The 72,089-nt window shown below is 37.4% G+C and overlaps 5 protein-coding genes across 6 annotated transcripts; 3 read left to right on the top strand and 2 right to left on the bottom strand.

Annotated features, from left to right (window-relative positions):
- The first annotated feature begins 10,342 nt into the window (after positions 1 to 10,342).
- Positions 10,343 to 14,491, top strand: LOC103939066 (vacuolar protein sorting-associated protein 9A). 2 transcript variants are annotated; one of them, XM_009349119.3, is made up of 6 exons: positions 10,343 to 10,650; positions 10,743 to 10,890; positions 11,202 to 11,372; positions 12,392 to 12,571; positions 12,930 to 13,233; positions 14,155 to 14,491. In XM_009349119.3, the coding sequence occupies exons 1-6, from the start codon at positions 10,547 to 10,549 to the stop codon at positions 14,394 to 14,396; spliced, it is 1,149 nt and encodes a 382-aa protein (XP_009347394.2). In that variant the 5' UTR covers positions 10,343 to 10,546; the 3' UTR covers positions 14,397 to 14,491. The 2 variants fall into 2 exon arrangements, with proteins under 2 accessions (XP_009347394.2, XP_009347395.2); XM_009349120.3 differs by having other exon boundaries at positions 10,346 to 10,650; positions 14,161 to 14,491.
- Positions 14,492 to 16,248: 1,757 nt separating this feature from the next.
- On the bottom strand, positions 16,249 to 20,020 carry LOC103956586 (PHD finger protein At1g33420). The gene is given in 5 exon segments (XM_009368608.3): positions 16,249 to 18,299; positions 18,389 to 18,897; positions 18,899 to 19,004; positions 19,121 to 19,451; positions 19,629 to 20,020. Coding segments are annotated over 5 exon segments (1,680 nt in total). The 5' UTR covers positions 19,732 to 20,020; the 3' UTR covers positions 16,249 to 17,668.
- Positions 20,021 to 42,287: 22,267 nt separating this feature from the next.
- LOC125475814 (uncharacterized mitochondrial protein AtMg00810-like) lies at positions 42,288 to 43,019 on the top strand. Its single transcript, XM_048581179.1, has 2 exons — positions 42,288 to 42,707; positions 42,828 to 43,019. The coding sequence occupies exons 1-2, from the start codon at positions 42,288 to 42,290 to the stop codon at positions 43,017 to 43,019; spliced, it is 612 nt and encodes a 203-aa protein (XP_048437136.1).
- A 5,004-nt stretch (positions 43,020 to 48,023) lies between these two features.
- LOC125475812 (probable beta-1,3-galactosyltransferase 8) lies at positions 48,024 to 50,480 on the bottom strand. Its single transcript, XM_048581177.1, has 7 exons — positions 50,020 to 50,480; positions 49,635 to 49,702; positions 49,320 to 49,534; positions 48,879 to 49,224; positions 48,647 to 48,772; positions 48,448 to 48,557; positions 48,024 to 48,325 (listed from the first exon to the last, which is right to left on the bottom strand). Exons 1-7 carry the CDS (start codon positions 50,383 to 50,385, stop codon positions 48,177 to 48,179), a joined length of 1,380 nt encoding a protein of 459 aa, XP_048437134.1. The 5' UTR covers positions 50,386 to 50,480; the 3' UTR covers positions 48,024 to 48,176.
- Positions 50,481 to 66,907: 16,427 nt separating this feature from the next.
- On the top strand, positions 66,908 to 68,743 carry LOC125475677 (GDSL esterase/lipase At1g71250). Its single transcript, XM_048580673.1, has 5 exons — positions 66,908 to 67,178; positions 67,460 to 67,587; positions 67,722 to 67,964; positions 68,067 to 68,319; positions 68,436 to 68,743. Exons 1-5 carry the CDS (start codon positions 66,908 to 66,910, stop codon positions 68,654 to 68,656), a joined length of 1,116 nt encoding a protein of 371 aa, XP_048436630.1. The 3' UTR covers positions 68,657 to 68,743.
- Positions 68,744 to 72,089: the final 3,346 nt, after the last annotated feature.

The raw sequence follows: 72,089 nt of genomic DNA, 5'->3' as shown, positions 1-72,089 counted from the left end.
TAACTCCACAAAGAAAATGCTAAATTCTAGCTTTGATGTGAAAGATATGGGATTAGCTTATGTGATTCTTGGAGTTCGAATTCTAAGGAATTCAGATGAATACGTCCTAACTCAATCACATTATGTTGAAAAGGTTCTGAAAAGGTTTAGACATTATGATTGTAAACCTGCAGCAACTCCTTTTGATCTCATTCATAAACTTACTAAAAATGAAGATGATAACATATCTCAAATGGAGTATACCCACGTTATAGGTTGCTTAATGTACATTATGAATTGTACAAGACCTGATCTTGCTTATTCAATAAGCCGACTAAGTAGGTATTCAAGTAATCCTGGAAAAGATCATGGGAATGCTTTAATAAGGGTATTAAGATACTTAAAGCATACAATGAACTATGGTTTGCATTACACTCAATATCCCCCTGTATTAGAAGGATATAGTGATGAAAATTGGATTTCAGGGAGCATAGACAGTAAATCCACAAATGGATATGTATTTACACTTGGTGGAGCAGCTGTGTCATGGAAATCGTCCAAGCAAATGTGTATAGCACGTTCGACAATGGAATCAAAGTTTATAGCCTTAGACACAGCTGCTGATGAAGTTGAATGGCTTAAACATTTTCTGGAAGATATTCCATTATGGCCCAAGCCTGTGATTGCAATATGTATACATTGTGACAGCATGGCTACATAAGGTCGAGCCAAAAATGCTGAATATAATGGGAAGTCGAGGCATATAAGGCGACGACATAAGACCATTAGACAGCTACTCAAGAATGGAACTATTTCCATTGATTATATTAAATCTAAGGAGAATATTGCCGATCCTTTGACAAAAGGCCTATCTAAGGATCAAGTGGCATTTACATCGAGGGGAATGGGTTTAAAGCCAACTCAATGAGTTATAACTTGACGGAAACCTAACCTAGCTGATTGGAGATCCCATGGTCTAGGTTCAATAGGCAAACTAGTTGAGGAAAACTCAAAGTAAGAAACACACAGTCTTTACTCATTCTTATGATGGAAAACAGTGTGTTGCCTGTAAGACAAAGAGGGTGAATAACTATTCTTAATAATGCCAATATCTTATGGTTAAGATGAATAGAACATGAGATTCTTTATTAGCATTACCCATATGAGATTGATGTGGGGTCGCATCTTTGAGAATTGGTCTGGCTACAATTCTCTAAAGATCTCATGAAATCAGGATATGTTCAGGACCAAAATGAACACAACCGTACGAATTGACGTGTGTCAAGATGTGATATGTGTGATGCTTATTGTTTCGATTTAGTACCAAGAATGATCAGTTCAAGATATTAAATTCACTGCTTCATTAGGTAAATCCGATAAGTACTCACTAGAGACGGTTCAAGTCCAAAAGACACCTATCCCGATGCGTATCATATCTAAGTTCTCTGGAAAGCCATTACTAATTTAGTAAGTATCTTATTTTCTATTCAAATGTGGGGTATTGCTAGAGTTTGAATAGAAAATGTGGGGTATTGTTGGAACTTATGTGTTTATGAGGGACCTCCCAGTCCCACATCGCCCATTCCTCTTCCAAAGATCCACTTTATAAGTGTTTTCCCACACTTATGGTTTGAAAAGAATTGGGCCGAAGCCATGGACTTTGGGCCATAGACTTGGAGGGTTTGAGTGTATATATTAAAAAACTAATAAGCATGAACGGTTACATTTGTTCAAGTTACACCATTATATATATGGCAATAAAATCAGAAACTCAATCCATCAATTTCGTTTCCTTTCTCCATATTTCACAGAGAAACGCACAACCAATTCGCCAAGAATCCAAGTTCGTGTGCAAGAACTTGGATTTGATAGTTGTATCCTGCAAGATAGATGTCCATTGAACTACTGCACTGGTGTAGGGGCGAATTTCTGTCTTAGAAGATTGCTACTGCAAGCCTCTATCTTCCTAACCAAGTCAGTGTTTTGTGATTTATTATTCAGTTTTATTAATTGTTTATATTGTGAGATATATTGTATCCTTGTGAAATTTCTATTCGAAATAAACTGTGCAATTGTTGTATATTATATACTTGATATTTGATTGTTTTCCAACAATTTGAAATCGAGAACGAATTGGATTTGATTAATTTTCAGGTTCAAATTGGAGTGAAGGAAAGGTGCAAACCACTAGAAGATGATGCATTTAGGCCAATACTCTACCACTATGATGGCCCCAAGTTCCGTTTACAGCTCTCTGTGCCTGAGGTCATTTTGGGCCTCTCAATTGACGTACACTTTGTAAGACTTCGGCACAATAATCCTCTCAATTGATATAATATTTTGACTAGCGCTATACTTACCATCTCTTTGGATCATTTGTACTATATTTCTAATAGAAGTAAGGCCACCAACAAATGTAGATTCAATTTCTATTGGAGAGCTGATACAAATAGAACTAAAAACATTTTTGTAATATTTTATCTTTTTATTTCAATACTTCAAAGAAAATTCAACTTCATCAAGTTCAAAATTTTTTGAAGTCTTAATTTGTTGACAAGTACCATTCAGTACTACGGTCTAGTAATGTTCCTCTACACTTGTAAGTGAGAGGTCTTAGGTTTGAATATCGTGGATGGCAAATTCGACACCAAATTTGGTTGCTCATTGTATGGCTCAACCGAACTCCCCCTCCCCTTAGTGTAAAAATATATCGTTGTACGAAGAAAAAAATTTGTTGATAGGTTATGGTACAAAGAACAATATATTATTGTCTTTTATATTAAACAGTACCAAAAAAAAGGTAAAACGTTAAGTTGCAAGTCAATGTTTTCGTAAAAAAACAAAAGATGCGTAAGTTTTTATTCACAATTATAAGTTTAAGGAAGCAAACATATGGAGATTCGTTGTGGCCTATATTTAACTTGACAGGGGAAGGGGGTGGCGATACAAAGAGGGAATAGAGAGAGATATATGTTTGTAGAGTTGTGTAGAGGAATGTAAGTTATTCCCCCTACGCAGTGCATTTATTTATAGTAATAAGAAGGAGAAGAAATCTTCTCCTCTAAGGAATACAAGTCCATATGGGAAGAATAACTAGAATCAAATCTAATATAGGATTTACACAATCACACTTAAACTAGAAGTTTACAACACTCCCCCTTGAGTGTGTAAATACTCAAGTAGATTCGGCATCATGTAAAGGATGAGGAAGTCGACTCGTCGACACTGATTCTGGGAACACGCTATTCTCAAATAAGGTAGGAACTTGAATAAGGAAGTAAGTCTCACAAAAAACCCTATGGCTATGGTAAAAACTCGAGTAGGGACAAAATCCATAGTCTAAGAAAAAATGCGTGAGTAATGCAAAGTCAAATGAAACGTCTACGGGACGTCATCAGGGATATGATCAACCTAAGGTGGGTGCCTCATCAAAACCTCGTTAGGAAGCAAAAACCCAGTGGGAAAAATGCTCCTAATCGTAGGGATAAAGAGTACATTAAGATCAAGCAAGTATACTTCAGGATACTCCCCCTGAGTCACAATTCCAAAGAGAACTAGCAATGTTATAACTCAGAAAGTTTACGCATACTAACTCCTTGAACAAGCTTCTAAAACGTCGCCTTTGATAGTGATTTAGTGAAGAGGTCAGCCAGACTGTCTTGTCAACAAATTTGCTTGACTTCAATCTTCTGATGCTCTTGTTGTTGATGTGAGAAGAAGAACTTCGGCGCAATGTGTTTGGTGTTGTCTCATTTGATGTAACCCTTCTTGAGCTGTTCGATGCATGTTACGTTATCTTCATAGATCATCGTTGGGACATCAACGACGGGGTAAAGATTGCAAGAGCTTCAAATATGGCCCACAACTGCTCTCAACTAAAATCATTTCTGAGTTGCTTCGTGTAAGGCGAGAATTTCAGCATGGTTAGACGAAGTGGCAACTAAGGTTTGTTTAATTGACCTCCAAGAGATTGTGGTGCCTCCAACGGTAAAGACATAACTTGTTTGAGAACACGCCTTGTGCGGATCAGATAACTCTCCAGCATCGGCATAACCAACAAGGCGAGAATCGACTCAAGATAAGGGGGTGTGGCATCACTCGAGGATCCGTAGGGATAGAACAAGCCCAAATCTGTAGTACCCTTAAGGTAGCGAAAAATGTCTTTAACACCAGTTCAGTGTCTGTGTGTTAGTGCATTACTGTATCTTGCCAAAAGATTAACAGCAAAGGAGATGTCAGGTCTAGTGCATTAAGCTAAGTACAATAAAGCTCATATCTCACTTAGATAAAGAACTTCGGGCCCCAAAATCTCTTCATCATCCTCATTCGGAAGGAAGGGATCTCGTTTTGCATCTAGCGATCGAACGACCATAGGAGTACTCAAAGGCTTCGCTTTATCTTCATTAAAGCGGCGTAATACCTTCTAGGTATAGTTCGATTGATGTACTAAGATTACATCTGAACGGTGCTCTGTTTTGAGACCAAGACAATATCGAGTCTTTCCTAGATCTTTCATCTCAAATTTTGACTTCAGGTGCGCAGCAATTGTCGTGAGCTCTTCAGGAGTTCTAATAAGATTCATGTCAACGACATATACTGCAGCAATCTCAAAACCAGAATGTGACTTCTTAATGAACACACAAGGGTATAGTTCGTTGTTCACATATCCCTGACTAGTCAAATACTCACTCAAACGGTTATACCACATTCCTCCATATTGCTTTAAACCGTAAAGTGAATGCCTTAGCAGAATTGAGAGCATGTTCCGGGGTTTGGAAATATTTGATCTAGTCAATGTAAGTCATTCGAGAACTTTCATATAAATTTACGTATCAAGATCCCCATAGAGATGCGTAGTTACTACTTCCATCAGCTACATACTTAGTTTTTCGGAAGCTACCAAACTAATAAGGTAGCGAAAAGTAATCATATCTATAATGGGTGAATAAGTTTCGTCATAGTCAATCACAGGGAGTTGTGAGAAGCCTTGCGTAACAAGATGAGCTTTGTAATGCACAATTTCGTTCTTCTCATTACGCTTCCGAACAAAAACTGACTTATAACCAACGAGCTTCACATATGGAGGAGTAGGAGCTGCAGGTCCAAACACCTTACGTTTGCAAGTGAATTAAGTTTGACTTAGATTGCTTGTTTCCAATTTAATCAATCGGTTTTACGTCGACATTCATTAACGGAACGAGGATCATTGTCATTGCTTAACATGATCTCAATAGCTACTGCATATGCTAATGCATCGTCAACAATCATCTTATCTATACACCAAACATCATCCAAGCTAGCATAATAGACTGAAATCTCATGATTCTCGAGAGGTGGATTTGTCTCTCAAGGACGCTTCCGTAATTTATAATTTCCTCATGAGTTGGATAGAATGAGTAAGCAACAGTCGGATTCACGGTAGGCTCTTCAGAGGCCTGTGCCGTGGGTTTCCTCTTCCAAGGGTGTGAATCCTTTGAACTAAGTAGTCTACCACGCTTATGTGTAGGGGCAGATGACATAGATTGCCAAAGTTGACGTCTCGGGCCTCCAGGAAGGAAGTCAGTCGAACATTCATAGCTGGAATATGTGATCTTGTCATTCACACTAAATCAGTGAAAGCATCTCACATGCTCTGAGTTATGCTTTGAAGATATAATATGCCCTGCATTTTAGTTTCAAACTGAGCGGTGCGGGGATCTAAATGAGACAAAGTGGGAGTCGTCCACGATAATTCGCATCGTTCTTATCTCCCTTTAACGACATGAAGACTGTCTCATAAAAGTGATAATCTATGAAACAAGCAGTAAATATATCATCTGTCAAAGGTTCTAAGTAATGAATGATCAAAGGAGAATCATATCCGACATAGATTCCCATCATTTGCTGATGCATTTTTGCACGTAAGGGTGGCGAAATAGGCACATAAACCACACAACCAAAAACGCACAGTTGCAATATGTCGGGTTTGTATCCATTAACCAACTGAAGCGCGCTATATGGTTGAGTCGCAATAGGCCTTAGTTGAACCAACATGGCTGGGTGTATTATTGCATAGCCCTAAGCAACGATCGAGAGCTTGGTACGTATGACCAACGATTGAGCAATCATTTGTAAGCGCTTAATGAATGGCTCTGCTGGGCTGTTTTGGGTGTGAACATAGGGTACTAGATGTTCAACTTCAAACCCAACCGACATGCAATAGTCATCAAAAGTTTTAGATGTGAATTCTCCAACATTAGCCAATTAAATGGATTTGATTGGATAATCAGGGTGGTGAACCCTGAGCTTGTTAATTTAAGCCACCAGAGTGGAGAAGACAGTGTTCTTTGTGCACAACAAGCACACTTGTGACCAACGTGTGGGAGCGTCAACCAATACCATAAATTATCTAAATGGTCTGCAGGGAGGTTGAATCGGTCCACAAATGTTCCCCTGAATCCTTTGTAGAAAAATAGGAGGATTCGGACGAATCTTATCATAAGAAGGCTTAATAATAAGCTTTCCTATAAAGCGGGTTTGATATGCGATTTCTTGAATCGAACCTAAACTTCGGGTTAGTGGATGCTCATGTAATGATTTGAGGACACTGCGCATCACTGTTCGTCCAGGTGTCCCAAACAATCATGCCAAAATGTAATTTCGTGTGCGGTCCCAGAGGTAGGGCCAGCCACATAGTGGCTTTCTATAGGGCTTATGGTCATAGTATACATACCACTTAGGATATACTCCATTTTCTCTAGAATACGCTTCTGGCCATATTCGTAGGAAGTTATGGATAGAAATTCAACTCCATTTTCTACATAGGTTTCAGCATGGTAATTATTATCTCTAATGTCCTTGAAACTCAACAACGTTCTTCCAGAACGTGGAAAATAAAGTGCCTCATTAATGGTCAAAATTGTACCATTGGACAACATCTTACTGTATCCTTCGATCAGGTTGAATGGGCCTGAGAGGGTTGTCAGATGTGTATTCTTAGGTATGAAGTTAGTGAAATAGATGTGTTCACGCAAAACGATGTGTGTGGTTACACTATCTGCCAGACAACTAACTTCCCCACTAGTCATACCTAGGATGAAAATTAATTTGAATTGGTCACATGCATAAAAGTTCTAAAAACAAATATCCATTCAAAGTAAATTAAGTATTTAAGCATGGTAATTAATTAAAAACTTAATATCCAAAAAACAAATCACTAACAAATAATCCAAATATAAAGGAAATTGTTCAAAATTAAACCAAAAAACAAGGGAGGGTTCAACCACTAGGTGGAATTCGGCCCTATTGTTTAAATTTCAACTAGAAAAATAGTCTAAGATTCTAATCTTCTATAGGGGTAACAACCTCTTGAAGGTCGGAAACCTCTATCTTGGTACTCTCCGGTTCATCCACTTGCATTAAGTTTGAATCAAACTTCTTACAACTAGAATGATATTCAGCTACAACCTTCTGGGAAGCTCGGCAAACACGAGACCAATGGTCCTTTGAACCACAACGCTAACACATATCCACATCCATGGTTTCAGGTGCTTTGCCTTTATGCTTGACGTTTGGGGCCTTGGGAGCAAGGTTGTGGTGCTTTTGAGCTCGGTTTCCTCCCTTAGATGGGCCTTGGCTTCATTGACCTTGACGGGTTGCCTTCTGGCCATTCCTACCACGCCTATTTTGATATTTTGGGCTTTTGTTTGTGCTATAATGTGTTTTAGGCACAACAGTCGCCCCCAGTAGGTAGAGCTTGACGATTTTTCATCAACATCTGATTCTGTTTTTCAATGAGGAGCAAAGCAGAGATCAAATCTGAGAACTTAGTGAACTTCTGAGCCCTATATTGTTGCTACAAGACAATATTAGTAGAAGAGAAGGTCGAATAGGTCTTCTCTAGGAGATCATCTTCGTTCAAGGTCTTGTTACAGAATTTGAGAAGTGATCGGATTCGACAAACTTCAAAATTATATTCATTCACAGACTTAATGTCTTGGAAGCGCAAACGTTGTAAGTCATGTCTTGCTTCAGGCAAGAAGATGTCTTTTTGGCAATCAAAGCAATCAGCCAAAGCGACCTAGAGTGCTCGTGGATCCTCCTCAGCAAGGTACTCGGTTTGTAGTGCGTCATGAATATGTCTTCGGATGAAGATCATGACAGTGGCTTTCTCAACTTCGCCAACCTGGTTGTCTGTCTCATCTTCAATGGCGGGACGTAAGTTCTCTGCAGTGAGGTGGAACTTCACATCTTGGACCCACTTAAGGTAGTTTCTTCCAGAGACCTTTAAAGCGGTGAAGTCGAGTTTGTTCAAATTCGACATGTTCCTATCACAAAATAGATAAACAAGATGTGGTTAATGTAATGGAGAAAAATATCAATCCATTCACATAGGAGTAGAACATTTAGGTTCTAATAGACATGTATTGATTTAAATTTGCATGAAAAAACTTCGAGTTTTCATGGGTGGTGTTTGTAAGGAAAACTTCAAGTTTTCAAACAAGGCATGTTTCTAGAAACTTCAGGTTTCGAAATAATTATGAACTTCAGGTTTATATGTTCCTACAGACAAACGCAAATATATATACAGAAATATGCAACAATAAATTATGCAAATAGAACTTTAGTTCTATATTCATAATTGAATTAATTATTTGGATTTCGGGCCAAATTTAAAGTATGGGTGAAAAAATTATAAAACCCAAATTGTCTAAAAATAAACAATTAAGCTCAGGGCCCAAGCTGAGCAAATTAAAATCGTGTAGCCCAGGCCCAAAAAAAAAAAGGCGAGGTTAAACAGGTATGGGTTGGATCCAAGAGAGCCCATGAAAAAGGGCACGGATTTGGTAAGACGCGGTGCAGTGCATTGATTCTTTAGCTGTAGGCTAGGATCTGGTGCAACATCGTGCATCGGGACATCGAAGCCACGTGGGCTGGTGTCGCAAGTTGGGTCGAGACAAGGCAGGGCTAGTGCATTCGAACCCAAAAAACAACTTTGTTTTTTTTTTTTTTCAATTTAGGCCGAGTGTGGGGTCAAGTTGGGTTGCAGTAGCGAGCCCGAAAAAAAAAATTTGTTTTTTTTTTTTTCAGCCCGAGTCAATGCCATGCCCAAAAAACTAGGGTCGGGCTTGGACTAAGAAATCCTATTAGAGGTAGGGGTTTTCGCCGGAGAAGATGACCAGCCCCGCCACTGCAGGTGGCCAAATCTTGGACAGGAAGACTCGGGGGTACCCTTGGGTGTTTTCAACCATGATTACGGACGAAGATTGTGAAATCTCAACGATTCAAACAAAAACCATAGAAATTAAAGGATTTCAAAAAATTCGATGAGATTCGAAGAAATCTCAGTAAATCTACGTTGGTGGACGAGCTACAGGCTGTCAGGACGGTGACCTAAGGTCATGGTTGGGCTGCAGGCCCACCTATTATGGTGGAGACACCATTGATGACGTCGGGTTTGTTTATGGGTTTCAGACCAGGAGCCCATGGCTCCTACTTCGTGGACACATGGCTTGGCTCAGCCACATAGGCTACAGGCCTAGGCTAGTGACTCGGGTTTGCGGCTCAAGTCATGGGTTAGAAGAACCCTAAAAGTTTTCGATTTTTTTTTCTATTTCAATTAATTCAAGGCATGTTTAATATATAGTTTAATGAATAAACATATATTTGATACAATTCATGGCAATATCAAATTCACATAATTCAACAACTAGCATATGGGCACACACAAAGTGTGTAAGAAAATTTTTTATTTTTTATTTTGAAATAGGAGAGAGGAAGAGAGTGATAGAGAATGCCGAAGTGAGATTATTTTTTTTTAATTAGAGATATGTTAAAATTACATGTAGGTAAGGTTTTGAAAAAAAAAAAAACAATAAAATTTGGTTGTGTGGTAATTTTACTTTTTTGCTCCATATTTCTTATTCATGTTCTGTTTTAATTAGAGGGTTAAAATGGTAATTTTATATGATTTTAGTTGACAATGAGTGTTTTATTAATTAGTAGAGATTATGGATATACTGCATACACAATTTATCTAGAATCTAAAATTCGAAAAACGGAAAGTTAGGTCATGCATTATGGTGAATGTTCATGCTATGAGGGCTGCAACAATATCGAGATAAAAACCATTGTTTTAAAAGAACCTGATTGCATGATAATATTGGTGAACTGGTTTGATGCGGAAAGCTTCCACGTTAGATTCCTAAGCACAGCGGTAGGAGCATGTTGATTAACATTTCTAAGCGCAGCGGTAGGAGCACAATTTATCTAGAAGTTTACAAGAAGATTAACATTTTCTTGGGCGGAAACATTTAACATTTTAACCGCAAGTAGAACTGGGGGTGTCACGTGCCAAACCTAACATTCTTCATTGTTCTCAATTCTGTCTCTCCTTTAACGGTTGTTGTTGGTCTGATCAACGACTAATCTATAATCCGCTGGTAAATAATATGCTGCCACTCCTTCTTGTTCAAATTCTCGAGACACAGAGTGATTGCGGCGGTGATGGCTGTGGCGGCGGTGTTTTTGGTGGCAGTGCTCCCCTGAATCTGAATTGGTCTCAGGTCAATCAAATTGTCAAAAGAGAATGGAGGGATCGTCATCCTCTTCATCCTCTTCCGCTATTTTTTACGACTTTCTCGATCGAATGCGAAACCCTGCTTCCCTCGATCTCGTCCGATCTATCAAAAGGTACTCCCATAACTCAAACCCTAATCGATGAAATAGAATCGAATCGAATCGAATGGATATTTAATCTGTTTGGTTTGATATTTGTTTGCCAGTTTTATCGTTTCCTTTTCGTTTTACGCGGCCAACCCTGAAAGTGATGGCAAAAAGGTTCAAGAGTTCTACGCAACCATGGAAGATAATATTAGGGATCATCCTTTGTGGGCAGGTGCCACTGATCAGGAAGTCGATTGTGCAATGGAGGTACTCTCCTCCTCTCTCCCTGTTTGTTTCAATTCAAACATGGTGGACGAATTTGGTTTAGTCTATGTTGGTGTTCTTAAGAATTTCAAAATTCGCTTCACTTGAAAGTTAATTTCGCTTTTCATCGCATCCCTTGTGTTCACAATAGTTTAAGCTTTCCGACTAACAATCGTATTAAAGAAAGGCACTATAGCACGTACCACAAAATTATTTTGTTTATATGTGGGATACTCAGCTTGGGGAAAGGCTTTGTTGTTGCTGTTGTTGGGATACTCAGCTTGGGGTGTGTTTGTCTATGATGGCTACTGCAGGGTTTGGAGAAATATGTCATGACAAAGTTGTTTTCCCGTACCTTTGCTTCTTCACCCGAGGATGCAAAGATTGACCTTGAAACCTCGCACAAAATACACTTGCTGCAGACCTTCTTGAAGCCAGAGCATCTGGATATTCCAGTAGTTCTGCGCAATGAAGCTTCATGGCTGGTACGTGTACCGCATTTGCACTGATTGTTGGGAGTGCAGATTACTGCAGGCACTGCATTCCTTTTTAGTGCTTATTTAGTTCCATTTGATATGCTAATGGATTGTTCTGTATATTGTTTGTCATTTTAGATTTAATGCTCATAGTTTCATGGTTATCCTATTATCTCCGTTATACGAAGCATTGTAGTAGAGGTCATTTTGTTTAAAGATGTTGATTTCCAGCTGAATACTTGGTTGCTCTTAAATAAGTAAATGAACCATAAAAGACATGTCATTTGCACATTTTTACTTTCATCTTAATGATTATATTTGCTTGAATAATGAATCAGGTTTCGTTTAGTAATCTTTGGCAGTTCAGGATTGAACTATACCCCTTGTGGTTTGCCGTTTGAGTGATTGTGACTTCAGTAGACACATTTTCTTAGAAATAGTAGTCCTTAATTGCAATTCATTTTCCAGCAGAGGTGTGTTAATTCTCTTTATTAATCACAAGCACCAAACAGCAGCCTTGTTGCCCTGCCTGACACACAACCAAACCAAAATGTAAATGAATGTGCATAGCATCAGACTAAAAAATTCAAGCTAAATACCTGTATATATTTGAAGTTTAGGTTCTTTAAATCATAACAGTGCCTTTTGATTTCAGCCATACTCGATATTGATATAAAAGGAATTTCTGCTTCAGCTAATTCCTTTTGTTTTTCCATTGGAGGGGAATGTGTAGTTTGAGAGACAATAAATACTCTGAAAATAACTTATTTAGTAGAGATAATTGCATAGAATCTTGGATACCATCCTCCTTCCCCTTGAATGGATTGGTTTTATGAAAATGAATGGTCATCCAGATAACTATATTCTTGAAGATCTTTTATAACTGCATTACTCTGCTTCTCTCTTTTCCTTTTATTATCAAATATCAATTTAGACTCGTATATTTCTTTTTATTTGATATAACAATATTGCACTTATTCCTTGTAAGAACTAAAGGACTAGCCTCAAATTCTCTCTTTTCTGTTCAGCTTGCAGAAAAAGAAATGCAGAAAATCAATGCCTTCAAAGCCCCTCGTGAAAAGCTTCTCTGTATTATGAATTGTTGCAAGGTCATTAACAATCTGTTGCTGAATGCATCAATGTCAGAAAATCATGTATTAGCAGGAGCTGATGACTTCCTTCCTGTCCTTATATATGTCATGATCAAGGCAAGCTTTCCTTGGTAATAAGCCATTCTGCAATCATGCCAGTTCTGATTTTTCAAATTTTAACAGTGTGAGATCACATCATACATGCCTGAAAGATTTTAGGTTTTATTACCTCATTTGTTTGGTCCTGGAGTGTGTGTTAAATGTTGATTTTTTTCCTTACTGTTGATTGTCTTCTCAGCATCATCAGAATTTTTTAGTTGGTGACAAGGTGTCCATTTGCGTTCGCAGTTACTTTGTGTTATTTAATTAAGATGTCATATTTGATGCTGGTTGTTGATCAATCATTTTAAAGTTTTATATTTATTTCTATATGCTGCATCACTAGTTACTAATCCTTTCAGCTTTGCACTAACAGGCCAATCCTCCACAATTGCATTCCAACCTCAGATTTATTCAGTTATATCGAAGGCAGACAAAACTTGTGTCGGAAGCGGCTTATTACTTCACCAATCTTGTCTCAGCCAAAACATTTATTCTTGAGTTAAATGCTAAATCTCTTTCTATCGACGAAATCGAATTTGAAGAGAGTATGCATGCCGCAAGATTGACCAATAAAGGTACAGAAAAGGACGCCACACAAGCTTTGGAAGAAATGACAACCTCACAAGGCCAGACAGATCCTGGTTCATCAGCGGTGTTCCATTATAAAGAGAGAAGTGGTAAGGTTCAAACTATAACTCATTTTCCTACCGTATGTTTGGATGAGGAAATTTAAAGTCTCAAGGAACTTTAGACTCAATTGTTAAAAATGCACTAGAAGAAGCTTTACCAATCAACTACTAAAACAGTACATAGCTACTACTAAAATGTTGCCAGTGCACTACAAGACGCTAAACACACGACTTCCAAATGACACCCTTGAAGGAGTCATTCAAGAGTTCTCTCAAATGTATTGCATTTAGTCATTTTGAAGTCCCTCTATTTTAGTATATAACCTAACAATTTTCCCCTTAGATTCATTGACTTTAAAAGTTCCTCATCCAAACACCATAAATGCTACCTTTTCTTCAGGCCCTAGTTTTGAGGTGTTGGCCTCATTTCGGATTGGATTGGATTGCATAATTCACTAGATTCAATGTATGTTGAAGCAAGAAATGGATATCAATTTAAAATCTTGTCCAAGTAGAAGTTACAAAATGTTAGTCATGCAGGAAAGTTAGTTATACCAATCCTACCACCAAACAAGGCCGAACTGATATTGGATTACCAAGATAAGCAATTAAGGTTGTGAACGAATCACAAGCTGGTATATATATCCTCACTGAATTAGATACTATATCCAACGAACACTACCCTTGTGAATTGAACCTATGCTACCTCTAGAAAAACTATAGAACTTCGACCATTACGTTTTTTTCTTCTTTGACAACAAAACAATATGTGGCTTGTTTTATTTTTCTTTTGTATGCTCAAATAATGGGAGCTTGGGACCGTGTACTTTTAGTTGTAATATTCCAAACCAAAGTTCCATAAGTAACAGATAAATGCATCCACCATTGTGAAAATATTTTTTATCGGCTTTTGTTTCTGTTAGTTACCCTTCCAGACTCTTGACTAATGGACAAACATTCTATTGAAAGCTACAGGTTCATCAAATTATCCTTATATGGACAAAGAGGCTGGAGATTTGACAGTTGGAGATGTCGAAAGGCTGCTGAGTGCGTACAAGGAAGTGGTTACCAAGTATACCAGTCTGTGTACGGCTGTTAGAAACCTTTCTTTTTCAAGGGCTGAACCCCATGCCACTAATTTAGAAGCTAAAATTGTAGTGTCGACACAGGCGGAGGAAACAGGTAAGAATTCCGATCAAAGAGGAGGATGAAGAGGCAACTTTCAAGTTCAGTTACCATTTTTCAAAATCATGACAAGTTTTGTTAGGAACACAATGAATAAATAGTCATTTTCTTTTTCCGTTGAGCTATTTGCAGAGACAACTTTTCTCAAAATGGGGTTCACGATGGGGCAAGTTCGCAATGAACTACTTAGCGGCAAAAAATCTGCCCCCGTCCAGAAACTAACAGATGCTAACTGTACACAGAGTCAAAATTACAAATCAATGAACACCGAGTGTCATGTTGAAGTTAGATACTACGCTGGGACCATCAGTTGCCTCTGCCTTTGCTCTGCAAGCTGAGTTGGAGAAAGAAACACTCTTGTTAACTCCCTTGGCTGGTTTATGGGTGTTTTGGCTTTCCTTGCGGTATGAGCTCACACGTCTCATACAAACAAACTTTGCAGGAATCTCATCAGAGCTATGAATCCTGGCACACCTGGTTTTGCTGCCACACACCACATGTATCACAAGCCAACATCCTCTCCTGACGTAAGAAAGAACCAAAGGTCTCGAGGAGATAGGGATATATGAACTGGGAATCATTCAACCAGGGGCAATGGAGCTCACTCACGTCGCTAATCGTGGATGAGCTCACACAACCAAGCCAAATGCTTGATTTTAGAAGGAGAAATCACTCTCTTCAAATGCACAAGGCAAATATAAATTTTCATTCATCCAAGTCTTCCTCCTGCATCATTCTCCCTTTCTCGAAGAAAATTCGTCCTCGAATTTCATTTGGTCTCTTTTTTCTTTTTTTTCTTTTTTTTTTCCGTCGATCTTTTGGATGTTCAACCAAGATGTTTCACAATACCGAATTTAGCACCAAAATTTTCCAAGTTCCTATAGACCATGCACACATTAATGCTTTCTTCGTGAAAATAATCACCTTGGAATAGTGCTTCCAAATCACTTCTTCAAATGAGCCAAGAGATTTCAAATCATGTTGAAAAGTTCTTCTATCAAAGGGCTCTCCTCTCATATCTTGAGCAATGAAACTGTCCCAAAAAGGATCATGAATGCTACGGATATTAAGAGCTTGTACTCCATTATATAGTTGTCCATGGAACTCTTCAACCATATCTTCATTGCCCTCGTATCCCATTCGGCCAAGTTATCGATTACATCACTGTTTTCTATATATTCCCCTTTCGTGCCAAACTCCATGTTGGAACGTTTTTCAACCTCATTACATGCACAACAAATCTCACATGCACCATTTGGACAACGATCAAAATTTGGAGGAAGATTGAGATTTAGAAAATCGTCACCTGAAAAATCGAAGACAGTCGTTTCTAGAACCTATCTAACCTCATTTACTGGAGGCAGCAACATGCTTTAGTAAATTGTAGATATTGCTTTGTAAAAATAACGAATTGAGAAATCACTTGAGAATTTAAAAACTAGACTGGAAGGGCTTTCAAATGATATATGGCATGAAGGTCGAGAAATACTTAACCTAATCGAAAACTGACCCGCAAGAGAACTGATTTTGTTTTCGCAACAGCACTGATGCTCTATGGTGTTTTGTCGATATCTGCACACACAAAATTCGGTTTGATGCACGGTTTGTTGCGTTGAAAACTAGACTTCCACAGCTTTCGAGTGATGTATGACTCTCTAGATAAAAGTCACGGGAACTGAGTTGATTTTGAGGACGAACACAAATGATGTGCACAACGCTACCACCAGGACAAAACCAAGGGTATCGAGGAGAGGGGAATAGATAACCTGGGATTCACTCAACCAGGGGCAACGGAGTTCGCTCACGTCGCTAATCATGGATTCACTCACACGACCAAGCCAAATGCTTGATTAGGGAAGGAGAAATCACTCACTTCAATTGCACAAAGCAAAATATATTTTAATTCATTCAAATCTGTCCTTCAAGGCTTTCTAGTACAATATTTATAAGCGTTTACAAATTAATAGACCTCAGGTTTCTACAACACCTTTACAACTTCCAAAATAACTTAACAAATTCCTAAATAATTAAAATACAAAACCATTGTTATTCCAAAGCATATTAATGGTTTCAAATTGTTTTCTTCAAGGCCTGCCTCCTGCATCATTCTCCTCTTGTCAGAAAAAGCTCCTCCTCGAGTTTGCATCTTTTTAATCTTGATTTGAATTTAGGTTTTTGACCTGTCCAAGGTGTTAATTGTTTGGGCTCTCCAAATACTTGAGTATTAATAACTTGAGCCAAAGATATCTTCAAAAGAGCAAACGAAAAGTCATCACATACGGCACCGAACCAGATTTGCAAAATAGTACAATCAACGACATCAAAGCCATTGAAATCATCTTCCAACCAGGAGTTTCCTTCCTTTATTGGAAGAGGTTGAAAAACTGTAGGCTCAAGACTTCCTTGTGTAGTGGTTGATGATGTAATTTCTTGAATAAACTTAATTGGAAATACTTCTTTACTAGAAATCACCAAATACCCATCATCAGAGTAATCATCATATATTGGAGGAAAACTCCAATCAACTCGTTGGGAAGAAAATAAATGTTGTTCCAAAAGTAGATGCTTAGAATTAAATTCAAAAACCTGATTACCATTCTGGGCAACAAAACATGCACGTATTATTTCCGTTTGAAATAGAGTTCTTGGCGTGCAAAATGTATACCTTTCCTCAAAAAATGCTGGACAATCTACTTTGTTTAGAAGAAGAATGGGGTGTAGCCCATATTTTAAGGCTCTAGCAAGTACGAACTTGGTCTGTGCAAGCGGACCTTCCCCAACATCAACAACTAAAATTGCACCCTTGACTATACCAACAACCCGCTCAACTTCACAACCGAAATTGGCATGCCCAGGCGTATCAACCATGTTTAACTCATTCTCCTTCCGTGGAATTGGTGCGACCTTGGAGGCGATGGTAATTCCGTGCTCGCCATAATTTAGTGGAGAACACCAATCAAAAAAATTCTCTTTGACTTCTTCATCGTTACTCGTTGTAAATTGGTGGCGAATTCCAATCGACGAAACTAGTTTCTTTGACAGTGTGCTCTTCAAACAGATTGTAAATCACAGCCATTGTCTTCAACCGCAACGGATAACCTGGCTCTGATACCACTTGACGCAGGAAAGAACCAAAGGTCTCGAGGAGACAGGGATATATGACTTGGGAATCACTCAACCAGGGGCAATGGAGCTCATTCACGTCGCTAATCGTGGATGCCCTCACACAACCAAGCCAAATGCTTGATTTTAGAAGGAGAAATCACTCTCTTCAAATGCACGAGGCAAATATAAATTTTCATTCGTCCAAGTCTTCCTCCCGCATCATCTCCCCGTTGTCATCCTTGGCCCCACAAGTGCAATCAACGGTCCAGATTTCAAGTCCTCTCTCCTTCCGGAAACGGTTCAGCCCAAGTTTTGCAAGGCATCTACCTTTCAATCGAATTGAGCCACATGATCCAAGCAGAAGTTTTACTGTAAATGAATCCTTTATAGAGTTATATCCAAGCAATTCCTCTACTTCAAACCTCTTAAACATGGCATATACTTCCTGAAAGGCTGTAGTCGCTTCCTTTTTAAGGTCGGCAACTGTCGCATTCAGGGGCAATACAACAAGTTCCGGAGGCAGGACAAAATCATCTTTGGATTCATCTGAAAGCTCCACATGACACCAGAGATGAATGCCAAGGGAGCCTTCCTCTGCCATTTTATAAGGCCTATAGTCCTTTACGAATTGCTTGCAATCAAGAAGCTTAGTTGCAGCTTCAATAATGCGTTCCTTCATCACTTGAGGGGTATAGCTTAGCATGGTGTCCGGGTGGAGAATGGAATCATATAAAAATTTGAGGTCACAAAGGATTTGCTCTTCTGATGGAAAATTCAAATCCGACTCAGATCCATCAACATTTTGAACACTTGATGACTCAAGCCTGTTACCATAATTAATGTCAGGTCAGGACTCAACGAATGCGTAAGTTGACAAAAGCAACTGAACCAAACAACGGCGGTCTCTTATTACCTGTATTCTAGGTCAACTGAAGTGGGACTGCATCGGGCCTTAACTACCATACCATTGGGTGCCAACTTCCCTCCCAGGTGTTTCAGGCAGTAATCAAGAAGCTCCAAAGAGGAGTTCTTGTACAACGCACCCCTGAGAGCTCGTTTTGACACCCAACTAAACCCACCAGCACCAACTGCTGCAAGCAGCAGCTTGATACTAGCTTGCTGCACATGTTCGACATCATTGGCCGTCCAGGCACATAAGGCCTTGGAAGGGCGCTGCTGATCAGGTTTCTTCTTAGATGATGTATGCTGGCGGGCTCTATGGATGAGACTCAACATATAGGTAAAAAGGTCCTTGATTGTTAGGAGTTGGATATCCGGTAACGATTGGTAAAAGGCAATAACAGAGTGGAGGCGAGTCCGGGGTTTCCTTGGTTGGAATATAAAAGGGTCTAGAGGCAAGCTAGACAGAGTATCCACTGCCTGTTGGTAGGAATGTTGAGTGAGAGCATAGCTCCCAGCACCCAAATTCATAACCCCAAATGCCATACCAAGAACGGCCGCTGGTGACAGCGTGCAGCATCCGGTACTCCATCCCGTACTTCTTGGACACATCCATCACACTAACTGTCCTGTCGAATGTATTTCAAAATGCCACATAAGTAATGCAATTCAGTTTCCCCTGATCTCCAAATTCAAACATAATTTGCAAAATAATATAAAAAGGTAAAAGGAAAGAATTAAGGACCTGACGGAGAGGGCTAGACAAAGCCTATCCCAAAAGTCCAAAATATGACGGGGAGAGAGAATGGCGGAGCCACCTTGTCTGCCGTTGAGGGTAAGAAGGTGGGCGAAGCCATTGGAGTGAATGACGGCGTGGAGGATGTGAGTGTTGTCATGAAGCTGAAGATACGCCCACTCTTCCACATCTTCCGTCTCAGCCGTCGTGGCGGTGGCAATAATAGAGTTGCACCACTTGCTACCGCCGTTGCTCTGCGTCTGATCACTCTCACCGCCATCAGCCCCTCTTCTTATTATGAAGTGGTATAGCTTCTTGCACACCGGATGCCCACTCCAACCTTCATTGTTTGTCGTTTTGCCAAACGAAACGTTAAGTTAAACACTATCCAAAGTATTCTCATAAACGTTTCCAAAAAAAAAAAAAAAAAAAAAAAGTATTCTCATAAACATAACTATTAATAAATTAATAACAGAGAGATGAGAGAGAGAGTGAGAGGGTGGGTGAGTGGACTCACCAACCACTCGGCACTGGTCGCAGTAGACGGATCGTCTGGAGCGGGTGACGTCCTCCTCCACGACGTCCAAGGGAAGCACAACGGTCCGGTCCCCCAGATGCATTACCCGGAGTCGGCGGAGTGAGATCTGCGACGTCACCAGGGTAGGGAACAGCGAGGAGGATGGGCACGTGACATGCGCGTGACGAATGAGGAAGCGGCGAACGCTGTCGCGGAAGGGCAGGATGAGTGCGAACGACGAATGGAAGATGATGAGGCTCAGACACCGCGAGGGGGGGTTTGACGGGATATAGGGAGAAGGATGTGCGGGAATTGGGTTTTCTATTTTTTTTTTTTTTTTGTCGGTTTAAGGTTTACGTATGGGGGTTTTCGGCCCCCCGGGGGGGGTGGTTTGGGGTGATGGGATCTAGTTTTCTTAACTTTTTTTTTTTTTTTTTGAAGATTTAGGTAAAAAAAAAAAAAAAAAAAAATTTGTCACGTGGCAGAGATTTGGTAGCCACGTGGCATATATGTGGCAGCCACGTCAGCACTTAACGGATCAATTGATGGAAAATGTAACGGATGTATTATTTTGAAATAAAATAGTACTTAAGGTATGAAAGTGAAATGTTTTGAAGATATTGTAAGGAATTGAAATAGGCTACAAACCTGAGGTATGAAAATGTAATTTACCCTAATAAAATTGAGAAAACATACCTCAAATTTTTATCGATTCTCTCTAGCTTGCCCCGCTCTCTCTCTATGCTTTTGCCTTTTCTATCCCCACTTTCTCACTTTCTTTTTTTCTATTTTTTCAGTTATTATGTTAATTATTTTATTTTTACATTCCCATTTGTATTTTTATTTATATTTTAAGTGAAAAAAAACCAAAGTTATCTATAGTCACTTATTATTACAATTTAGTGGTATTTCTTTTCATTTGTAACTAAGAGGTCTTAAGTTCAATTCTTGCCAAATTCGAATTTAAACATATTATTGTTAGCTTATTGTGAGGCTAAACATATCATTCTCCCCTTAGTGTAGATAATATCATTTGTTCAAAAAAAAAATCCCCAAGGTCCTCTATCATACATCGTTAAAAACCTCTAACATATATATAAAGTCATTATATATAAAGTCATTTAATTTTTCAGAAGAATAAACATTATAATTTCACACACCACAAAAAAGTTAAAAATTTGAAATACTATTTCCCCACCCAGTGCTTTTACTAAAATCATCTCTAATATATATTTAAATTATTTGTTAAAACCTGAAATGCTTTCATTTATATTGGTAGCTATCATAGAAGTGAAACATCATCAATGATAATCTAATTCCAATTCTATATTGCATCCATGTATGCATAGTGGACCAAAAACTTCAAGCCTCCTAATTTCATGAGATCGTTGAGTTAGCGATCAAGTAGGGATGCATTTGTGTCATGTCATTCCTCATTTAGGGAAGTGAATCCTATGAACTAAGTGATTTGTCACGCATCTAGACAAGGACAAATGATTGGCTAGGTGTCGAGATACTTGGTTGTCCACTAGGGGGGCCAATCATCCTTTAATGCGACACACCCTTCGGGGTTGTTAACTTGATGTCTGTTATGTATGTCTATCCTTGCAAGTATATTTGCAGCTGGTATATGATCTCGTCACTTTAGTTAGATTAGAGAAATATATATGGAGCAACGTTTTGAAAGCTAGAATATATCGCAATTGCTTATAATACTTAGGCGGTATTGGAATCAAGATAAGACATAGTGGGCAACGTCCACGCTAATTCGCGTCATTTTGATCGTTTTATCTCCTTTTAACGGCTGGAGTACTGTCTCGTCGAAAGGACAATCCGCAAAATATAAGCGGTAAAGAGATCTCTTGAAAGGGCTATGTTGGAACTAAATTTGTGCACATCCGCAGACGGAGGCGAAATCTAGTTAAAATTACCCATGAACTTCGGCTATGGGAGAATGGGATTGACTGGGTGTGAATAAATCCAGATCGGACTGCTTACATATCTCTATGATTGCATGGTGTAGTTCTAAGAAGGAATTGGGTGATGTGTGCAACATCGTGAACCATCCTTGACGAATTGCCTATGGCAAGGTATGTATGATATATTTCTCCATGTCTACGCACAGACGAATGGCGTGTAGAAAATATGTGCATGTTGCAGAGTATATCCATCGTCATAGAGAATATATCCTTAGAAGGACTTAGATGCCCTAGGAGATAACTTGCTTATCTTTTGAATACCGAATCTAGACCCGTCTAATTATTAGTTGGTGCGTTCATTATATTTAATTAAAAGTTTGTTCAATGTTTTCAAGTTCATGATTAGTATAAAATAAGTTCATGCATAGTTTTAAGTCATGGTTATGCATGATTATAAATAAGGGCATGGAAGGTTGTTCCATGCCTAGACTATTTAAAACTCTACTTATGTACGGAAATGGAGGATTCAGAAATTGAAAATTACTTTTAAGCTTGGTTTAGTGAAGAGTGCTTCTTCCTATCCTTGAACTTTTATCTCTTTGGTGGATTCATTCGAGTGGCGAGTTGTTTATCTTTAAGTGTTCACTTGTGGTTCCTCTTTGATCTCCATTATTTTGTGTCATTTGGTTAAGTATATTTTACTCAAGTCTTTAATCGTGTTAAAGTGAAACAGTTAGAAGTTTTCACAATTTGGTTCCATTTCACGGAATATAATTTAATATGACAATCTTTCCGAAGTAAACCAAATCAGAGTAATAATTAACGAAGTCAAACACAAATAACTTTGTAGGACCGAGACGGAGCTCTAGGCCCCTTGACAACATTTAAGTAGTAAACATTACCTTTTAAACTTAGCATTTATAAAGATTTTCATCACGGTAATAAAGTGCCACCCTACTCTGATAGGTCTAAGACCCATGAAAAATCTTTTGCCTCAAACTTGTTCTATGCATTGATTGTATTAAGGATGAAAAAGTGACCAATTACGTCTAGAACGGCTTATAGATCTTAACTAGAAATATGGCCCGCGCGTTGCTGCGGGATTAGAAACCGTATGGAAAAATATGTTTCAAAGCAATAATATATTGTTACAGAATGTTAATGTCATCTACGCTGAAAGATGTTTCAGCTTTTTGAAAGAATTTTTATATGAAGAGCATAAATTGGGTGAATGAAGCTCTTGGAATTCTTTGAACCACTCTATGAATAGCATTACTTGTGAATGATTGATTGTGCAATAAAAATTAGTAAAAGAGTGTAATAGATGAAATTTTCATATGTATAATTCAAACTTCTACACATTTATCCATATTTACCAATTGTTAGAAACTGCTAAGATAACAATTGGTATCACATAATTGGTATGCTATTAACATAATGAATTCCGTTAAGCAAAAAAATGATATGCAATTTTAACTTATGATGCTAAAGAAGCTTTATAAGAGTAGCCGGGTCCTCTGTGCTTTATCCATTAAAGGCATTGCAATTGTAGATCCTGAAAGCTATAAAAATCCATCTAGTCAAGAGACAAAATTCAATAGTTATGGGTAAGGTGAATATGGAACCACGAATGTAAGATATACTTGACAAATTTGCAAATTCATTACAATTTGATAAAAAGTACTAAAACTCAAGATCTTAAATTCATAAAATATCCAAAATTTGATAAGTCCTGTCAAAATAAGTATTCATCACAACAATAGCATTGAAATTGAGTTCTTTTGTTGCCAACGTTTTTCCAACAACCAAACAGGTGAAAGTATAAATAATGAAACAATCAATTCAATCAAAGACATTGAATTCAATCTCTATGACAACAAAGAAGACAAACAATCGATATCGTCGTAGGTGATTTTAATTGAAACGAAGAACGTTGTCTAACATAGTTGGACACACGTGATATGAAATCTATCATCTATGTATCCTGCACAATATTATGGAAGTAGCAAAAACCAATCCTCAAGGATGACAGTAAAATAATAAGAAGCAGCAGCCTACTGTCAAGTAAGGATTTCAGTTCATACAACTTCAATCAGGCACAGGTTTAAAGTATTGAAACAGCCAGTGGTTCATATAAATCTTCTTTTCATCACTTTCAAGTTTCAATCAGCTATGCATCACCACATTTTGGCCATTAAATATGGGTAAACATTATTATGCCCTAACTTGAGTTAACCGGGTCATTTTTATCATCTACACTCTTGCATGGCACATGGAATTGAGTTTTAAATAGCCTACACAAATTTTCAATTCAGAAATCTTCACTTGTAAGTTGTAACACCTTCAATTAAGAGACAACAGTTACTAAAAAACTGTCGTGGTGAATTCTTAATGGTTTTGAAAAGAATTTTCCCTTCATCCAAGCTAGCACCTAAGTTCCAGTCTTGCACCCAGGTTGAAAAAAATCAGAGGTGCATTTGAGCAGAAGTTAATGAAAATTGTAGTACCTAAAATAACAGATGCATGGTTCAGTACAAATAATCACATAGATCAGCAGTCCCATAGGGAATCATTTAAAAATTATATCATATAACCGAAATTAAGGAACTGGAAGTAAACCTTTGCTTGACGAAGCTCATATATTTCTAGGAATAGCTGCTTTGAAAGCTCTTCCAATGCTAGCACTTCTGCTTCCATGTTTCTGATATCCGTGTAACCGAAAAGAAAAGGGGAAGGGAAAGGGGAGGAGATAAGTGAAATAAGACAACTATGACGTCCTTACAGAGTAATTGCACTATGTTGATGGTCTGGAAAGCTTAATACGATAACATATCTATTAGGTCTCAATGCATGCAAATAACATCGCTAGAGAAGTATTAGAGCAACTCCAGCGTGGGAGTTTGCTCGAGGGACAGGCTAGGAAAAAGGGCCTGAGAGCCCGGCCCACACACTCCAACGTGGGGAGCTCAAGGGACAGTGGAGGCCCGAGCATCGGGCCAGTGAGGAATTGCCAGCCTGCAAGCCCGAAGTGGATCTGACGCAGGGCTGACGTCTGGATTTTTTATTTTTTTCTGTCAGGTGCGTGCACCTCACCAGCGCGTGGGGGTGCGTCACCCGACATGGTTTCAATGCTTGGGGCCCACGGTGCAGTTTCAAAAAGCTACCGTTGGGAAGCCACATGGCGTCCCATGGTCCGTTGGATCTCAACTGGCTATACAATGTGGACCGTCTGATTTGCAACCGTAAAAAAAATAAAAAAATCTTATTTAATATCAACCGTTGGATTTGAGATTAATGGTTGATATTATTCTCCTTTAAAATTAAAATTAAAAAAAAAAAGAAAAATAGTTTTAAAATTCAGAAATGTTACCGCTATGCCACGTGGCACAATATGGAGTGTTGGAATTCAATTTTTTTTTAAATCCAATGGCAGAGATTAATTAGTTGAATAAAAAAAAATTTAAAATTGTAAAAAACGAATAAAAATCAGAAATTTTTTTTTTTAAAAAAAATTGTTTTTACTTGTCTATAAAATTATTTTGTATTATTTTATAAATAAATAAAATGCTAATATTTTATTGTCTATTTCCAGGGCTATTGAAGTGCAACAATGGAGATGCAAAAGGTGGTTACTGTTCATTAAGAGCAGTTACTGTTCACTGAGTGGATAACATAGTGTATTGCCTGGAGGGTTTCCCACGCTGGAACTGCTCTTAGAGAACTTTAAAAATTAAGCAATCAGTTCTTTCAAAAGAAAATATGCAAGATCTTATAATAAGGAAAAACAAAAAGCAATACCAACCTTGCTCCTTTTGATCGTCTTGCACAGATCGCATAACAGTGCCAACAATTCTTTTAAAGAAAGATCTAGCTTTTAAAGGGTCTTTTAGGAACGGTTGTTAGACGGTTAATGTCACATCCCAGACCGACTCTACTGTAGCACGATATTTTCCGTTTTAGACCCCACCATGCCCTCACAGTTTTGTTTATGGGAACGCATAAGTAACTTCCCAGTGGGTCACCCATCTTGGGATTGCTCCAGCCTAAACTTGCTTAACTTCGAAGCTCCAATGAAATCCGAAGCTAGTGAGTCCCCAAAAGGCCTCGTGCTATATAGAGGTGGGCATATACATATAAGGCACATCACCCCATCTCCGTTGGTCGATGTGGGATGTTACAATCCATCCTCCTTAGGGGCTGGACGTTCTCGTCAGCACACTCGCATCAAATGACAGAGTGGCTCTGTTACCATTCTATCACATCCTAAACCAGCTCTGTTGCAGCACGATATTGTCTGCTTTGGGCCCCGACCATGCCCTCACGATTTGTTTCTGGGATTGCTCTAGCCCAAACTCGCTTAACTTCAGAGTTTCAATGGAATCCGAAACCAGTAAGTCCCAAAAAGCCTCGCGCTATATGGAGGTGGGCATGTACATATAAGGCACATCACCCCCTCTCCGTTGGTCATGTGGGATGTTACAATCCACCCCCTTTAGAGGCCCGATGTCCTTGTCGGCACATTTTCACCGAACAACAGATTGGCTCTGATACCATTTTGTCACATCCCAAACCGGCTCTACCGTAGCACGATATTGTTCGCTTTGGGCCCCGACCACGCCTTTACGGTTTTGTTTCTGAGAACTCACGAGCAACTTCCCAGTGGGTTACCCATCTTGGGATTACTCCAGCCCAAACTTGCTTAACTTCGAAGTTCCAATGGAATCCAAAGCCAGTGAGTCCCCAAAATGCCTCTTGCTATATAAAGATGGGCATATACATATAAGACACATTATCTCCTCTCCGTTGATCGATGTGGGATGTTACAATTAATGCAAGTTTTATGCAATTATTGACTGTTTTTCATATTTAATTTTCACAAAAACTTGCTACCACCTAAGATAAAATCCTTTGCAACACAACAGGAAACACGAAGTCATCCAACACTATCCAAAACCATAGAACAACATAACAAAGACACCAAAATCTTTTTTTTTTTTTTTTTAAATCCCACATATTCCACACTATAGAAAACACAACTTCACAATATTTATAATAAAAATAAAAAATAAAAAAAAATTATTGCAAAAAATGCTAAAAGGAAAAAACTGAAATTATTTACCTTGAGCAAAAAAGGCTTTGAAGCTGCACACAGAAGCCCCAAAAAACGAAGAGCAAAGTGTCCTGAAACAGAAAAAAAGAAGCAAATCATACAACCAAACGACAGATCTAAGGATATAAACAAAACACCCAAAATTACAAAAACTAAATTCCAAAAAACATAGAACAACGTGTTCTGAAATGAAAAACACAAACAAATAATACACCCAACACATCGGATCTAACGATATAAGGAAAACATCCAGATTAAAAAAATTCATACAAAAATCCCACTTGAAAATGGAAAACTACAAGAATAAATAAATAAATAAAACACCAATACTATAAAGCTTAAAAAAACTCACCACCAAACGGAGGTGGACCTTGGAGGTAACAAATCCACCCTAATAAAATCGAAAAACCAACAAAATGGGTACTGACCTAGGGGTTTTAAACACAAAATGCAGCAACTATTTATTTCTCCAAGGGTTTTAAACGCAAGAAATTTGCACGGATGATGATTTGGCTAAGAAAAATGAGAAAGATGAGAAGATCGAAAACGAAGAAAATGAGGGCTTAAAAGAGAAAGAAGGGCAGGCGGAAAAACCATGAAAATGAGGAGAGAGAGATGTGAGGCCTTCAAGATATTAATATTTTAATGAACAATAAAGAGTTATATTTGCCTCCATCTCCAACCGAGGGCCAAAGGGTCATAGGACTCGTTTTAGCTCTGTTACAAAAAACCGTTTCCAACTGAGGGCCAAAGGGTCATAGGGTCAAACATAATTTATTATTTAAATTTAAAAACTACAACAACTTAAATTTAAAAACTACAATAACTTAAATTTAAAAACCACAACATCTTTAGGCCAAAAGAAGCATGGAGTAGGCGTTTAAGTTTTATGTTGTTAAGTGTTTTCAAAAATGTTGTTTAAATTTTATGTTGTTAAATGTTTTTTATATGTTGTATAATTTTTTATGTTGGTTAATGTTATTTAATGTTGTTTCATATTGTTTAATGTTGTATCACGTTACTTAATTTAATTTAATGTTGTATAATGGCTTAGGAAGTTATAGGAAAAAAATAGAATTTAAAAAAAAATATGAAACAAATTTTGTAAAATAGAAGTTATAGGAAAAAAAAATTATAAAAAAAAATTAAAAAATAATGGCTAGTTGGTGTTAGCTAGCTATTGTATTTGAAATTTTGGCCTACCATTCTTGTCGGATATAACCGATAGGAATAAGTACAATACTGTCGGTTATATAACCGACAAGAATGGTGAAAAATCTAGCCCGGGCCGAGGCTGACTGGCTGGCTCATTTGGGCCAGCCGGTTGGCCCTTTGGCCCTTTTTTGTCCATGGAGCCCATGAGCCCTAGCCCTTGGTTGGAGACGGTTTTCGAGCTATTTTTGGCCTTCTGGTCCTTTGGACCCTTCAGTTAGAAATGGTCTAAATTGGCTTCTCACAATTTTTAACTAGCATTTTCCTACACACTTTGTGTGTATAAACACATTTTTTTAGAAAATGAGAAGGAGAGAAGGAGAGAGAAAGAATGTGGAGGGAATCTGAGGTTTTTTTTTTTTTTTTTTTAATATTGAAGGTATTTTAATATCACTTGTAAATGAGGCTTCAATAAAAAAAAGTAAAATTTGAACTTGTGAAATTACATTATTACCCATTATCTTTTTTGTATGATAGAAAATTAAATAGTCTTTTCATTTTTTTTATTGATAAATAAGATTTCATTAATTAATAAAGGTAATTATTTTTCCATACATCTAATTTTATTATTAGTTTTTATTGTTTGCTCTGCCACAAATCATGTGGTCTGCTTTAATTCCCATTTTTTAAATATTTTTTTGTCCTGGGACACATGCATCCAATTACTTTATAATTGTTTATTGTTTGCTGCTCCACAAATGAAGAACGGGCGGATAGACGCGAGGCCGGGAAGGAAAAAACGGGCTATTTATTGTGGAAAAACGTAAACAGTACGGAAAGCAAAGAAGAAATCGAGGACCGTCCATTCACTGTTCACAAACAGTGAAAAACAGTGTTAGGGGGAACCAATTATAATGTCAATCTGACATGTTTAAGTGGCCTTGTTGGCAAGTAAGAATAGTTGCTAGCACTTGTTGAAGATTAACCCAAGTGGTGTTGTGAAATGTTGAGCATGACTTTGATTCCTTTTGTTCTTTCACCTTGCCCCATTCTCGGTACGAGGATTTTAATAATCGCAAGGTGTCACCAAAACGGCGTTATCCTTCCCAATCTGAATTGCATGAATTCGTATCTGAACTCGGAGTAGTATCTGGATCTGGACTACAGGCATTTGGATCCGAAGCTTGAAGAAGCTCAGGAGTAGAACACTGCGGCGCAGAGGTGGGTATCGAAGCCGAGCGGATGTGCCGCTACGGCGTCACTCTGTCGTTCCGTTGCGGGTCAAATTGAGCCTGGGTCTTGATTGAGGCTAAAGTCGGAGAGATACGGGGAAGAAAAAAGGGATAAATGGGAGCTCAGAAATTTGCGCTGTAGTGACGTCTGCTGTTGTTCCACGGAAGACGATGACTTGATTCAACGGGGCGCTGTCTGCTGTTGTTCCACGTTTTCAAAGTGGGTCGGGTTGTCGATCTTCTCTATGTATTACCTGACATTGATCCACTACAATTCCTCCTCCTCTGTAGCTCCCAATTTGCTCAGCAATAACCCCAATAATTATCAGATAACTTTGTTTTTAAACTCCCATTATCCTCTTAAGAAAAACTCATTGGGATCGGAGGTGTTAATTAAAGCTTAGTTTTTAGTTTTTAGGTTCAAATTTGTTTATGGTATCGGATTGCGAGTTTTTTTTTTGTTTTTTTCCCTTCTATTGATCGGATTTGCGAGTTAATGCTTGTGAAGTTTTGGGAGAGGTTGATGGCTATCGAACAGAGAGAAGAAGGATGAAAGGGATGGGGAGGGAGGAGGGACGGTCAATCACTCCATTCTTTTTCTTTTTATTTTTATTTTGCAAAAAAAAAACATTTAAATTTGGATAAATTACACTTTACCTCTCAGGTTTGGAGTCGATTTTAATTTCTTACAACTTCTTTAAAATATTTTAATTTCATATATCCGTTACATTTTTCATCTATTGGTTCGTTAAGAGTTAACGTGGCAAACACATTTGTTCTGACGTGACTACCAAATTTGTGTCACGTGACAAAATTTATTGTATTCATTTAAAATATTATAATAATTTTCCCTATTAAAAAAATTAAAGATTAAAAAAAAAGAAAAAACCCATAACGCCCATCTTCTTCCCCACCTGAGCATCCCTCTATCCTCTCCACCCCTTCCACGGCTTTACCCTTCCACCCCTCCATCTCTTCCCACCCCTACGTCTTCCCCACCCGAGCAACAAATCGAAATATAAAAATGACACCCGATTTCCACAAAAATGCAGAGCAAGGACAACAATGGTTGAGCTCGCCAATTACCCAAATCGGGTAGCTCCGATTACCCAAATCGAAATCCACAAACTGTGCTAGCTCGTCGACTCAAAGCTCAGGCCGTGCTTGTTGAAATTTAAGTGATTGTTTGTATTATTATTTATAAGGAAACAACCACACAAAGATACAAGATATAGGGCAAGGAATGATCAAGACATTGATCACCCTTGAAACACTCCTACACGGCAACTCCATAAAATAAGGAGCAGAAAGTAAGGTGAGGGGTAAAGCTAAAAAGTTATATCCACACTATAAGTATGGGGAAGGAAGATACAATATCTTTACAAGATGTGACTAGAAGTAAGGTGACAACTACACCCTAATAAACAACCTAACCAATAGTTCCAAATACCCACTCTTGACTTTCAATACTCCCCCTCAAGCTGGGTCCAAAATGTTGATGGAACCGAGCTTGGATAGAAGAAGTTTAAACTGATTTGGAGGTAATGGTTTGGTGAAGATGTCAGCTAACTGATCATCACTCATTATGTAGTGAGTTTGAATCACTTGAGTTTGCACCTGAGCACAGACATAGTGACAGTCAACCTCAATACGTTTTGTTCGTTCGTGGAACACTGGATTGGATGCTAAGTGCATTGCAACTTGATTATTACAATACATTGACATAGGTTGCCTTGTTTGGAGCCCCAAATCACTCAAAAGACCCTTAAGCCATATTAATTCACATGATGTGGATGCCATCGATCTATACTCAACTTGTGCACTAGATCTTGCAATGATACTTTGCTTCTTACTCTTGCATGTTACCAGATTGCCTTCCACAAATGTGCAATACCCTGTGGTAGACTTTCTATCTATTTGGTTTCCTGCCCAGTCAGCATCACAGTAAGCAACAACTTGAGTGTTATCATTCTTCTTCATAAGAATTCCTTTTCCAATCGATCATTTGAGATACCGAAGTATTCTCTTAACAATGTTGAAGTGTTCTATTGTAAGTGCATACATGAATTGACTAGCTAAGCTTATTGCAAAGGTAATGTCTGGTCTTGTGATAGTTAAATAAATTAACGTACCAACAAGCCATTAATAGTAACCAATATTAGGCAGCAGTTTGCCTTCTAAGTTAAGCTTGCTGTCGAGAGGAGTTTGAACTGGCTTGGTATCCCTCATGTTTAATTTCGTGAGAAAATCGAGGATATATTTCCTTTGGTTTAGAAATAGCCCTTTACTTGATGAGACCATTTCTATCCCTAGAAAATATTTTAACCTTCCAAGATCTTTGATAGAGAACTTCTATTGTAGGGAGACCTTAAGGTTTGCGATTTCATCAGCATTGTCCTCTGTGATTATTAAATCATCAACATAGATCAACACTTCAAGTTTTCCAACCACTCATGTTCGAACAAACTTGGATGAGTCTGCATGACTTCTTTGAAAACCAACTTCTTCAAGAACTGAACTGAGCTTGGCATACCAGGCTCTTGGGGATTGCTTAAATGGATTTGTGCAACCTACACACCATGCCAGGCTCACTGTATTGAGGATGTCCCGGTGGTAATTTCATGTAAACCTCCTCTTCAAGGTCGCCATGTAAGAATGCATTTTTCACATCTATTTGGTATAGAGACCATCCTTTATTCACAACAACAGATAATAACACCCTCACAATGTTCAGCTTGGCAACAGGAGCGAATGTTTCCTTATACTCCACGACATATATTTAAGTGAATCCTTTAGCCACCAACCTAGCTTTGTGTTTTTAAATCGATCGATCTGAGTGGAATTTGATCTTGTAGATCCACTTACTACCAACTGCCTTTTTTTCTGGTGGAAGTCTAACTACACTCCAGGTGTTGTGATTATTGAGAGCATGAAGTTCTTCCTCCATGACATTTCTCCACACTTCTTGGTAGCTTGCTTCTTGAAAGGTTTGAGGCTTGCAGTGACTGGTTATGGTTTTCAAATAAACAACATAAGATTGAGAAACCTTCTGGTAGGACAAGAGACCATGGATTGGATGCCTGACAGAATAAGTTACATAATCTTGAAACCTTGAAGGAGGGTGCCTAGCACTGCACTGGATTTCTTTTTCCTTGAATTTGTTGTGTTTCCTCTGTCGAGGTTTCTGCCTTTTCATGATGAGAATCTTCATTGTGCATCTGTTGGTCAGAATTTTGATCACTAACTTGAGTTACATTAGCAGAAGCAAAATCATTAGGAGGTTTTATTGCGAAACATAGTTCCTCAGCCTTGGTAAGGGAAAAAACTTAAAACATGACACCCCCTGTGACTGATCATCAGACAATTTGCTGTAAAATGAGTTAGTTTCATCAAATCGTACATCCCTTGAAACTACAACTCTCTTTAACTCGGGACTATAGCACTTGTAACCTTTTTTAGTAGAAGAGTAACCAAGAAACATGCATTTGTTAGCCCTAGGGTCTAGTTTATCCTTATGCTAAAATTGAATATGAACATAGCAAGTGCACCCAAAGACTTTAAGGTGAGACAAATTAACATCCTTTCCTTTTAACACTTCCATTGGAGATTTGAACTCCAAGACTTGACTTGGTAATCTGTTTATGATATATGCAGCTATCATGACCAAAATCTTTTTGGTACTTCCATGTGCAACATTAGAGCTCTTGTTTTTTCAAGTAGATTACGGTTCTTTCTCTTGGCTATGTTGTTTTGTTGTGGAGTACCAACACAACTGGTTTGATGCAAAATTCCATTACTGCTTAAATATTGTTTCATGATGTGTGACATATATTCCGAGCCATTATCAGATCTCAAGGTTTGGATTTGGGAATTGAAGTGATTTTTTACAAGATTATTAAAGTCTATGAATGCTTCAACAACTTCACTCTTATATTTCAAAAGGTATAACCAAGTAACTCTCAAGAAATCATCTATGAAAGTTACAAAATACTTATACCCATCAAAAGATTCAAAAAATGGTCCACATACATCTGAATGAACAAGTTCAAAAACTTGTTTGGTCTTATTTAAGGATGAACGAAAAGGTAACCTAGTGGATTTACAAAAATGACAAGTATCACACTGGATTACTTCTTTACACAGATTTGGAAACAATCTTGACAAAACAGACTTGAATGGATGAGCTAGTCTTTGATGCCACATGTTTTGGTCATGACTTAGGTTAGACTTGACTTAAAATCCCTTGAGAAATGAGGTCTCCTTGGATAGGTAATAGAGACCATCCAAGAAAAAACCTTCACTAATCTTCTCCTTGGTGATACAGTCTTGAAAAATGACTAGTGTAAAGGGATAAAGTAACTGAACAGTCTAAGGTATGTGTGATTTTTCCAACTGAGAGAAATTAAAAAGGAAATGATTGAACGTACAAGGCTTTAGACTCTGTATTGTCAGACACTAGATGTATTTTTCCCACACCTAACACTTTAGCTCCCTCCCTATTAGCAATAGAAACATGTGAAGGTGTATGCAGTTTTTTAAAATCATGGAGCTTGTAGAATTGGTTTGTCATGTGATATGAGGCACCGGAATCTATGACCCACAAATCATGCAATATTTAAAGTAGTTTTGAATGCTGTCAATATACCTTGCATGTTGTCCTACGTGAGCTTTTTCGAGTCAGCCAGAAAGTCTACAAACTTTCCCAGCAAAGCAGTTGAGTTGCCATTTCCTGAGGTAGTAGCTTCATCATTCGCAGAGACTTCTTTCTTCATTTGAAGGTACGCAACGAACTCATTTTTGAGTGTGGTGGGATTGGAGGTAAAATTTAGTATATCCTCTTAGCTTCTAGTTGAAGTGGATGAGACATGATAGCTTTGTAACTGGAAAACTGAGGCTTCTTCTGAATAAGCCTCTCATTTTTCATGAAGTCTGGTTTGAGCTTAGGGTGAAGAATCCAACAATGATCCTTCACATTTCCAGTGGCGTCACAATGTTTGCATTTGAGATGAGGATTTCTTCCCTTGTACTTCTTATCACTGGAGAAGTATTTCTTATCATTGGAAAAGTAAGCCCTAGCTTCTGAGGCAGTCATCGTGGTACCAGTGTTCATAACCTTTTTCCTTAATTCATCCCTTTGAATTGTTGCACAAACATTGGCAAACGTGGGAAGTTCCGAATTCATAAGAAATGTGGTTGCGCAGATCCTCATATTCCGGCCCCAGACTTGAGAGAAGCTGGAAAATTTTGTCTTATTCAACCCTTTTAAGAAGTAGGGTTGAGTCCGTTGTATGTGGACGGTATACCTACAATTCATTCCACATACCTTTAAGACTTCCAAGAAGCTGAATGAAAGGTTTTCCATCTTGTTGCTTGCTCCTGATATCCATTTTAAGCTGAAACATACGGGCTACATTGTTCTGATTTCCATACATTTCTTGCACGGACTTCCATAGCTGGAGAGATGACTCAAAGTAACTGAATATTTCAGCTATCTTACGCTCCATGGAGTTGAGGAGCCAAGACATGACCAACTGATCTTTACTGAGCCACGATTCATAAGTGGAAGAGGAAACATCATGAGCTTCAATACTTCCATTTATGAACCCTAGCTTTGATCTTCCTCCTAGGGCAAGTGAAACTGCCCTCGACCATGGTAAGTAGTTGAACTCATTTAGAAGCACAGAACTCAACCTTTGATTTGGATTTACATCAATCTCCGGTTAATATTGGTGACCAGCTCTAAGTGAGCTATCAACATCGGACTCGAGAATAAGATTTCCGTCAGCCATCAAAGAATGCTTGATGAACAGAGCAACAAGTATCACAGAGACAGGTTATTCCTACTCTGATACCATGTTGAACTTTAAGTGTTTGTTTGTATTATTATTTATAAGGAAACAACCACACAAAGATACAAGATATAGGGCAAGGAGTGATCAACACACTGATTACCCTTGAAACACTCCTAAATGGGAGCTCCATAAAACAAGGAGCTGAAAGTAAGGTGAGGGGTAAAGTTAAAAAGCTATATCCACCCTATAAGTATGGGAAAGAAGATACAATATCTTTACAAGATATGACTAGAAGTAAGGTGACAACTACACCCTAATAAATAACCTAACCAATAGTTCTAAATACCCACTCTTGACTTTCAATAGTGCTCTCCAATGGAATCACATACTCCTAATCACCTCCCTCCCAAATACCTGTTGACCTTTTGGAGTTTTTCATTCCTAATGGGTCAGGCGCCGACCAAAATAGAATCAGAGCCAATCTGAGTTGAAACTGAGCCCGTGAAGATTGATAAGACTCGGTAGGTGTCTTTCGCTAGTACTCACGGCCATCGAAGTGATGTACAGAGAGGCTGGAGAATCTGGGTTGGAGAAAAGCCTATGATTGGATTTTTTGGGGTTTGGGGTTTTGCCGACGGTTGAGATGTTGCAGTGGGAGGAAGGAAAAGATGATGGTTTTGGGGGAAAATTGGGGGACGGGGATTGCGACGAGAGAAAAGGCACGTCCGATTTAGGTTGGTGGTGTGCTCGGGTGAGGAGAAGGGGTGGGGAAGACAAACTGGGTTTTGGCCTTTTTTTTTTTTTTTTTTTCTTTTTTTTTTTTTTGCTTTTCTTTAATTAATTAATTTAAAATTTTTTATTAAGTGTTTAGCCACGTGTCACAAATGTGGTAGCCACGTTAGCACAAATGTGGACCCCTTATTTGCCACATCATCACTTAATGGTTTACTTAACAGATTTTCTAACGGATGTATGAAATTGAAATAAAATAGGACGTGAGGTATGAAATTGAAATGTTTTAAACATGTTGTAAGGAATTGAAATCGATCCCAAACTTGAGGGGTAAAAGTGTCATTTACCCTTTAAATTTTTAAAATTATTTTATATGTCCACGTGCTGCCTACAATGCCACGTTTTTGCACAATAATCCACCAGTGGAGTGCCTCACCATCAGTTAGCAGAGCCCCTGACGGAAAGGCTAACAAAAGTATTAAAGTGTCAAAAAAATTCAAACTTGATGTATAAAAGTTGAAATTTCACGATACTCGAGGAAGATTTGCCTTAAACAAATAAAATGTTTTTTTGCAACATAAAAAAAAATGGCGGGAAATGGGTTTTGTCCACATGGTAGCATATGTTGCTCTTAAGTTTTTGAAATTATTTAATTTGGCGGGAATTTATTTCTAAATCTTTGCCTGAACCATCTTGTCACTTGCAGGGCTCACAGTACTATGTTTATGCACAGTCATTGCCTAGTCAAAGTATGACATGGCGCTTGGCCCACAATGCCATGTTTATGCATAGTCATCATCAAGCACCACATACGCTTAATGGATGTCCTGATGCGTAGGATAATAGAAGTATGAATCTAGGAGCAAAACGTAACTTTTAGTATAAAGGTTAGACAAAAAAAAAAAAAAGGATAGAAAAATGTGAATTTCAAGATACTTGAGAGTAGTAAAGTGAGAATTAGTGGGTCAAGATCCTACCACATCACGAGTTAACGGAAAATTTAATGGCTAGGCTAACGGAAGTACCAAAGTGGTAGAAAAATCAAACTTTAGGTATGAAACTGAGGTGAAAAGAGTAAATGTAGTAAAGTACGATTTCGGTAAAATTTTAGGGTAGTAAAGTGGGATTACCCTAAATTCATGCTACTTCTATAACTATTTCGTGTAATATGTCCAATATTGTGCAAACTTTAGCTTGTGCTGCTACATTTGCCAAAACTAATGACAATCTTATCGATTACAAAGCCTAAACCTAAAAATTAAACATTCACAGAAGGATAATGTTAGGGAGACCAAATTTTCAAACCAAATTTGCAAACTAAATTTGCAAACCAAATAATGTGTAAACAATAAGACACAAGTATGTTAATTAACACTTAATTAATAATCCAATTATCTACAATGATATCATTTGGTTTGTAAATTTGGTTTAAAAATTTGACCTCCCTAGCATCACCGTTTACAAAATCATGGTAAACTAGAGGTTCTTATACCCAGAGTCGGATGTGGAGACCTTACTACCTTTATTGTTTTGGTTATTTTATCACAAACATATTTGGCTTTATTTGTTATTTATTATCTCTAAATAAGGTTAACATGCAATGCATAATAATTCTAAGGGTAAATTACATAAAACTATAATTAAACCACAATCTCATTCCTCATATTTTAAAAATTACAATGTCATACCTTATCTTACAAATTGTTGCAATGTCAGACCTCCGTCAGTTTGTTTGTCAAATTTTCTATTAAATGATGACGTGGCTTGAGGCGGGCCTACTCCCTTGCTCAACTGGATAAAAATATTAATAAATTAAAGATAAAATCATTTCAATATTATATTTTTTTAAACGTGGGACCCACCCCCTGCAATCCTATCAACCTTCCCTTTTTCCCCAATTCATATGTCCCCCTAATGCCTCTGCAAAACCCTAAAGACATCCCCCATTTCTCTCTATAGAAGCCATATCTCTTCTATCTCGCTTTTGCCACGACGCCCTCACCTGTTCCCTATTCAAATTCGAGAAAGGCTCATCCGAAATCCTCAAAATCTGCAAATCCGCCTCCCTAACCCCTGAATCCTACCTTGATCGCATCACCTCCTCCGTCGCCATTAACCGCATTTGCGACAACAACCATTACAATTTCATCTGCAAGTTCCTCAACGACTTTTTCGCCTCCCGGCCTGACCTCAAAACACATCGCTTCTCCTTCCACACCATCATCCTTTATAGCCAGGCTGACATACTCAACCATATTAACCAAATAAATTTGGATTAGTTTGAGTTTGTTGAAAAACAGTTAGAGTTAGTTGAATGGGTAAAATTGTAAATTTGCTCATCATTGTCTCTATATAACCAATGTATAGAGACTTAGAGTACCATAATGTAAAACAATCAATTACTCACTGAATAATAGAAAGTTTCTCTCTCTTTCTTTCTTTCTCTCTCTCTTTCTCTCTTTCTCTCTTTCTCTCTCTCTCTCTCTCTCTCTCTCTCTTACTTCTTGTTCTTCGATTTCTCCAGCTTCTTCATCCCTAAGGCTTCATTGATTCTTTAGTGTTAATATGGTATCATCGCGGGCATTGGCTCGCTGCCGTTGTTGATCTTAGTTCTTCTGCTGGCACTATACACAATCGAAGCGTCAAAAGGGATCTCACAAAGTCCGTTCAATGTTCTGGCGATTGAAGTCCTGGTGATTTGGGGTTTTCATCAAAGCTGCGATTCAGGTGATATTGTGCATTTATACTGGGTAATTGGGTTTTAGTCCTGATTAGAAATTCAAGATTTCAGAATTGTTGTATGTTTTGATTACAATTTCGTTGCACGATTTATCAAGAAAGTTTCAGTCTTTCTTGATTACTACAGGAGTTTCAATCTCTCTTGATTCATAAGAAAGTTTCAGTCTTTCTTGATTACAGGAGTTTCAATCTCTCTATCGATTCATATTGTCAAAAAGTTGGGCATTTATGTAGTTCTTGACAATTTGTGTTTTTTCTTGCATCGAGAAATCATGGCCAATCCTAGTGTTAAGGTTAAAAATCTGCTGGGAATGATTACTATAAAGTTGAAGGAAGATAATTTTGCGAAATAGGCATTTCAGTTCAAGTCTGCGTTGAAGGGTTATAAATTGTTTGGGCATTTTGATGGTACTATTGTGTGTCCACCAAAATTTGTCATTCACACTAAGAGAGGTGTTACTTCTGAATTTACTGATGCTTATGTTGAATGGGAATCCACAGATATGGCATTGTTGAGTCTGTTATTAGCTACTTTGTCTGATGAGGCTATTGAATATGTTCTTGGTTGTGTAACTGCTTGTGAGGCTTGGTTGAATCTTGTGGATCATTTTGCTTCAGTGTCTAAATCTAGAGTTAATCATTTAAAGATTGAACTGCATACAATTCAGAAAGAAGGAGATTCCATTGATAGATATTTGTTAAGGTTGAAAAATATAAGGGATCAGTTAACTGCTGCTGGAGAGCTCATTTCTGATAATGATGTGATAATTGCTGGTTTAGCCAGTTTACCAAAAGAGTATGCAATAATTCGAACAGTGATATTAGTTAGAGAGTCATTTATTTCCTTGAAAGAATTTAGGGCTTTGTTGCTTGGGGCTGAAAAAGAAATAGAAGGTGAATCAAGTGTTGTGTCTTAGAATGTTTCTACCTTATATGTTCAAAGGTCACAGTCGACTCAGGGAGATTCATCTGCTTCAGGTTCTAATCCTGCAGGGCATATCTATTTACCAGCAACAACTGGGGGTGTTCTTACTTCTCATCAATACCCATTTTCTGCTGACACTTATGTACAACAATATCCACCACCATTTGTCTTACCACAGCAATACCCACAACCCCTAATACCTCAACAGTTTCCTGCTCCGGTTTATCCTTTTATTCCTTATGGTTTTGGGTATATGGGCAATGCTACAAACTTTGGTCCAAAACCTCTATTTGTGCAAAAGCAAAATTATAAGGGTAATAATAGTTACAAGCCAAACACTGGATTCAAAGGCAAGGGATACAATACAAGTACTTCATCTGGATATCCATTTGGTGGTTCAAGACAATATGGTTCAAATGTATGGCATGGGAACATAGAAAACAGGTCTACTACAGTAATTGAATGTCAGATTTGCAACAAGAGATGACATACTGCTGTTAATTGTTTTCACAGAAATGCTCATGGACCAAATAATGGGTTCCAAATGGAGTGCTAAATTTGTGGGAAACGTGGTCACTCGACACTTGAGTGTTATCACAGAAGAAATTATGTATTCCAGGGTCAACAACCACCTTCAACTTTGATGGCAATGGCAGCACAGCAAACAGAACAACATATTCCTTAAGATGCGTGGATTGTTGATACTGGTGCATCTCGCCATATCACTGCTGATGTTAACACACTGAGTCAATTCACACCATTCCAAGGTTCTGATACAATTACAATTAGAAATGGGACAGGTTTATCTATTGCAAATATTGTTGCAACTACAATTAAAACCAACTTTCATAACCTTGTTCTTAATAATGTTTTACATGTTCCAAAATTTGCTCGGAGTTTGCTGTCAGTTCAACAATTATGTGCTGACAATCATAGTTGGTTTATTTGTGATGAGAATGAGTTTTTTGTGTAGGACAAGAAGACAAGGGACATCCTGTACAGAGGAAAGAGTAGAGCCAAACAATTGTTTCAAATCCATGTTATCAAGCATTCAAGAGGAGTACAATTAGTGGTTCAGGGATTTTCTGCTTTTCTTGGACAGTTGGTGAAGTCAACTTTGTGGCATCAACGGTTTGGTCATCCTACTAATGAAATAATGTCTATCATGTTAAGACAGTCAAACATACCACTAGAATTAGATGAGTGTCATAGTATATGTACCCATTGTATTCAAGGAAAGATGTGTAGACTTCCTTTTTCTTCTAGCAGTGATAGGTACTATTCACCATTTGAAAAGGTGCACTTAGATGTATGGGGTCCTTCTCCAGTCAAGACAATAGAGGGGTATAGATACTATGTAACTTCTGTTGATCAATATACAAGTATACTTGGATTTTTCCAATGTATAACAAATCATATGTGTATGCTATTTTTATGAAATTCTATAGTCTTGTTCATACACAGTTTGGTGTTGCTATTAAATGTATCCAAACGGATGGTGAGGGAGAGTACACAAGTCATGCTTTTAAAGCCTTCCTTAATGAAAAAGGTGTTGAACAAATGATTTCCTGCCCATACACTCCTCAACAGAATGAAGTAATTGAAAGAAAACATAGAAATATAGTGGAAACTGCCATTACTCTTCTTGTTCAAGCTGGATTGCCAATTGAATTTTGGTACTATGCCTGTGCACATGCTGTATTTCTAATAAATAGGATGCCATGCAAAGGTTTGTCCATGGATTCACCTTATAAGAAATTGTATGACAAGGATCCAGAGTTGAAGAGTTTGAAAGTGTTTGGATCAGTAGTATATCCATGGTTGAGACCTTACTCTGTGCACAAGTTACAACCTAGATCTACACAATGTGTGTTCTTAGGGTTTTCTATGGGCTATAAAGGTGTGATCTATTACAATGTTCATAATAAGAAATGTATCATCTCAAGACATGTTGTTTTTAATAAAGTGTATTTCCTTATGCACTGATACAGTCTAAAGTCCAAGTACATATTCCAGTTCAATCTCAGTATAGAAGTGTAGTAGTACCTATTCCAGTGTAACATAGATCTACAGATCATGAAAATTCGAATCATCAAGAGGGCCAAGTAGAATCATCTTCTAGTCATGGGAATGTAAATGGTTCTTCATCAACTGCAGTTCATCATGACGCACAGACACCAGTTTCTTCTTCAAACACAGGTAGTTTTGGAACACAGGGATTTGAAACACAGGCACCTACAGAAACTCTTTCCTCATTTTAACATGCAGGTCCCTTGCTTTCTGTTCTTGATCCTGCTTAACTTCAGGTAATTCTCTCTCTGCCCCCACAACATACATAATCTCAATCTCAGTCACAGAATAATGTTATTCAAACTAGACTTAAAACTGGTGTTATTATGAGGAGAGATTACACATCGTTTATGTCTACCCTGCCTCAATTAGCATTTCTTTAGTGTTTAGATGGTGATATTAGGGATTCAAATGGGCATATATCATGCGGTTTTTTGTTCTTGGCTGACATACATGAAGTAGAGGAACCAAAGAACTTTAAAGCTGCATCCACTGTAATTCAATGGCAAAAAGCTATGCAGGAAGAGTATGATGCCCTAAAGTCACAGGGTACATGGAAACTTGTTCTTCCTCCAAGTGATAGAGTTGTGATAGGAAGTAAATAGGTCTATAAAGTAAAAAGGAATCCTGATGGGACAGTGTCAAGATACAAAGCTCGATTGGTGGCACAAGGTTTCAGTCAAGAGCAAGGGATAGACTATTCAGAAACCTTTAGTCCTGTGGTTCGACATTCAATTGTGAGACTTATTATGGCATTGGCAGCATAATTTCACTTGAGTTTAAGATAGTTAGATGTTAAAAATGCCTTTTTGCATGGGGGAGCTTGAAGAAGAAGTATATATGAAACAACCCCAAGGGTTCGTGGATCAAAAGTATCGAAATCATGTGTGCAGATTAGGTAAAGTCATTGTATGGATTGAAACAAGCTCCAAGCGCTTGGAATTCCAAGTTCACAAGTTTCTTGCCTGCCCTCAGTTTTAAAACTTCGATGTCTGATACAAGTTTGTTTGTGAAAGTGGATGGGAGTGATGTTATTGTACTCCTTTTATACGTTGATGACATTATTTTGACTGGATCTAATACTGAGAAGATTCAATTTGTGATTGACAATCTTGCAGATGTGTTCGATTTAAAAGATATGGGCACATTGGCATATTTCTTGGGATTACAGGTTCAATATAATGGAGATGGATCTTTATTTGTGAATCAATCGAAATATACGAAGGAATTGGTGAAAGAGGCTAGAATGGAGCACTGTAAATCGACTTCAACACCTTCCAAACCACATTCACAGTTACTTACAATTGAGGGAACACCATTGTCTGATCCTACACACTATAGGAGCCTAGTTGGAGCTTTACAGTATCTTACTTTTACTAGGCCGGATATTGCACACTCAGTCAATGTTGTGTGCTAATATATGACCAATCCTACTGAGTCACATATGCATCTGGTGAAAAGAATCATAAGGTACCTCTAGGGTACAGTAAACTATGGTCTACAATATACTCAATCTAATGACTTTTAGATAAATGCATACTCTGATTCTAACTGGGTAGCAGACATTAACACAAGGAGATCCATTACTGGCTATGTTGTTTACGTAAGTTCAAATCCGATTTCATGGCAGTCAAAGAAACAGGAAACGGTGTCTCGAAGTTCCACAGAAGCCGAGTACAAAGCCTTGGCACACTGTGCTGCAGATGTGTTCTGGATCTGATCTATCTTTAAGGATGTGCATCAAATTCTTACACAACCTCCTACCTTGCATTGTGATAATCTCTCAACTTTGGCATTATGTTCCAATCTAGTGTTCCATTCGAAGATTAAACATCTAGACACGGATTATCACTTTGTTCGTGAAAAAGTTCAAAAGGGAGATCTTGTTGTTTAGTACATATCAACAAATGAGCAGGTAGCTGATGTGTTCACTAAAGGTTTGCATAGCCTAGTGTTCATTTAACACTGCACAAATCTTCATATTGGAGTGTTTGGTGGTGATTCACAATGTTCACAGAAGATAGAAATGTCAAATGCAGCAGATAAAGCTCATACCAGTTTTAACTACTCATCATTGGAGTAAAAAACTCATTAATTAATCTCGGCAATCACAACTTAGGAGATCCCAATTCTGTTTGAGGGGGAAATATTAACCAAATAAATTTGGATTAGTTTGAGTTTGTTGAAAAACAGTTAGAGTTAGTTGAATGGGTAAAATTGTAAATCTGCTCATCATTGTTTCTATATAACCAATGTTTAAAGACTTAGAGTACCATCATGTAAAACAATCAATTACTCACTGAATAATAGAAAGTTTTCTTTCTTTCTTTCTTTCTCTCTCTTACTTCTTATTCTTCGATTTCTCCAGCTTCTTCATCCCTAAGGCTTCATTGATTGTTTAGTGTTAATAAACCACGCCGTCTGCACCTTCAAGCGTTGCGATGATGAACCCTGATTTGTCCTCCTAAACTTATCGATTCAATTTTGATCTAATTTTTTTAATTCTTTCATTCATTTTCTAACAAACAATCTCAAAAAAAGGGCAAAAAAAAAAAAAACCCTAAAAGATTCGACCTTTGATTCAATTGGAAAATGGGTATCAAAGGATTTGTCGATTGAGGCGTCGCTTCCATTATCGACGGCTACTCCACCCACCCATTGGATCTTATCAACGTACGTATGCGTCACCAGGGCAAAAGCAACCCTTCTCGCGCCCCCCCTCAACTCTTAACAATTTTTCCGTTAATGCGTTGCTCCTCGTTGAAAAATAAGTAGGTGGGGTGGCAGTGGTGAGCCTAGTCTTGGACGTGGGGTGGTGAATATGAGGTGATTGGCCAATGAGGGCGGCGGTGGGAGAATGAGTTATGGTTTTGGCGATGAAGGAAATGAGTGAGAACAGTTGAAATGGGGAAGAAATGGGAGGGTGATGGGTTTGTAGGCAGTGGGTCTCAGTGGCGGATCTAGAATTTTAAACTCAGAGGAAATGGGAGGGTGATGGGTTTGTAGGCGGTGGGTCCCAGTGACGAATCTAGAATTTTAAACTTAGGGGTTCCAATAATAAAGGTAAAAAAGTTTATAGATAAAAATAACATTTAAAAATTAAATTATTATACATTTCATTCATATATTATATGCAAAACAACATTGCAAGCTATAAAATCCTAATTCAAGTGTTAATGACGATGTTTCATAGTCTGAAAATATTTCATTTGTAAATATACACTGTGGACCTCATCTTGAATATTAGGAGGGTCATCCTTCATTCGAATTCTTTTTCCAAAGTCGCTCTCAAGATTATTCCAATCAATATCACACTCATTTTGTATTGTGACTTGAACTACCCAAACAAATAGGTGCTATTAGTTTTGGCTTGAAAAATCTTTCAATATTTCTTATCTCTACCCTACACATTAATAAATAAAAAAAATACATAAACATATACCAATTCATCAATAAACAAATTTCAATAATTAAATGAGTTTACAAACACAAAGCATACCAATAATCATATCAATATTAGATTATAAATCTCCATCCATATATAAATATAATTTAGTTCAGATTAGATTAGATTAGAATACCAAAAAATATTATTTGAAATTTGAACCAAATGGTGGTGGTGTGGAGATTTGAAGCAAATTGATATATGATGTGACAGCTCGTCCTGATTTTTTTGTATCGTAGGTGTGAAAAGACGATTTTGCCCCTGGACGTATTTTGTGTTGTAGGGTGTTTGGCTTGTTTTGTTTTTGGTTGTGAACTCATCTGGACCACACACCATACACACCCACACCTGTGGACCTTTCCTCTCTCCCTTCTCTCTCGGATTTTCTTCTAGTTTCTTCCATTTCCTTTGCAAAGGTACAAACGAACTTCAAACTACCTTCTACTTTCACGGATTGACGTCGAGGAGTTTACCTTTGTGTTCCTTGTGAGCTCAGGGGCTTGTTCATACCCTTAAATTGACGTGAAACCTTCAGAAACCCGAGAACCAGAAAACCCCGAATTGGAGCACTGTTCATGCACACATGATTGTGAGGTTTTTAGAAGTTTTTAAGGTTGTAGAGAGCTTTAGAACCTTCTCACGAAGCTTGGGGAACAATTTTGAAGTGTTTTGGACGTTGGGAAGCCCAGTTTCAAGGAGTTACAGGGTTGGCCGGAATATCGTGAGTTATTCCGGCGAGATTCCGTTGGTTTTGGGTCCCCCAAAGTGGTAAGGTTTTGTTCTACTCGTTGTAAGCTTCATTTTGGTACAAATTTTGGTTGAGAAATGAAAAAGATATTAAAGGTTGAAGTTTTTCCCAGTTTCCGGAGAAATTCGAGTTGCAGACGGCGGCAATCGGCGAGGCTCATCGGAGAAGGAGGAGAATATTCCGTCAGAGTTAACGGAATATTCTAACGGCATCAGGTAACGGCCGTTAACGTCTGTTAGGATTTTAACGGAATATTCCCTAACGTCGTTAGGGTTCTACACGCGTGCCAGGCACGTGCCTGCGCGTGGGAGGTTAGAAAATTATTTTAAAAATATGGGGATGTTTGTGAGGTTGAGTAGAGCATGTTGGTATATTCAAACACCCTATTTGAGCAATGTATGAGAAGTTATTACCTAAGGTTGGTTATGCGCGTTAAATTGACGTTTTTATAGTTGTTTCGCATATAGGTGAGGACTATCCGGAGGACGAGAGCAGGCACGTGAGGCTCGAGGCTTACGACCCTTCTATGTATCAGTAAGTGGGCTTTTGTTTTTAGTGTGTGTGTATATATATATATATATATATATATATATATAGACTAATATCTTTCCAGAAACTACGTTTTAAATGGTTTTATAATTGAAATGCCATGTCGAATATCGTCATTATTATTATTTTGATTGTGTTGGTTATGCTTTGGCGCCGCGGACGCTCAGGTAAGTCAGGTGAGTATGTTGTTAGTGATAGATGTGGTGTTGATGAGATTGAGTTATAGCTTATAGTCCTGCACCTCGGTGATTGTGCTCTATCAGAGTAGGGCATAGCCTTCATGTGATCGTTCACCTCTCGCATTGTACGCTCACCTTGGATCCAAGGCAGGTGCTAGCCTGTCGTACAGACCACTTTAGGTGGTTCCGACTCGTAGGTGACTTGCGATACTTCGCACAGCCTTCACGTGATCGTAGCACTATAGTGTATTTATTTACACCCAGCTTGTCATACAAACCACTATAGGTGGTTCCGACTCGTGTGCAGGATAGTGGTTGAGGAGCTATAGTTTCAGCCGTACAAGTCACTTTAGGTGACTTCGACTGACGTATTGATATCATTGGCATATTATGATTTGTTTTATCTCACCTGCTTGATGCTTATACTGTTTGATTGGATAATTCTGACATGGCATATTCCAGCATGGCATATTTGAGCTTTATCGTTTTAGCATGATTTGATATATGAGTACGTATAATATTTTCTGGAAAGTATACATGTTTTACAGAGAGGGGTTATAACTTTTGTGAATGAAATGATTTTGAAAAGCTTTGTTTTTGCCCACTCATGTTTTCTATTTTGCGCCCCTCCAGGTTTTAGGTAGCGATGACGTGGGTGACGAAAGAGGCATCGAGGCATTTCTGACAAGCACCCTCCATGTAGGACTTTCTAGTTATCACTTGTGTAGTGTTTGTTTATTCTGGACTGCACCTGGGATACTCGAACTTCTACTTTGCATTTTCCTTCAATGTTTGTCACTAACACTCACTGATCTTTTTATTGTAAATTATTTTGTCGACTTTATTTTTCTCATATTTTCACTCTTTTGCTTCCGCACTGTGCACTTGGCTACATCACCCTCACGTGACGGCCAGCACGCTCCAATTTTTGATTGGGGTGTGCCATATGATGTTGGAGTAAAATTAAAATATGGGATTGGTGGGATTTTAGGGTTTTGAGAATTGGGAAATTGAGGATTGGATACGTGAAATTCGGGGGTTTCAGGTTTTAGATGGGGGAAGGGATAAATAAGGTATGGGTATTTGGTAAGAGTGACGGGGCCTTGGGGAAAACAAAAAGGAAGCCAACGGTAGCATTTGTCATTGTCTCTTTCTTTTTTTTTTTTTTTTTTTTTTTTTTTGAGGAAATGTTTCAATTAGTTGGTCAAAACGTGTGCTTTCGGCCAGGGCTGAAAAAGGGCAAAATTTTCTTTCTTCCACAGCGCGGTCGTCTTTGCCGTGCAAACGCCACTGCTACTACAGCTGCAGAGTTTTCGTCTGAGTACAAAGGGTTTCCGGAAGATTCAAGCTACGATTTAGGGGTCTTCGAGGGGTCTTGGGACCTTCCAGGTCTTTCTGTGGATCCGCCACTAGTGGTCCCACATTTTTTATGTTAAAAGATTTAAATACTTTTATCTTTAATTTATTAATATTTTTACCCAGTTGGAGGAGTGAACCCTGCCTCAAGCCACATCATCATTTAACAAAAAAATTGACAGACAAACTGATAAAGGTCTAACATTGCAATAAATTTGTAAGATAAGTATGACATTCATGAGGTATGAGATTATAGTTCGTCCCATAATTAAGGTAGTTTTATATAATTTACCTTATTTCTAAGGTCATGTTTCTTCCATTACAAAACAAAAGTAGTAGTGGGATTAAAATGTAAACAAATTAACAAGGAAAAAGAGGTGCACAAAATCTTTCGGAAGTTAGTAAAGTTAGCAAATTAAGGACTTCATGTAACTCTCCCTCTTTAGAACTCCGTCCATAAATTGATAATTCCATATCATCCACATATACTAATTAAACAATCCACCTACAGAATAATAGAAATTATAGAATAGACATGCATGCATATAGATAGCTATGATGAGCCTATATTATTATTTAATATGAAATAAAAGTTGAAACTTAAAGTTCAACGTTCCAAACAGCGCCATTTTCTTCTCCGCACAAGTTATGCACGTCTTTCATCCTCTCCGCGGAGTTGCATATTCCACTGCACTTCCAATCAAATGATGCCACGCATACATTCCCTGCTTGTGCCCTCCTTTTGCAATCTGCACACACACATACATACATACATTTTACCCACGTTAATTAACACATGCATCACAAGAATTCAATCAGTATCACGTATACCCTATGCAATAGTGTTACTCCGTGATCAGCAGAGTCATACCTGGAGAGGTCCCGCAACACATGGAGCGGTCGTCAATGTGCTCGACTTCAAGCCCAATGAACCAGGAACCCAATGATACATCCTCATTTGCATACCTATGTAATATTGGCCTGCAAAGATCCAATACATATATAGTAATTGGCAGCCCAAGCCCAATCATTTGACCAAATCTAACCACACGTCAGGTTCTAGTACTCACAAATTGTTGGAGATGTAGGTAGCCAGGTCCTTCGAGATGGCATAGATTTGGCCAGTCGCATGTCTGAAGTATTTGTTTCCTTCTTCTCCGAATTTCCAATACTCTGGCTCGTGATATTTCACCCCTCTGCAGCATTCACCCACCCCAAATTTAATATTTATTCTTTATTTTTCATGAAATACGAAAAGAATTAATATCTTTGAAATGAAAATATATAGAGGTTCTCACTCACTTTTGGAAGAGAACTGGGCCTGACTTCATGCAACCAATATAAATTCTGGGTTTGTAGCGGTGCCTTGCAAGTGTGGTCGCTAGCATACCAAGATTGACATGGATGTCATCGTCGACCTTGACATAAAACTCAGCATCCCAAATGGAGATGGCGGTGGAGAAATACAGGCGGGTCTTGGTGGAGAGTTCATGGTAGCCCTCCACATGGTTGAGCCGAAGGAAGTCGTTGTGCTCTGCCTCTTCTGCCTCGATCGCCCTATCAAGCATGCCTCCCGGCATTGCGCTCTGCCCTATCACAAACCTTATTACAATCCCCTTCTCCTTCTCCAACTTCTTTAGCTTCTCTCCTGCCAGATGCAATGCAATATTATTAGTTGCTAATATTTAAGTCTACGTGCTTTGATGTTCTTGCGAAATTATTAAGAAGAACTTAACCAACGACCTCTGGGCATCCAGGTTTCTCGAACTGTTTTCCGTCGTTTTTGGCTGCTGAAAGCTGTGTTGATTCCAATGAATACGAAAGCTTTTTGCTTAGGATGAGTAGTGGGATCATTATTTGACGCACCGTCGTCTAACTTGAGTTGTCCCTCTAATCTCTGGCTTGCTCTTGCTGCTGCTATTTCCATCTCCAGCGTTGAAATTGTTTTATCTAACGATCTGTTTAATATTAGGTACTTGCTTTTTAATTAAGCTTTTAACCCAAAAAACAATACACAAGTTACAGGAGAGCATAGTTGTTGGGTAGAGCTTTACTTACTGGATAGCTTGATGGGTTTTTGTCATCTCTGCCATAATATCATCCTCGGATTTTCCTTCGACCAATTTCTGATTCAAAAAAGTGGAAAATAAATATGTTACAAATTGGCATGCATCTGTGTGTACTACCTAGTCAGTTCTCAAACAAACAAGGTTACGAAATTGGACTATATATGATGAACTTGGCAACTGACCATATCTATGACTCTTAATTAGGATCGATATTGAAATTGTATGGGTAACACATGAACCGTCTCATCATATACACGTGTGTACTTTATGCATAAATGCTAGAGTATTGATGAGGTGTTCATCGATGTTAACTTGACGACTTCATGAATACTATTGGTGAATAAGTAGCTTATAATTAATTAATAATTAATTACCCGCTTGAGATCGCAATCTTTATCTTGTGCGACTGATGATGAGGCCTCTAGCTTCTTTATGCGGCTGGAAATGATGGGAAACTGATGATCAGCTTCTTTATTTGGAGAATGCACTTGAGTCGTCCATGTCATGCGGCTGGTACAAAACAGTGATCCTGCAAGAAAACTTGCAACACATAGCACCAACAGCACTCTTCCTGAAACCTGCTTTCCCCTCATGATTTTCCTCCGCGAGTAATGGCTGTTTCCAAGCTGCCACAGCTTCCCTCCACAGATTTTCACACGTCCCAATCCCGCGACCAGATTCTTCCCTGAGAGCACTAATCTGTTTTTGGTTAGGGCCCTATATATGAAGACCATATTCATAGCGAAGCAAAAGGGAAGATCATGAAGAAGAAAAATATGTATCGATCGATTTGAGAGGATTAATGTTGGTTAATGCGGATCAGTCGTCTAATGGTATTTATAGTATTCTTGTACAGCACGCAGCAATCCTATTCGCATTATGTATCCTAAAGTACTAGCTAGGACTTGGAGCTTGATATATACATACATCGAACTACTTGATTAGATGAAATTGTTAGAGGACAAGAAAACTCATATTTTTGCAATGTTCTTTGACTTTTTTTGATGAATGTAAGTGCATATAGTAATTTTTGTAAGTTTCAATCCCTCATAACCATTAATATTATTACCTTGAAAGTTGGTATCAACAAAGTATACAAGTCATGTGAGGGAAAATGGGATGTTGACGGAAATTACCCTCCTACTTTTTCTCCTTGTCAACTTTAACAAGTAAACTAATTAAATGACAACTTATTTTAATTAAGGTTAAGTATTCTCAGTGTTTGAAATTTCTTCTGTTCAGTCAATATATCCATAGAAATATCTAAAAAATTAAAGAAATATATGGAAAGGTAGGGTGAAGTCCATATCTGAGAAATTCTTAAATCGCAGCCAAAATTGACTGATTTCGTTGATATTTCCGACACATTATTTAATGATTGACAAACTGCCATATGACATTCCCTAAGGTTTCATTTTCAATTTCCACGTTTTTTTTAGAAAACTTACATCATTTATATCGAAGACAACCGATATCAATATATCCATCAATATTTTCGCAAATTTACATATCAATATTTCCACAGATACTGATATTTTAAACACTAGGTACACTAAATTAAATTTTAACCAACATTAACCTCAATCAAATTTTCATACCAATATTTACCTCATTAGTACTTTCTAGCTAGGTCTATATATTCAAATAAATGATACAAGCCGTGCAATGATATATTGACCACATATTTTGAGGCATGTTGATGAAAGATCCAATTGAACTTGATGGAGGACAGTCAATGAACTAGTTGATCACGTGCCATGCTGCATTTGTTTAAGCTTGTACATATGGACATATAATTAAACTACTCATTCCCAAGTCTAGAGAAAAATCCTACCGTTGAAGGAGCATAATATAAAATTGTAAATAAATTAATTCCAAGTGTATTTGTATAATGATCCACATATGGAGTGGAGAATCAGCTCAGACAGCTGATCGCTAATGTAGCTACATCATCATCCGCTATATATCTAGCTACGCTGGAATTATTACCATGGAAAAATTATATGGACCACATGAGTTCTTATTACTTTTGTTAGAAAAATCCAAAAGACCAGCTTGTGGAAAATAGAAAAGAAAAGAAAAGAAAAGGAGAGTAATTACCTTAATAAAACATGTAATATTGCAGGAGATTGTTAGCAGAAGCGCTTAATATGGAAGGAGGAGGAGAGAAGTCGTCGAGGGCATTTGAATTTCTTAATCTGGTATTAACTCCCTCATCAGTTTCCTCTATAATGCATCCCTTTATTAGAAGGCTGATGACTTTGGATGAGTAGGGTTAGGGTTGGCAGTTCAATCATGTGCTTTCCATGGTTCAACAAAGTGTCTGCCCTAGCTAACTCAAGAGAGAAGTTGCTCATGGTTTGGTTCGGTTATCCTCAAATGTGCCATTTATATGTTACGTGTGTCTAGAGATTCTCTCTCTCTCTCTCTCTCTCACTCTCTCTATATATATCAATACACACACACACACACACACACACACACACACACACCAAACCGACCTATAACATATAAGATCTTTATTTTCTCGGTTCGTGATTCTGTTCGTGTCTACAATTTTAACAGTACATGTTAGTATATGATAGCATGCAGAAAATTGGACACTGGACATTTCAAATTGAAACAATTCAAAGTGTACGTTGGATTGGGACACAGGACCTTATTTTGATGGTGTACAGTGTACTTTATATGCTTAATTAGAAGGTTCGATTGATCTATTCAATTTGGGGAATGAATGAATGAACGAATGATGTGACAACGCTCATGATCATCCATCATGCATGCATACAGCAGTTAGTGGATACAACACGCCAAAATTTTGGTTCAACCTTAATTTTTAATCTAATTAATTGGAAGCATCTTGCGAAACTCCAAATGACATGATTTGGTGGGTGGAGCTTACAGTAAACGTGAGGCCAAAATCCTTGTGGGGAATAACCCGGGCAGTATGATATATATGTAGGTAATTATCAATTCGTCTCCATAAATCAAATATAGAAAATAGAAAATTTACACCTCCCTATTTGTATAATTAAGGCAAGTTTAAAGTTTATTTAATGGCGTCATGCTTTTAGTAGGGTACTGGTGAAATGTCAAACATTTCCTGCAGTGTTGCCTCCAACATTACTGAAGTAAAAGACCTCAAGCAGTGGATTAAATGCATGCCATCATCGACATATTCATCGAAAAACAAACAAGGGGGAGATCGCAGCTTATAATTAGGAGGTTTCTTGGTCACAAAGTAATTAGCCACCATCTAGTACTGCTATAGAGGGATACGAGGGAGGCTGATGATACTAAAACGTATTTCTTAGTGATACATGCGCTTGATGTGCACACAGTACATTACACCCATTTGTACTAGATTGGATTGCGCGAACCAACTTCATATGCCATCGAGTAAGCGTAAATCCAAATATGTCTTTAACTAACACCAAACACTCATTACACATCAACCATGATAATTATAAAACCAGCGCAATAAGTATTTCAATTCAAAAGATTAAACGGGTAATTAACATACTTGTGTATCTAGATTAGGGATGGGCAAATACCCATTGGTTATGGGTAACCGCGGTTATCCGCCTATTTAAATTTGATGGTTATGGTTATGGGTAACTGTTTAGATAAATAAACGGTTATAGGTATAACCGTTTACCCGTGAAATTTAAATAGGCGGTTATGGGTATTACCCACGATTATAAACGGGTACCCATTTAACCGTTTATTTTAATATATGTAAAACTTAAAAAAAAAAAAATAGTTTCTAACTAGGTTTAGTATCCCGAGATATATTTTGTGATAGAACGGGCTAATGTTTAATATATGTGATTAAATGTGCTAAAGCATTAGAGTGTTCGACAGTTTTGTTTTGGAGTCTTTTGGAGCTTTGACCAATTCAAGATAATGATTACCTTGAGCATTTAGAAACATGTTATTATCAGATGATGTGTACCTATATATATTATCAGAGTTATTAGAGATTTAAGTGAGACGGGAGTCATGTATTATTCTGTTTATTTTCTTCACTAGTATTAGATAAGAGAAATGAACGTAGAGAGGGACAAATGAGGAAAACATGATTATTATTTTCTGCTTTTCATCTTTTTGTACTAGTCATACGATATAAGCATACGTCTCTTTTCATGCATGTAAAAGGCTTACGCACCAAAACAATAAAAACCAAACTTCTACTATTTAAGCAATATAATTCACACCAATTTCACAGCAGAAATCATTACTTGAGTATTTATAGTCACAACAACCAAACTTCTACTATTTAAGCAATATAATTCACACCAATTTCACAACAGAAATCATTACTTGAGTATTTATAGTCACAACAACTACTAATGTTAATGAGAAACAATTCAAGAATTAATTACAAAAAAACAAAAGGCACAACTTTGTATTACTTGTAGGGCAAGTAACCCCATTATTTTTCTTAAAAAAGGCACAAGGTACGGAGAAATATCATCACAGTAATTCCCAAGCCAATCTTTTCTCTTTATGCAGCTGCACCCCTCTCTCTCTCCTTCAGTTAAATTTAGGCCACAACGCATTGTTAAACATGCTCCTGACACTAAGCTAAGGAACTGAATGCTTGTTTATTATAAAGCCATTCACAATATTCATCAAGCAATCCAAGTAATCTATAAAACATGGTTTCAATTTCGATATTTTTTCAGCAATGATTGCATGAAACATTCACCATGAAGCATGAACTCTAATTTTACGTTTTTTTTTTTTCTTCTTTTTTTTTTTTTCAAATTATAGATTCAGCTTAAATTTATTGTTCTCATAATTGTGGTGAATTGAATATGCGTGAACAAGAGAAGAAAAAAAATTGGGATTTTTCAAACCCTACACGCATGGGAGCTGCAGCCTGAAGCCGCGCTGCCCGAGCCACCAAGTCGTTCCTGCTCCAAAACTCTTAGGTCCAAAACAAAGCCATTTTGCATCACCTTTCTTACGGACCTGGGCTGCCTACAATCGACCCACAACCCAATTGGGCATATGCACCAAACCGTCCCACTTGTTTTTTTTTTTTTTTCTTTTGGGCCTTGTTTTATTTTTGGCTCACAAATAACAAGCCCATGGGTTAGGCCTTGTTTTTCACTTTTCCTTCTTAGCCCAATAATTGGTATATAATTTGTTAACCCATTTACTTCTCATTTGTTGCCCAGCAACCTAACAACCACTCTTTTGGGCCTGCAAGCCACGACAGCCCCATATTTTGGGTCGTCGCTCATTCTTTTCACACATAGGTCCCTAAGCTATTCCCGTTCACTGCATATGTATATTGTGTTTGTTTGCAGGTATCATGAACCTAGAGTTCGTACTTAAACTCGAACTTAAAGTTTTGAAAATAAGTGCTATAGAAATTCGAAGTTTCATAAAACAATACACTCGTAAAAATCCGGAGTTTTTTTAGATGATTTGTTAGGATTACATGTAGATGATGCTTTTAAAAAACAATTGTAAAATTTAGTTTGTGCAAATTACTTTATTGTTCATAATTTTATTTTGTGATAGAAGACAAAAATATTTTTTCATCCTCTTATAGTTGACAAAAAGAGTTTCATTAATATGTGGTTTAAATTAACTTCTTTCATACAAATCTGTTATGTGTAAATAATCTAACTTGAAATAGGTCCAATTTTATGGAAAGAGATCCTCTCCGGATTCCTTCCACCGAATCCACCCAATCAATCAATACAGGCCCTTGAAATTTGATCAAACAGTTACAAACAGGGGGCCCCTTTAAAAGTTATAACTACTTTAGCCGTTGGACTAAATTTCAAGGGTTTGAATTAGGTGATTGGGTGGATTTGGTGGAAGAGATCCGAAAAGGATCCCTTTCCCAATTTTATGGCCTAACAATTCGATTAGTCCAATTTTTAGTTATTTTTTTATTTAGGTCCATGAATAGGACTCCATGTGTCAGCACTTTTTGTTGTTAGGTTGATACTTTGCATTGTGATTACTATTTTACTCTACTATAGCTATTCAATGGAAAAAGAAAAAAAATGAAAAAAAAGAAAGAAAATGATACGATCGGTACTTTGCTAGCTATTCTCCTTCATTATAATCGCTATAAAGATAGCGACTAATATCCCCAAAAGGTCGCTATCTTCATACCGATCCCTCCCTTTTCAATTTTTTTTTCAGGTTTTTTTTTATTTTTATTTTGTTAATGTTTCTTTTATTTCTCTTACCATAACAACAAACTATCATATTTGTGTTTTTCAAAATATATTTTTTCCATGCAAAATATATTATAATTCATTTTTAAACACTTGTAATCAATGATTTAAAACCTAAATTTAAAGATATTTTTCTATTTTCACACTTTAAGAATCAATAAAAAATAGTTGCAGGACCTAATAATCGGTAGGATCACATCCAAATGTTTTGGAATATTTTCCTTAACTCCAACGCAAAATATTTCTTAAAGCTAAAAATTTCAAAAATTTTTTTTTTTTACAAAAAATTGTGTGCTATAAGTTAATGCTAGAGTCATGCTATTCGCACCACATATTTCCTAAAATTAATTTAGGATATTTCCAAAATTTCAGACACCTATAAATCTCTTGGGGAGCCTCGCTATTAGTTATATTATTTTTCTATTTTTTTTTTCAACTCAGGTACCCTATTAGTCGGCATAAACCCAGATTTCAGCTGATCTTTTACAATCTAAACTACCTATCATATAAGTATTTTTACAGTCTAAACTACATGTCATATAAGTACTTGTACAAGCTAAACTACCTATCATATTATAACATTAGTCGGCATAAACTTAGATTTCAACTAATTTTTTATAATCTAAACTACCTATTATATAAGTACTTTTACAGTCTGAACTACCTGCCATATAAGTAATTGTACAAGCTAAACTACCTATCATATTATAATATTAGTCGGCATAAACTTAGATTTCAACTGATCTTTTATAATATAAACTACCTATTATATAAGTACTTTTACAGTTTGAATTACCTGCCATATAAGTACTTGTACAAGCTAAACTACCTATCATATTATAACTACCTATCATGGTGGAATAAGTAATTTTACATAATTCTAACAGTAAGATGTAGTCCTCCATTTTGGTAATGTTAAAAGCCCCCGAAGCTAACACAATCAATGTCAAAAGTCTCTTGAGCAATTACTTACATAAGACAATCAATGTATAATGCTCACGAATCATGTAACAAATACTAGCATAAAATGAAGCACACTGTTGTACACGACTCAACGAAAACATGTAAAATTACTTGTAGTTCTCATATCTTCATGCGAATTCAAATTCAAATTTGGATACTAATCTGCAGGAATCACGAGGAAAATTCAAAACAGGAGTCGGATAGAATTTTTGATGAAACAACGAGATTTGATGAGTAGTTTTTATTTATTTTTTATTTATTTTTTTTTTTTTATTTTTTTATTTAATACAACGATATATTTTACACTAAAAAAGATGAGAGTTTTTTATGAAATGATGAGATTTGATGTGTAACTTAAAGTTCCATGTTAATTCTATAAGAGTTCGACAATTTTGTTTTAGAGTCTTTTGGAACTTTGACTAATTCAAGATAATGATTACCTTGAGCATTTAGAAACATGTTATTATTAGATGATGCTTACCTATATATATTTAATTGGCCTCGAGTTTTCAATAAATATTTGACCCCAAAATTAGAAATCGATTAAATGGCTTGGATCAATGAACATATGTTTCTAAATAAAAATCCAAATATTTATCAAATTAGCCTATTAGCAGACTGATGCGTACTCACATATATATATATATATATATGCATGTATACAAGAATATTAATTAACCTACAACCATGCATGATTCTTGTAATAGATTGACCGTCAAATAATTGGGTGACATCGCATATATTCATAAATAATATTGCCGTTAATATAAAAATACACGTTAAATGTACTTATAACGGTATTTAATAGTTAGAAAAAAGAAAATTATGACAAATTTCTTTTTAATTTTCAAGTTGTTAAAAAAATAGGTAGACGGGTAATAAAAAAATGTAGATGGGTATGCGGTTATGGGTATTTGTATGCGGTTATGGGTATGGTTAACTGTTTATAAATGGTTATGGGTATGAGTATACTCATTTATATAAATACACAATGGGTAAACGGTTATGTGGGTAAAAGCTTAAATGGTTATGGGTAAATAACCACGATTACCAGCCCGCCATAACTGCTGCCCATCCCTAATCTAGATGTTGAAATGAAAAATTGAGATTGTTCAGCGGACACCTGAACAAATATCGCCAGCCTATCATCAGTACATTACATATAAATTTATGATTAGTATTAAGGTTAAATTATATTTTACCCACTTATGTTTGAGTGTAATTGCAATCTCATACAACATCTTTAAAACATTTCAATCTCATATATTTACTTTCATTTCATTCAATTTATTACATTCATTAGTCAAATCGTTAATTTAACCGTTAAATGAGGCTGTGACAAATTTAAAGCTCACATGTTTTGACATTCATGATACGGTACGTCCGCATTACAAAGAGCCAGATCCAAAGCAAGCATCACCACCAAAATTTTGACACGCTCCGAGGTGATAAACTCAGCGCCTAAACTTCGTTCTTCTCCGAAAACGAGTCGAACCGAGCGTCGTTGGACGAAACCTAACTAGGTGCGGGATAAAGGGTTAGCACTCAGCCGAGTCATGTCGCAATAGAATTCTTTGCAGCGAGCTCGCCAACAAAACGTCTCGAAATCGGTTGTTTCGGTTCTGCAAGTTGACGAAACGCGGAGGGAGCTGCAGAGACGAGCGCAGCATGCCCAACCTCACCCACCTCTCCCTCTAAGACATCTCCACCATCTCTTGGAATTCTGTTGTCGGACCTCGATTCGCACCACGTTCTTGATCTCACGATCGACGGCGTCGATGAGGTCGATCCTCACCTCAATGTGGGCAATAATTTTGATCAAGTAGGTGGATGTCAAATCGAGGTGAGAAGCAGAGACCAATCCAAGCAGGCGATTTGGTATGAGTCTTGGGGACGGAGAATTTCGAGAGGGACGTGAGGATTCTCTGTTTGAGCTCCACCATGGCTAGGTGGGTCGTGAGGGAAGAAGCTGCAGAAGAAGGAAGACGATCCTTTTTGTTTTTTTTTTTTTTTTTTCGCCACATTATCAAAGTATGTGGGCTTTAGATTTGTCACTTCGTCAGTTAAGAGTTAAAATTGACGATTTGAGAGGGACGTGAGGATCCTCTGTTTGAGCTCGACCATGGCTAGGTATGTAGATTTGTCACATCGTCAGTTAAAAGTTAAAAGAATTTATGAAATTGCAATATAATGAAAATAGACATATGAGACTAAAAGATTTTATAGATACTGTATGATGTTGAATTACACTTAAATCTGACCCCTCTTTTTAGACTTTTTCTAACCAACGCAATTGTAGCTGAAAAAAAAAAGATGAATCACATAGACAGGCCTAAGACTTTTTATTAGAGGCATATAGATTAGAAAACATCATTTTGTAAGAGGCATAGAGATTCAAGAGCATCGTGACATTTTCCTCTCATTCATTCCCATTGTTGATGTGCTTAATTAATTAACAGTTGAACTAGTAATTGTAACTCCATTTAGCTATTAGCTAGTAATTCTTTAGCATATAGGGGAACCTTTGGATCTGTTAGGATACGCCACGAGTAATTCTTTTGGGGTATTTTAGCCAAAATAATCCTTAAGATTATCATATAACTCCTTATATTGGTCTTTAAGATTGTCATACCGTCTCACGTTGGTCTCTAAGATTTGAATCATAAAATTAGTTCATTTCTTTTTTCCTTCTATCTTATTTTAATAAGTGTGTTTGGAACGAGATTTAGTAAGAATTAAGGGTCCGTTTGGAAATGGTTTAAAACAATTTTTGAAAAACTGTTTTATAAAATGAAAATGACATTAGGACTTTGATTTTTTGTGATTTTAGAAGGTGTTAGCTATTTTAGTTCAAGAATGATTTTAGAGAATGAACATCACCAATATTGTCTCAACTTAACCACATATTATTAGTATCGGGTTTTATCACAAAAGGTCTCGATGATATTAAGCATGGGAACTCCTATATATTAATTGTGTATTATTTTGTCATGTGACTGATGTGAGATTCTATTCTCCAACATGCTCCCTCACGAGACATGGGGCCACAAGGGGGAAACCAATTCTCATATTGAGAATTGGTCAAGTTATTATACCGGAGCTAACACCAATGTTTACGAGACCTTGGTCGGTCAATATTCAATTTCTAGAGCCAAATGTAATCTTTTTGAAGCCCCATCCATGCATAAGCCTTATGTTAGAGCTAGCACATCTTTTCGAAAGCTCACATTCAAGAAGCATGTTCGTGCCCAATAACTCGGGCCTAGGATGTATCGAAAGAATAACCTGCTTTAATACCATGATAAACTTTGTAGGCCCATGAGGTTACCACTAACATTACCGATATTGTCACAACTTAAATACCTATTGCTAGTTGTTGGGTTTTATTACAAAAGGCCTTAGTGATATTAAGGGCAGGAACTTCCATATATTAACTTTATATTATTTTGTTATATGACCGATGTGTGATCTTATTCTCCAATAGTACAAAATTTCAAAAACAAAATGTAATGGTCTAGACGAGAGTGGTGTTAGTAGCAATGGGGCCCCAAGTAATGGTAGTAGTGGTGAGACTAAAGGTGTTAGTAGTAGTGAAATATAGGTGGTGGCAATAGTAGGATAAATGGCAATGGTGGAGGAGTGGTGGCGGTGGTGTTGGTTGCAATGGTGGTAGAGGATTGTTCTATTAATAATGGTTATGAGGGGTGATTGTGAAAATGGTGGTTGAGAGGTGAGGATGATGGTGGTGATGGTGGTGGCACTGGTGAGGCCGATGGGATGGAGAATGTGGTGATGATGGTTGTGGTGATGGTGAGACGATAGTGTTGGTGGTGCTTACAATGGCAAGGGTGATGGCAGTAAAGGATATGGTATTGGCGGCGATGGTGGTGGGAGGTAATGGTGTCAAAGATGGTGGCCGTTGTGGTGGTGATGGTGAGACAATGGAGAATGTGGTGATGGTGATGGTGGTGGTGGCGGCGGAATTGGTAATGGTAGTGATGGCAAACATGATCTTATTTTTTTTTATTAAACTCTAACTTTCCTTTATACATATGTATCTTTTATTTTCTATTATATTCAAACTGTTTTTTAAAAAACAAAGGAAACATCAATTTGATGTTCTAAAAAATTTAGGCTAAATATTGTTTTTTGCGTTTTCCATTTTTTGAGTTTATTTTCACAAAACAATCTGCCGAATGCATTTTAACCCCTTTTTGTATTTGGGAAACAAAAAATTGTTTTGCAAAACATTAACAAACAAATCCTAAATGTTTTTGACTAGGTGATATTCTATATTAAATTATTTTAGGTCATGTTTATTTACAAGAAATGAAAATTGGAATCATTTTGGCAACGAAAAAAAGAATCATTTTGATTATTGTGTTCCATGTGTTACTAAAATATTGGAATGAGAATCAGTTTATTTCTAAACTTTTCCCTGTGTTCACTAACCGTAAGAAATCGGCAAAATGTTAACTTCCCTTTCAAATCCATAATCAAATACCTAAATATTAGAAATCCTGATTCCCTTCCTTTACTTTTCCTATTTCTATGTTCTCTCATTTTTCCTTCCTTATTTCATATTCATAGTAAGTGAGATTCAAATTTTAAGGAAGCACCACACGGCCTAAACCAATCAGACTAAATTATCACTGTATTGAATTTTTTTTTTATTTGAATTTTTTTGAATTTTTTGAATTGTGGATGCTTTATTAATCAACATAAGATATCATAAACTATCTATATCCAAACGTGAATTTCTGGGACTAGGGCAACATCTCTAAGAAAAGACACGCGACATGATTACAATCACATCACAAGGCATAAATACCAAAGGATGCAAAAACATCCCCAATCCTAACTAAAATACAAATACAACCAAAAAGCAAAGAGATACTAAACTAGACGTAATACACTAATGATGTGAGCCTCTATAAAAAAGAACCTTAGATAAGAAGTAATTATGTAATTTAAATAACAAGAAGAAGTCAGTAGGGAAGAAGGTTTAAGATTTGAAACTTCACCTTGAATTGGTGGCGGAATAGGTTGTAGCTGTTGTACAAAAAATTCCCAATCAGATTGAGGCGACTCATGTTGTCGTTGTTCTTGATGCTAGACTAGTGGTAGAAAAGAAGGTGATTATCTTCTGCATGAGGCTGCAGCTCCGCTATTTCACAAGCTGCGTTCACTGGGGCATGGGTGGAATTCTTTCTGACCAAAGGAATTTCCTCTGGTTCCTCAACCTCAAAATCTCCTGGTAAAATTCCAAAACCTTCACCCGCAACCACTTCTTATTTTGAGGTGCCTCCACAATGAGCTTAGGAGACACGCCAATAGGCCTCTTGCGTTTCTTGTTGTCTAGTTTTAAGAAATTTTTAATCTGAAACGACCCTTCTAAATCTCCTCAGCATTGATCAAGTACAGGTTAAAAATCGGGGATTTGCAGCAATGATTGACAATAGCGTCCTTACCGTGCTCTGCAAACCGAGCAGGAAAAGTCAGTCATTTCCAGCTACGATGCTTAGCAAGAATTTTGAAAGCACACTCCATTGGCTCCGGACGACAAAGCCTGATGCTCTTCACATCGTTGTCTGATCGAAGGTCGGGCAAAGGGACATTCCTAACTCAAACACTAGAAATATCACCCTCTCAATTGCCATAAATTATTAGGACGTCCTTGTGCCAATCCTTATCATGTCAGGGGATATCAAAGATATACGTCGACCACGTGAGGCTGGGCCTTGATTAAAAGTAGTGGTCGTCAGAACTTTTTCTCATATCATACAACATGTAAAACTCTTGAAGCTCAAGATCAGCCACATGCCATTTGTTCAGCAATTTGAAGCAGGAGATAAATTTAAAGGCAGCCAGAGACAAGTGTCAGAGAGCCATGTTTGAGCCATGATGTAGCATATTAAAATTATCTTTAGAATATCTGATAATGGGAACTTCAAACCTAAACCCAAGTACCAAGGATGGATTCTGATACATGGGCGTTGAGGGTCAGAAGGCTCAGGTAAGGCTGTTTGAGTATTACAGCCGGCCTCCCACCAAACTCTACATTTGTTTAGAAGGCTCTGGTGTTGTTATATATATAAAGGTGTCACCTTCCTCTCTACTGCGCACTCTGACTAATCGAGCGTCATAAGGAGAATCGACGACCATGGCAGTAATCACGCTTGAGGACACAGCCATTGAAAATTTGAGAAATCGAAGGAAGAAAGGTTGAAGAAACAGTGAAATCCAAGCAAAAAAGATGGAAAGAGCTATGAACTTTTTCTTAAACGAATGATTTGGAATTTTGAAGAATACGAGAAGGAGATCGGAAGATGTTTATAGGAGATCTTTCGGATCATCACACCATTGAATCAGGATCGTTTCACCTCGAGATCAGTGAATTCGACGGCTAGAGTTAATGGGGGAAAACAATGGACAATTCCTCGTTCTGTATGCACATGCAACTAAGACGTCTCCATTATTGCAACATTGATGGCACTTTCATCAAGGCGACAATGCCTGAATACGAAACATCTTGATTGCTTTTGCAACATTCATAAGAGCACTTCCACCTCTAAGGCCATCTCCAACCCATGGTTGGCTAGATGGCTCGTTTTAGCCTTCTGTTCCTCCAAGATCTTTCAAGATATTAATATTTTAATAAACAGTACATGACCATATTTGTCTCCGTTTCCAACCGAGGGCCAAAGGACCATAGAGCTCGTTTTAGCCTTGTCACAAAAAACCGTCTCCAACCGAGGACCATAGGGCCAAACATAATTTATTATTTAAATTTAAAAACTACAACAACTTAAATTTAAAAACTACAATGATAACTGGCCCAAAAAACCAAAAAAATTAGAATTTAAATTTAATGAATGGTTTAGGTATTTATAGGAAAAAAAAAATTAGAATTTTTAAGAATAAATTGGCCCAAAAAACCAAAAAAAAAAAAAAGTTATAACCGACATGATTGCTCCATTTTCTGGCCAGTCAGCCTTCCAGCCCTCTAGTCCTCTCCAATTCCATGGGACCCTCTCAGATTGCACAACCCTTTGGCCTAGCCCTCGGTTGGAGATGGTTTTCAGGCTATTTTAGATCTTTTAGCCCTCTGGACCATTCGGTTGGAGATAACCTAACTAATGTGCCAGCCCAAAGCCTATTTTTTAGGCCAGCCCCCCCAAAAATCCACTCCACCCCACCCAATAGGCTGGCCCAAAGTGGAGGCTAGCTTTGAGCCCATCACATAATTGACTATGCTAGAGATCGGCATACATGATGCCAGGTTGACGTCAACATGATGTTAGCCATTGAAATCCCTTTTTTTTTTTTTTTTTTTTTTTTGCACTAAGCGAGTGGAAAACACGCACATGTGAGCGCGAGTTGCTGACAACGTTGCAGGCGCATTATGGGTGGCGTGGGGATATGTGGCGCCTCTATGTCCGTTGGATTTCCAATGGCAAAAAAAATTTGAAATTCAAAATTAACGACTATTGATGTGGCATAATTTGGACCGTTCGATTTTTAGATCAACGGTCCAGATTTTTTAACCAAAAAACTTTAAAATAAATAAATAAAATGTCAGAAATTAATAAATTTTTTTTATAAAGTCAGAAAATAAAAATCAAATTATTATTTTATAATAAAAATTAATAATATTTTAATAAAATTGAATAGGCTATTTAGTTTTAGAGGTGCAAATGCATTTGGCCAATTACTGTTCATTGGGGTCAATTACTATTCATTTGAGTGGATTAAATGGGTTGGGTGCCATCGCATTTTTAGGGGTGGACTTGCTCTAAGGTTCAAGATGCCACGAGTTAGAAAAATTAAAACGTTACGCATTCTGAATTACTTCGAATGGGATGGTCTTTCAATAATTATTCATCCTCAAGAGTAACAAGTCATTTTCAAATACAGGATCAATTATAGGACCAATGTTTTTTTTGGCCTGCACTAAGATTGATCAGAATATAAATACCTTAAAAGTTTGGTTATGGACTAAACGGCTTCCTAGCGGAGTTGAATAAATGAAGCATCGATGCCACCATCATTCTGTTCCAGAGCAATGGGCAATTCGAGGTCTTTGCTAAGATTGACCTGTTTGTTATGTAAGATACTGAAACCTAATCTAGCAAAGAACAGTAGGTTCCATATAATCTTAAAGTCCTTACAATCTAAAGATTGGCGTACGCCGTAAGTAATCACATCCTAAGATGATGCAATATCTTCCTAGATATCCTATAAGATTCTCCTAGTTTAGTATAGATTCCTTATCCTAAGAGGTCTCTACCTTGACTGGTATAAATGCACCATTCTAGAGTTCAGCTTTGGTAACACAATTATCGCACACTTATTCTCTTACTTACTTCTTGAGTCTCATAATATTGCTTACTAACTTGACTATCAATAGCCTTGACTGGCGCACCCCCCCTCCTCAGTCTTTGACTACATATGGTTCTTTAATATTTTGCAAGTAAACAAAATTTTCAGTCTCCACCTTCATTGCGATGCGAGAATTTGGTTCCAACACTGATGATCATAAATGTCTACATAGTGCTTTCTTTATTTGTGCCGTCTGGGCCAGGACCAGCTTCACGTGTATGTTCACGTGCACCGTTATGTTCACTTTGGATCTAGAGTAGGTGCTAGCCTTGTCCCTAGATTGCAATAGACAACTAGGACTGGTATGTGAACGCTTTGCGCCAACTTCACGTGATTGTAGTACTAGAACGTAATCCTTATGCACTGAGCTTGTTCGTGTAGTTAATTCTGCATGACTTGTGTGCTTACATGATTTGATAAGCTAGCTTTGCATATTTATTGCTTAACACTATTATATTCGTATACTTAATCTATTACTGTTGTTGTTGGGTACTATTGTTATATACACGAGTAGTAAGAGTAGTTTGGAAATCATACATGTTTTACAGCGAGGATTTACAGCTTTTACAAAAACATTTTTACTAAACTTTGCTTTTTCAGTTTACTCTTCTTTGTTTTTTCGTCCCTCCAGGACTTAGTGGCAGTGCTTTTGTGGCGATGAGGAGTACTGGCAAACGCTAACCTTCCCTTCTGTTAAAGTGGGAAATTCTTCCTTTTATTGTTTAAAGCATCCATTCTTCTAGGATGAGAACATTCCTTACTTTATACTGCACTCTTATCTATGCTCTGACACATATGCTATGTAATAAAGGTTCAGCCCTGTTCACATGCGCACCATTTTTTAGTTATTTTTTATTTTTTATTTATTCACACTTTTCTTATCACCATCTTTATGGCTTTGTCACCTTTTAGGTATTGGCCATCAAGTCATGAATTGGATGTCTAGATAAACATTTTGGATCTGGGTGTGTCACCTGAAACTCATTAGGTCCCTTAAGGAATCTGACCTTGAGTAAAAGGTTCAATTTCATTCAAGGTAACAAAAGAGGAGTATATAAATCAGTAGTGCATGGCAAATTTGCAATTATCATATATTACATAACGTGAATATATATATATATAAAAAAAAAAAGGGTGAAGAAAACTTTGAGTCAACAATTTAACACATACACAAAATCAAGAAGAAGAAACTAAATAGTTGAACACCATAACAAGAAAACGCAGATTAAACCCAAAAATGACTGCGTTTTGGATTAGAAATATACCTACCTATTATGTATTTGATGGTTGCAAAATTCTTCTAGCGAAAACCAATTCCAGTCTCCGAATGATATGATATGATATGATTACAATGCAAGGGGTGGGTCCACGTAACTTACGTGAAAGGGATGAGGAACTACATGTTATATGAGCTCATTTCATTCATATTCATAACACGCAAAGAAGCAAACGCATAGAAGATAAAAACGGAAAAAAGGACGTCAAAAAGACATTCCCAAGTCCCAATGTTTGAAGAAAAGCATGGTTTTCTGGCTTTCCAATTACTTTCATTCCATATATATATATGCATATCCATATTTAGCTGTATCGTCAGTATGCATGGATCATATGATCAAGCTATCACCTCCATCCTATTCCTTTCCAATTTTCCATATATGTTAATTAGTAATAGGAATAGGAATATATTTTTACAAACTTGTTGTGAGTTGCGATGAGAAATATTATTACGGTTTTGCTGCTGGTTCTGCTTGTGCAGTGCTGCTGCTCAAATACTGGGGCAACCTCGACGACGACTACTAGTAGTAGTGTGGAGTCAGCGCAGGTTCCAGCAATGTTTGTGTTTGGGGACTCATTGATTGATGTTGGCAACAACAACTTCCTCAACTCCCTTGCCAAATCCAATTATTATCCTTATGGCTGCGATTTCAGGGCAGGCCCTACTGGCAGATTCACTAATGGAAGAACTTTTGTTGATCTCCTTGGTTCGTACCAATTTTACTTAACCTACCTGGCTAATTTTTCATTATTTAATTAGTTCTATGCATATCCCTAAAACCCATATATACGTCTCACCTTGATTCTTATTTGAATATAAGTGATTCCTGTTTAGGTTAATGCCAGTATGAATACAACATATTCAGCTAGGGATTTGTTTGATAACACAAGTCAAAATCGAATGTTATCCCTTATATTCTCATGTCAATGATATCATGGCTATATATATAATATGGTGTTGGCTATACATACATTGTGGAATTTGCAGGGAATTTGCTGGGTCTCCCATATGTTCCAGCCTACGCTGATCCTAATACAAAAGGTACCAGAATGCTTGGGGGAGTAAATTATGCTTCAGCAGCTGCTGGCATACTTGATGAGACAGGCCAACACTATGTACGTACTATTTACGTACTGTATGAACATTATTTAACGTTATATATAATAAGATCAGTCTATTTTATTTACATGTTAATGTTCAATAATTTATTAAATGAATTGTCCTCGTGAAAATGAAAATTGTGACACAGGGAGAACGGTATAGCCTGAGTCAGCAAGTATTGAACTTTGAGAGCACCTTGAATCAGTTCAGATCGATGATGAGTGGAACCAACCTGACCCAATACCTGGCAAAGTCCATAGCAGTTTTGGCGTTTGGGAGCAATGACTACATCAACAACTACCTCTTGCCTTCCCTCTATACTTCCAGCTACCTCTACACTCCTCCTGCCTTCGCCAACCTTCTCCTTAATCGCTATACTCGACAAATTCTGGTACTACATACATTATGCCAACCAGTTCACTATTTCAACTACTATCGTCTATGAGACTTGAAGTCAATGATAAATATGATTTTTTTGTGAAATTAAATGCAGGCTTTGCACAGTGTAGGATTAAGAAAGTTTGTGCTAGCAGGAATTGGGCCACTGGGCTGCATCCCAAACCAAAGAGCCACAGCGGCCCAGCCCGAAAGATGCTTGGACTATGTGAATCAAATCCTTGGTACCTACAATGAAGGCCTCAGATCACTCGTCAACCAACTCAACACCAACCATCCTGATGCCATCTTTGTCTACGCCAACACCTATGGTGCTTTTGGTGACATGCTCAATAATCCTGCCCCCTACGGTAACAGTTGTTGACTATATACATATTCGTTCATTACATTACGTTACGTTTGATACCCATTTAGTTTTTTGAGTTTTTAGTGATACCGAATCAAACCGTGGGGTTGGCACTGGCAGGGTTCAGTGTGATTGATAGGGGATGCTGTGGAATTGGGAGGAACAGAGGGCAGATAACATGCCTGCCTTATGCAGTTCCATGCTCTAATAGAAATCAATACATGTTTTGGGATGCATTCCACCCAACAGAAGCTGCAAATGCCATCCTTGCTTGGCGGGCTTATAGCGGCCCACCCTCTGATTCTTATCCAATCAACGTCCAGCAAATGGCTCTCATCTGATCTGATGATCACCATGCTGCACTATCAGTTTCTTCTTTTTCCTTTAGTTTTTTTATCTCAAGCTATGATGCCACTTGAGAATCTTTGTTGCCGTTTGTTTGTTTGTTTGTTTTTTTCTCAAAGAAGAAAAGCATTTAAATAGAAAAGTCTCCAATTTTAACTATTCTAAAATTGAGAATAAACAACATTAACTTTTTCAGAATTACGAACAAAAACTGAAACTTAAAAATAATGGTCATGATTGCAATTGATCTTCTACCACAATGGTGAAGAAAAGTGTTGTCCTTACACTACATCATGAGTTCGAATCTCGTCAGCTCACTAATCTAACATCTAATCTAACAAATCTGGTGTTTAATTAAATGTTAAGAAAATAATAATGAATGAGTTTGACAAGGAATGATAGATGAGAAGAATGAGTATGAGATAAACAACGTTCCTCGTGTTAATTACTTACAAGACTCACCTACTATTTCAAGACATGCTACTTCCAAATGATTCCTTAGTTTTTTGCAACCAAAATAAAGAGTTTTTATTATTAATAATCCTTGAAATTGACCTATATCCTGACTTTGATCTCTTAATTTCAAAATTAATTAATATCGTACCCAAAATTGATTACATCACATCAATTTGGTCCTTACCATTACAATATGTTAAATTTTAGGGTAAAGTACAAAAAACTACCTCAACTATTGATGTCACGACACTTTCATACCTCATCTTTTAAAATTGATAATGTCATACCACATCTTACGAATTTGTGCAAATGTTATTCCTTCCATTAGTCTGCCACGAAACCTTTCGTCCCTTCCACCCCCTCCCCCCTTCTCTCTTTCTCCCCATCTTCATCTTCTTCCCTGCTTAATCTTCAACCAAAAAAAAAAAAAATTTGAAAACCCATCAACCCCCCCCCCCCCCCCAAAAAAGAAAAAAAAACAAATCCAACCCCCTGCAATCCAAAAAGAAGAAGAAGGAGGAGGAAGAAGAAGAAGAAGAAGAAGAAGAAGAAGAAGAAGAAAAAAAAAAAAAGAAAACCCGTTTGCCAGGCCGATTCTGCAGGTGGAGAACTTGGGAGCGAAGAAAATGGGGGGGCGGGGGGTGGGGGAGGAATGGGTGTGTATTTAAGGAGTGGGGTGTGTAGAGGAGGGAAGAGGGTGGGTGCGGGGGAAGACAACTGGTTTGTTTTTGTTTTTTTTTTTTTTTTCCTTTCTAGGTTGCAGCAGATAGGGGAAAAAGAGAAAAGAAAATGAAGATGGGGGAGAAGAGAGAGGGCGTCCGGGGGGGGGGGGTGGAAGGGACAAAGTTTTGTGTATTTTTTTTTCTGCGCGTAGAGGGGAAGTTTTGTTTGGTTTTGTTTTTTTTTTTTAACTTTTCTTTATTTTTTAATATTTAAAAATATTAAATGATTTTTTTAGTTTGTAATAATATTTTATTAATTTTTTAATAGAAAATGCGTCTTGAATCAAGCCACGTCAGCATTTAACTGAGAAATTAACAGAAAAACCAACGGAGGTATGACATTGACATAAATTCGTAAGATGATGTATGTCATTGTCATTTTAAAAAGACGAGGTATGAAAGTGTCGTCAGACCAATAATTGAGGTAGTTTTTTGTACATTACCCTAAATTTTATTTGGTCCTTTCCATTGCAATCTATTTAATTTTCTATTAATGTATTGACATGACAAACAAGTGAGACCCATTGCTCCAACAGTACGATGCCACAGTAGATTATATAAAAAAAAAATTAATTCTTTAAATTATTAAAGTTCTAAAATTTATTTAAAAATGGAATAAGGAAAAAAGAAAAAAGAAAAAAGAAAATAAAAAGGGGAAATTTCACATCGCTCGTAACCTAGGGCATTGCTGTGGAGGCGTCGACGTTGCTATCTTGGACGAAGACCTTCAACTGGTGGTGGCAAAGTGCGGTACTGGCTGCAAATGAGGAGACATTAGAAACTCATTTTCAGAATTTCGGGTGAGGAGGAGTACTACTCACTCATGTCCGGCTTCTTAAGGAATATCTTGGTTGAAGTTGAACTGAGCAGTTTAAAATTTCAGAAGGGGCAAAATTTGTTGTGCAATAAACAAGGTTTTTGAGCCAATTTCCAATTCGCAGGAGAGAAGCTTTAAATTTAAGCTTGTAATAACCATCCTGAGGGTAGGTTTATTGAAGCTTTAGGAAAGGAGATGAAACAGCCGCAAATCGAAAAAAGCAAACGGAAAAGAGGAGGGAAGAGGGTGGGTGCGGAGGAAGACAACTGGTTGTTTTTGTTTTTGTTTTTTTTTTTTTTTTTCTAGGTTGCAGCAGATAGGGGAAAAAGATAAAAGAAAATGAAGATGGGGGAGAAGAGAGAGGGCGTCCCCCGGGGGGGTGGAAGGGACAAAGTTTTGTGTATTTTTTTTTCTGCGCGTAGAGGGGAAGTTTTGTTTGGTTTTGTTTTCTTTTTTGTTTTTTTTTTTAACTTTTCTTTATTTTTTAATATTTAAAAAATATTAAATGATATTTTTAGTTTGTAATAATATTTTATTAATTTTTTAATAGAAAATGGGTATTGAATCAAGACACGTCAGCATTTAACTGAGAAATTAACAGAAAAACCAACGGAGGTATGACATTGACATAAATTCGTAAGATGATGTATGTCATTGTCATTTTAAAAAGACAAGGTATGAAAGTGTCATCAGACCAATAATTAAGGTAGTTTTTTGTACATTATCCTAAATTTTATTTGGTCCTTTCCGTTGCAATCTATTTAATTTTCTATTAATGTATTGACATGACAATCAAGTGAGACCCATTGCTCCAACAGTACGATGCCACAGTAGATTATATAAAAAATAATTAATTCTTTAAATTGTTAAAGTTCTAAAATTTATTTAAAAATGGAATAAGGAAAAAAGAAAAAAGAAAATAAAAAGGGGAAATTTCACATCGCTCGTAACCTAGGGCATTGATGTGGAGGCGTCGGCGTTGCTATCTTGGACGAAGACCTTCAACTGGTGGTGGCAAAGTGCGGTACTGGCTGCAAATGAGGAGACATTAGAAACTCATTTTCAGAATTTCGGGTGAGGAGGAGTACTGCTCACTCATGTCCGGCTTCTTAAGAAATATCTTGGTTGAAGTTGAACTGAGCAGTTTAAAATTTCAGAAGGGGCAAAATTTGTTGTGCAATAAACAAGGTTTTTGAGCCAATTTCCAATTCGCAGGAGAGAAGCTTTAAATTTAAGCTTGTAATAACCATCCTGAGGGTAGGTTTATTGAAGCTTTAGGAAAGGAGATGAAACAGCCGCAAATCGAAAAAAGCAAACGGAAAAGAGAATAGAGTGGGTCTGCATTCAGATTTTCTGTTTGGTTATTGGGAGTGGGCGAACGAGAAAATAGAGCTAAACCAAACGAAAATGAGATGACCAGTAGCTTTTCCCAGT

The sequence above is a fragment of a genome, unplaced genomic scaffold (assembly GCF_019419815.1).
Source record: "Pyrus x bretschneideri cultivar Hongxiangsu unplaced genomic scaffold, Pyrus_bretschneideri_v1 Contig16, whole genome shotgun sequence".
Classification (NCBI taxonomy): Eukaryota; Viridiplantae; Streptophyta; class Magnoliopsida; order Rosales; family Rosaceae; genus Pyrus; species Pyrus x bretschneideri.
The sequence above is the reverse complement of the archived record's forward strand: the minus strand, read 5'-3'. Positions and strand labels throughout refer to the sequence as shown.

What these genes read in the sequence shown, in the direction of transcription:
- LOC125475812 (XM_048581177.1), bottom strand. Translation starts at nt 50,385, where the DNA reads ATGAATATGGTCTTCATATATAGGGCCCTAACCAAAAACAGATTAGTG. An exon ending in AGAAACCTGGATGCCCAGAG is followed by an intron (nt 49,225 to 49,319) that starts GTCGTTGGTTAA and finishes TGCATCTGGCAG; the next exon opens with GAGAGAAGCTAAAGAAGTTG. An exon ending in GGCCCAGTTCTCTTCCAAAA is followed by an intron (nt 48,773 to 48,878) that starts GTGAGTGAGAAC and finishes TGAATGCTGCAG; the next exon opens with AGGGGTGAAATATCACGAGC.
- LOC125475814 (XM_048581179.1), top strand. Translation starts at nt 42,288, where the DNA reads ATGTCTGATACAAGTTTGTTTGTGAAAGTGGATGGGAGTGATGTTATT. An exon ending in TTGCACACTCAGTCAATGTT is followed by an intron (nt 42,708 to 42,827) that starts GTGTGCTAATAT and finishes AATGACTTTTAG; the next exon opens with ATAAATGCATACTCTGATTC.
- LOC103939066 (XM_009349119.3), top strand. Translation starts at nt 10,547, where the DNA reads ATGGAGGGATCGTCATCCTCTTCATCCTCTTCCGCTATTTTTTACGAC. An exon ending in GCAATGAAGCTTCATGGCTG is followed by an intron (nt 11,373 to 12,391) that starts GTACGTGTACCG and finishes TTTTCTGTTCAG; the next exon opens with CTTGCAGAAAAAGAAATGCA. An exon ending in TTATATATGTCATGATCAAG is followed by an intron (nt 12,572 to 12,929) that starts GCAAGCTTTCCT and finishes TTGCACTAACAG; the next exon opens with GCCAATCCTCCACAATTGCA.
- LOC125475677 (XM_048580673.1), top strand. Translation starts at nt 66,908, where the DNA reads ATGAGAAATATTATTACGGTTTTGCTGCTGGTTCTGCTTGTGCAGTGC. An exon ending in GCTATACTCGACAAATTCTG is followed by an intron (nt 67,965 to 68,066) that starts GTACTACATACA and finishes AATTAAATGCAG; the next exon opens with GCTTTGCACAGTGTAGGATT. An exon ending in CAATAATCCTGCCCCCTACG is followed by an intron (nt 68,320 to 68,435) that starts GTAACAGTTGTT and finishes TGGCACTGGCAG; the next exon opens with GGTTCAGTGTGATTGATAGG.